Raw genomic sequence first — 71257 nt, forward strand, 5'->3', positions numbered from 1 at the left:
ATTAAACAGAATTCAAAAACCAGGCTCAGTAGGAGATATTCATGGAGGTGTGCTGGAGTCAGCTACACTGACCCAAGAGAACTCATTATTAGCATCATTTCCCCACTCCCCATTCAGTTATGTCACCTTAGTGGCCTAAAATTGATGATGGTGGGAACATTTATACAGCGAAATGGGCTGTTTTCTTCCCCCAGAAAGTTGATTATTAAATGTTTATCAGCATAACATGGCCACACAAACACGCATGTACATTTGCACACATGTGTGTGCACATGGGCACGCACGCGCACGCACACACGCACACACACAAAGGATTTATTGTAATGGATTTGCCCTTAGAAGTTGTGGGGCCAGTTAAACCTTCTGTATGAGGCTGTTGTTTCTGTTCGGTGCTGTTATCTGAAGTCAGCAAGGCAGGTAGTCAGAAAAATTAAGATGGATGTTATGTAAGAAAAGCAAGATGGAACCTGTGCAGGGGAGCGGGAGACCAAGAGAGTGGACTGGAACTCTCATTGCTCTCTTACCAACTTCAAGCCTCCAACTTCGGAATTGCAGAGGGTGGGTAGAGAGCCCTATGGGAGAAGCTGGCATCCTTCATCATGGAGCTAAACACAACCCTGACCTAGAAGCCTAAGAAAAAAAAAAGGAGGGTCCAGCTAGAACTAGAGGAATTGTGGGTTTAGCCTCTGCCCTATACCAACCAGGTGAGCCACTATATGAGCCAGCGGGTAGGCAACACCATACTTAGATGTCCAACACCTTACTTAGCTGACCAACACCTTGTGACCTATACGGGTCTCTTGGTGCACAAACAATATGGCTGATCCTTCACTTCTGCCTCCATTGCAAACCCACAATGGTTAAGAAATGGAATACAGAGACATTTTCAACAGGACTCCTAAGGAAGAACTTACTAATAGTGAGAGCTGAATAATCTGAGGGAAGCAAGGGAGCAAATTTTGGGGATTTTTATGGGCAGAGTTTCAGGCAGAAGAAATAGCAAATGAAAAGTTCTGGGTTGAGGACATAATTGACCTGTTCAGAGAAAAGCAAGGATAACTGTGTGGATGAGAGAGAAAATGAGGAAGACTACAACAAAAGCAGAGGTCAAACTGTGTGTGTGGTTGGGGTGGGGGTGGTAGCACATTGCCAGAACAGTGGCTTCTGAGTAGAATAAGGATCCATGAATGGATTTTAAACAGGGGAGTAACAAAGCGTAGCAAAATTGTTCTGACTGACATATTAGGGATACACTGGAAGATCAGCAAATGCAGATTTTGATGCTATTGAAAAAATTCACAGGAGAACTGTTGCTGGCTTGGACCAAGGATGGATTAATGGGAGTGATGCAAGAAGATTGGATTTTGGGGGACTTTTGTAGGCAACGTTAATGGGATTTGGGCCTGATATAGGGCATGGAAAAAAAAAGAGGAATAAAAGATGAGTTCAAGTTTTGGAGCTGAGCATGTAGAACAAAAGAGTTGATATTAACTACAATTGGAAAAATTGAAAGATGACCAAGCTTACATGGGGTGAGAGGAGATCAGGAGTTCAATTTAGACTAAATTTGGTTTATCACTTTGACACCATTAGAGATGACAGTTAGATCTATGATGTTTAGGAATTAGTATAGGCTGGGGGTTAGTATAAGTACAGATTTGGGAGTAACAATGTGGAAAGAGTATTAATATCATGAGATCAAGTGAGATCACTAAGGTGAAAATAGGCAAGAGAAGAGGTACCAGGACCGGTCCAGAAGGCCTTATCCACGAAAAGCTTAAAAATAAGAGGAATAAGCAAAACTCAAAGATACACGGAGGAACAAGCCAAAGAAACCAAGAGGACGTGAGTAGAGAGTTAAGTAAGAGAAGAACTGGGAACACAGAGCCACCAAAAGCAAATAATAAAAGAGAGAGGAGATGATCAAGTGGATCAGGTGCTGCAGATAAGTCATGATAAGAGAACTGAGAGCTAATTGTTGGAGTTATAAAATGGAGGTCTTTGGCCACCTTATTAAGGACAATTGTGGCAGACTAGAAGCAATACCAGAATGAGTTCAGATGAGAATGAAATAGAGAAATGAGAGCCAATGAGTATAAACTCCATTGAGCTGCAAAAGGAAGAAAAAAAAATAAGTTATGAACTAGAAGGCAAAATGGTGAGAGAGTTTTGCTTGTATTTGATTGGGACAAATAATAGTATGTCTGTATGTTGATAGAAATGATCTTGGCGAGAAAGGGGGACAGTGTTTTTTTAAGATGCTGGGAATAGAACCCAAAAGAACCGCACATGCGAAGCAAGCAGGCCCACTACTGAGCTACATCCCAGTCCTTTGGTTTTAGACAGGGTCTCATCAAGTGATCTTTCATCCATCCAAGTGACCTGGAATTATAGGTGGGTGCCACCAGACCCAGCTAAGAGAGAAAATTTTATGATGGACAAAAAGAGAGGACAAGTGCTGAAGCAAGACTCATTAGCAGGTGAGAGAGGATGACCTGTAGCACACAGGTGGAGGGACTGCACCCTGAGAAAAGTGACTTTTTGTTCACAATAGGCCAAGTCCTTGAGGTCAGGAGACTGAGCATCCAAGGCAAATAAGTAGAGGATGAGTAAAGAGGTTGAGAGTTCTCTTCCTACCAGTTCTGTTCTCTCACTTCTATACAAATGGGCTAAAGGTATCATAAGAGTAGATTTGTTCAGAGAACTGAATAAGTTAATACATGTAAACAACTAGGAGAGGTGTAACATTATGACATAAAGACTGGGTGATCTAACCTCTTCTCCTGGTTGCACTGACCTCCTATCCTGAAACTTCAAATCCAAAATCCAGTTCCTGCTTGTTAGCTCTCAAAAACAACAGGTCTACAACTCAACTCCTTTGTTCCTCTCAGGGCAGATCTCGTCCCAGCAAACTTCTCTGGGTTACTACCTCCTCCATCTACCTGGCATATCAACAGGAAGCTTTCGGTTTTTCTGGAGCCCCTCTCCCTCCCTCATACTCACATGAAGCTGTACCACATTTGGCTCATCTTTCCTCTACAACATTTGGAAAGCCCTTGCCTCTACTCTACCCATCCTCCCTACCACTCTAGCCTTTGAGACTCAGCATCTTTCCCTTCTGGACTTCGGCCTCCTCATTTACCTGCTCTGCCAGCTCGGCCTCCTCTTAAGCACATGAATCATCCTGTCCATATTGCAAAATTCTGTGCCACTTTTGGAGGTAAACCATTCACTGGTGTCCTAGAACATGCAAGATTAAGTTCAACCTATGCTTCAAGGCACTTGAGGTCTTCCCACTGTGTTTAGCTAGATCTCTGCCCCCTTCCAGCCTTGTACTCCATATGCCAATCATACCAAGCATTTACAGTTTCCCCGCACAACCTCTCTCCAAAACAACATCTCCTGGCTATTTAATACCTCCATCCTGATGCCAGGGGCCATCCATGAAATGTGTGTGGATTAAAAATGACCTGGAAGCCATTTGGCAGGAAAGTCTGGTGTCTGGGAACTCCCAGCAACAATCCTGCTGGTTTGAAACTGCCCAAGACATGTGACTTCCTACCTAGCTCTGTCTTAAGTTCAGCCCAGCACTGGAGATGGGGTGACCCACTGGAACAACATCGCCTCTAGGAGATGGGTGTGGCTTGCCAAGATGCCAATCAACTTGTTTACCGCAAGACCCCTGCCATACCGAGAAGCAAGACTCCTCCTGCTGAAACCTTATCCCTGCCTTTGATATCTTCCCTCTTAAATAACCAGGAGCCATTTGTAGTTGTTTAGTTCCAGCACCTATGTGGACTGGAGGACCTAGCAGAAGCTCCTCTTTGATCTGATTTCGGGCTCTGGCTCTTATTTCTTTACTAATTATTTCAGATTTTCTTTTTCTCAGGTGGCTCACACCTTCTGAGCAGGAAACTACCCTGGTGGGGTGCTGGCTGCCCCTGCTGTATGCTAAGGCCTTCAACTCTTGGCTTAGGCGACAGGGAACTCTCCTTGAATTTCGGCTTGAGCCAAGTGTCTTTACTTAAGGTTCTCACAGTATCATGTTCAACCATCCAGCATGTAACAAGTGCTTAACAATTTTGTTGACATTATATTAGATGAACTACATTCAATTAATTAAACTACATTAGATGACATATTAAAGTCCTTGCTTGTATTATACTATAGCAGGCGCTTTCTTTCTAGTAACAGTTTTACTAAGATATAATTTATATACCATGTAATTCACCCTTTTCAAGTGTGCCATGTACAATGACTTTTACTGTATTCAGAGTTGTGTAACCATCACCACAACTCAATTTTAGAATATTTCATTATCCTCCAAATGGATGGAACTGGAGAACTATGGAACTATGCTATACGGCTGTCTCTCTGCCGTTCCAAACAACCTCCCGGGCCTATGCAATCCAAATCTACTGCCTGTCTCTGTGGATATGCCTACTGTGGACTTTTCATTATCAAAGGAATCACATAACTTATGGTCTTCTGCATCCCATTTATTTCAAATAACAATGTTTTCAGGGTCTGCCCATGTTGTAACATATATCAGTACTTCATTTCTTTTTATTGCCAGATAATATTCCATTGAAAAGATGTGCCACATTGTATTTATCTACTCTTCAGTTGATGGACAGTTGAGCTGTTTCCAATTTGGAGCTATTATACATAATGCTGCTATGAATAATTTTGTGCAAGTTTTTACATGGATATATGTTTTCATTTCTCTTGGGTATATACTTAGGAATAGAATTGCTGAGTCATATGATAACTCTACGATTAGCCTTTTGAGGAATTTATTGCACATTGCATATGATAGCACATATAAAGGATTATTCAAGTGAACCTGTATTGTGTATTTGGAGTATGTCAGAGGAGTTTTTTGTTTGTGTGTGTTTGCTTGTTTAGTTTGTTTGCTCCTTTCTTCCAGTGCTGGGGTTCAAACCCAGGGCCTCATTCATGCTAGGCAAGCTCTCTGCCATTGAACTACATCCCCAGACCTACCCAAGTGAAACTGTGAATACCATTTGTCATTACAGAAGATTTATGCCTTAATTGGCTGGATATTGTGAGTGAATGAACTTTCGATTCAGGTTAGCCAGCTCTTTGAAGGACCATTGTGCATAGCAAACTATGGCCAAGCTGACCACATAGAGCTCCTTTCAAAAGCAAGACTGCCACTGGCACTTTAGGTGGCATTTGAAATGCCACTTCTAAATATAATCATCTTCCTTTTCATCCTCTATTATTACTTACTCCCTGACTACATCTCGATTAAAAAATAGTGTATCTAAAATATGTCTTTTTGTAGTACATATACACAATAGAATATTACTCAGCCATAAAGAAGAATGAAATTATGGCATTTGCTGGTAAATGGATGGAACTAGAGACTATCATAAAGTGAAATAAGTCAGTCCCCACCCAAAAAAAGGCTGAATGTTCTGATCTGTGGATGATGACTCACAATAGGTAGGGGTGGAGAGGTGGAGAAGTGGGAGATTCACAGGATTGAACAAGGGGAATGGAGAGAAGGGGGGGAGGGTGGGAATGGGAAAGACAGTAGAATGAATTGGTCATAACTTTTCTATGTTAATATATGAATACATGACCAGTGTAACTCCACATCACGTACAACCACAAGAATGGGAAGTTATACTCCATTTATGTATGATAGGTCAAAATATAGTCTACTGTCATGTATAACTAAAAAAATAAAACAAAAAAATAAGAATTTCTATTCTTAATTTAAAAAAATATGACTTTTTTTTGCAATGCTGGGTATCAAACCCAAAATTGCTATCATATGCAATGTGATATTGTATCATATGACATGGGTTTGATATGATATGGGTTTGAATGGTATGGTATCATTCCATCCTCAAGGAACTTATAACTTAGTAGAAAAAGATAATATATCCATGGATATATATCCAACATGGTATGGAATGATACCATACCCTGTGCCTTATATCCACATGCTAGGCAAGCACATGACTTTCAAATTTATTTTGTCATCCAATTTTAAGTATGCAATAAATCTATTGGCTATAATATATTTGAACATTTATATGTGCGTGGTAGCAACAGATTTTATTTTTATGATGTTTGGGGGATAATTTTAAAACAAAATACTAAGACCTAATCATACCCAGACCAATATATCCTGCATTATTTCAAAGTGATCCTCCACTAGGCCATTACCCTGATCGAAGATTCGGTGACTCAGGGGTTTGATTTTGGCTTCCAGGACTCTTTGATTTTGGCTTCCAGGAACTATCAGCCCCACCACACCCTCCATGAACTTATTATCCTGTCCACTCATTTTACTCACCCTCTCCTGAACACACCTTCCTGACTCTCTCTCATGGTCCTCTGAACTGAGACTATTTCTCCATCCTGCTGTTATCTAGCACGTTTCACCTTCCAAAGTCCAGGTCAATGCCAATCCCCTCTGTGAAGGCTTCCTCCCTCTTCTGAGGATCCAAAGCATTTATTTTTACCATATGTTGTTGGATATATATCCATGGACATATTATCTTTTTCTACTAAGTTATAAGTTCCTTGAGGATGGAATGATACCATACCCTGTGCCTTATATCCATAGATTTTAGCCTGACGCTGGACTGAGGAAAAATAATTTTACTAACGTATGATTTTGATTTGTTAGATACTTAACAAAAGCTGTTTTAAGTAGTAGGCATTTGGTAACATTTCCTTTCAATTATTACTTCAGTGAGTCCCTACATTCACTCGAGTGTCATTTATGAACTCCTTTTTAAGGAGGGAGTGATGGTAGCTTTTGTACTTTTTATTGGGTAGGTTGAGTTTATAATAAATTTTTATTGAGATAGCTGTGTTAGCCCTTAAAAAGTTTGCCTTCTAGTAATCTAAACTTTCATGATCATCTTATAAAAACTGACGTTCAGATCACTAGAAGGACAAGTGGGTCTGGCAAAAATCTGGATTAAAATTGAGAAAAGGAGCCTGAATTTCATGAATCCCTGGATACAGCATGTTTTCTCTGAGCAGTGGGTATTTCTCATCCCCTCTGCCCCACTATGACCCTCTACACTATATTGAATTTTCACTCTGCTACAATCTTCACACCTTCCATTTTCCAGCCACTATTTCGTATTTCCATTCAGTTCAGTTCAGCAAACTTACATTGAACACCTATTTATGTGTGAGGGATGATGGAAAGTAATGGTTCACTGATTTATCAATAAATATCATAGATTATTATAACAAAATATATGTAATATATAACATACGAAAAACAGATAAATTTACATATGCATGGCTTAAATTTAGCGTGCTTGAGGCCCTGAGTTTGAACCCCTGCCCTAGAAGAAAGGAGCAAACAAACCAAACAAGCAAATAAACAAAAAGTGGTTTTATAAGCAGAGTAGCCATTTATAACAGGGTGAGGTTCTAAAGTAAATAGATTAGATGAAATCCAAATAAAAGTAAAATTACCCTTGGGAATTCCTGAACTGTCCTATAAGAGCATACCGGAAGAGGTTCAAAGGAAGTGAAACCTCAAGATGAAACAGCCAACTCCTGCTTATGATGGCAGATTCACTTTGAGGCTGACACTTCTTAAGAGCAAGATTAGTTAATTGTGTGTCTGAAAAGACTTTTGTGTGTTTTTGCCTGTCCTTTTTTTTAGGGGAAAACAAAATTCATAAAGATATGTGCAGCAAGTACTATAAATCAGACTTTTTCTCCCTTTTCCAATTTCATTTCCCCAGTATACCTATTTAGTTGTTGGGTCTTTGAGTGTTCTCTCCATAATGTCATAGTTCTAAGCTGCCACCTTGTGGCTCTTAGATGTATGTGTTTTAACCAGGCTCTAGTGACTGTTGCCTAGCTACACTTGTCATTTGATGCCATTCCTTTCGCTTTTTGCATTTTCTTCACTACCACTAACTCCAAATATTCCCTGGCTTTAAGGAACAATGTGTCACAGAATCATGAAAGTGGGTTGCAATACATTACATCCTTCAGGACAACAAGTGACCCAGGAGCGGGGTTAGACATTGCTTTGGAGTCTAGATGCAATTTGCTTCCAAATTATTTTGCAATTTTTTCTTTTTATACTGGGGATTAAACCCAGGGGTGTTTAACCACTGAGCCACATCCCCAGGTCCTATTTTGTATTTTACTTAGAGACAGGGTCTCATTGAGTTGTTAAGTGCCTCACTAAATTGCTGAGGCTTGCTTTGAATTTGAGATCCTCCTGCCTCAGCCTCCCAAGTTGCTGGGATTACACGTGTGTACCATCATGCCCAGCTTACCTTGTTATTTTTAATGCCCTGGTATTTCATAGCAATTGCTGATGCCTTCCACATGCATTTATTGAGCACCTTTCAGTCAATGCTATCAGGATCTCCTGGCTTCATGAGAATTACTATAACACAGGTGGATTTTATACATTAAGAGCCTCCATTCTAGAGGCTCTGCCATCATTCCACCATGCTCACACCACCTACCTCCAGTTACCACTCAGTTAATCCCATCAGGGACTAATGTACTGATTAAGTTAAGGCTATAACCCAGTCATTTCTCTTCCAAACCTTTACATTGTCTCACATGTGAGCTTTGGGGGGGACACCATGTCTGAACCATAATACCAACAAATAGAATGAAAAAAAGGTTCAACATCATTAGCAATTAGGGAAACAAAAATAAAATCTAAACAGATTTCATCTCACTCCACTTAGAATGGCAGTCATTAAGAATACAAATAATAATAAATGCTGGAGAGGTTGTTTAGAAAAAGATCACTTTTATATTGTTGGTGGAATCGTATATTAGTACACTATGGAAATTCCTCAAAAACCTAGAAATAGAACCATCATATGAGTCAGCTATACTACTCCTGGTTATTTATCCTGAAGAATTAAAGTCATTGTACTATAATGCTACATGCATAACCAAGTAGATAGCAGCACAATTCACAATAGCCAAAATATGGAACCTGTCTAGGTGTCCATCAATAGATGAATGGATAAAAAAATGTTGCATATATACACCATGAAGTTCTATTCATCCTCAAAGAAGAATGAAATTATGTCATTTGCAGGAAAATGAATGGAATTTCAGAACATATGTTAAGCGAAATAAGCCAAACTGAGGAAGTCAAGGGCCATATGTTTTTTCTAATATGTGGGAACTAAAGAAAAAAATTAATTAAATAAAGGTATTGTGTCCATCTACAACTAAAAAAAAAAAAAATTTAAATCACAATGGGATAGCATTTCCTCCTAGTCAAATGGCTACCATCAAATACTGCTGAGGATACACAGAAAGGGAAACTCTCATCCACTGTTGGTAGAAATCAAATCAGTATAGCCATTATTTATTGTGGCTGTATCCTCATGGAGCTTACATGGACACTGACAAGGAGCTACTTATATATGTAATTATGAATGGAGTAAGTGCTAGGAAGCAGGAAATGGTGCTCTGGGAGGGTACAGCAGGACTAGAACAGAACTTGACCAGCAGAACTGCTTTGAACAAGTAAGTTAAGAACTGAGATTTCAGATGAACTGATTATAGCCAGATGGGAAGGCAGTGAAGGTGTTCTACATGGAGAAAACAGCATGTGTGAGGCCCCTCTGCTGGGAAAGGGGATGGCAAAACTACAGAAACAGAACTTATGACTAATAGTGCCATGGACTCCAGTAAGAAAGTGAAGAAAAATTGGGAAGTTGGAAAGGTTAAGCAAAAAGCAGATCCTAATTTTGTAGGACAAGTTAAGGACTTTCCTTTTGCCTTTCCAGTCTTGGCCTTGGAACCTGAAGCCTCCAGAATGTTGATGCCTAAGAAGAATCTGATTGCCATTTATGAACTCCTTTTTAAGGAGAAAATAATGGTAGCCAAGAATATTCACATGGCCAAGCACCCAGAGCAGGCAGATAAGAATGTGCCCAACCTTCACGTCATGAAGGCCATACAGTTTTTCAAGTCTCAAGGCTATGTGAAGGAAGTTTGCCCAGAGACTTTCTACCTTACCAACGAGGGCATCCAGTAAAAATATCTCCATGATTACCTTCATCTGCTACCTGAGATTGTGCCTGCACTCTGCGCCTTAACTGATAAGAAACTAGCAGGCCTCAGCCCAAAGGTCTGGAGGGTGAGCATCCTGCAAGACCCACAAGAGGGGAAGCCAACAGAGACACCTACAGACAGAATGCTGTGCCCCCTGGTGCTGATAAGAAAGCAGAGGCTGTGGCTGGGTTGGCAACCAAATTCCAGTTTAGAGGAAGATTTGGTCATCTATGTGGTCAGCCACATTAGTGAAGTTGGAGGGCATTATTTTGTTTTGAATAAACTTGTATTGAGAAAAAAATTTTAAAAAGAACTTTCCTTTTCTCCCAAGAATAATGGAAGTCGATGGGTGCTTTTGGCCAGAAGAACAATAAGAAATTTGAGGACATATACTTAGGGAGTAAACATAGACTTAGGAAGAATGACAGCAATCCAAAAATAGGGATGATATTTTGGGGGTGGAAGAATGAAAGTAAATAGTAAGAAACACAAAAAGATTTAAGATATAGGAGGTAAAGTCAACAGAACTTGTTAATGAATTGCATGTGTGATGTAAGGAAAAAGAATGTGCCAAGTACGACTCCCAGACTTTGGCTTAAGAAAGTGCTGGAAGGCATGACGATTCCTGAGTTTTACAACATGAAGTGAGGAGAAGATAAATTTGGTCTCAGCCATGATGAATTTAAGATGCCTGTGAGATAATCAGAGACGCTGAATAAAGAGTTCCTGGACATACATGTCTGGTACTCCAAGGAGAGATTCAGGTTAGAATCTAAGATTGGTTCATATGAAGATGGTACCTGAGCAAGTAATTTTTTTCTCTTCAGTACTGGGGATTGAACCCAAGTGCACTCTACCACTGAGCCACACTCCTGGTCCTTTTTATTTTGAGACATAGTCTCGCTAAAGCTAGCCTAGCACCTGCCAACCTCCTGCCTCAGCCCCCAGAGTTCCTGGGATTACAGGAGTGCACTATCATGCCCTTCTTAAAGATGCTACTTGACACTTGTATGAATATGCTCACTGATGGATCTGAGGAATGATAGGACTGAGCCTGAAAGATCTCTTGACTCTTAAATGCCTGATCCTAGAAGATGAGCCAGCAAAGAAAGAATAGAGAAATCTGAGAACCGGGAAAGAAGGATGTCACATATGCCAACAGAAATCAGTACCTGGACCCAATAAAGTGAAACAAGTACTATGAGAACTCGATCTAGAAAATAAAGGGATTTTCAGCATTAAGTTTCTCAGGATACATACCTTGGCTTTCATCTTTCCTAAGAAATATACTGTAAGATTTAACTAGAAAGAGTGGCCCAAACATTGTTAATTGGAAATTGAAGCTCAAGGTATACGAATTAAAATAAACAGCTGTTTCAGATGATTCCTATCTATAGCTCCAGGTAAGTTGCATTCTAGGGATGAAAATGAAAACATCACAATTATAATAATAATAGCTGTTTGTTGAAAACCTTTCACTGAAAATCTTTATGTCCAACCTGTAGGCAGCATGAAATGAACAAAAGGGATATCTGTCTTCCAAGGATGTCTGTCTGCTAAGATTTGCCTAAACCAAGCCACACCCTGGCACACTGGCTTCATGTCTCCTTTTCCTGCTCTGTGTCTGCTTCTGTTGACCTGCATCCCTATCCCCAAAACCAGTTCACTGTAGTTTCTCTCTTCCCTTTTGACTCAGTGCATTTGAACTGGGCACATATGAACCAGTCTCTGGCTTCACCTCCCGAAGTCTTCTGGACCAGAGCTCACAATCTACAGACCAGGAGACCCAGGCCTGCCACATTCCCAAGGTGGGTTGAATATCAATTTCCTTCCTTCCTTCCCTCCTTCCTTCCTTCCATCCTTTTTCTCTTTTTTTGGTACTGAAGATTGAACTCAGGGGCACTCAACCACGGAACCGAAACCCCAGCCCTGTTTTGTATTTTAACTAGAGATAGCCTCTCAATTAAGTCGCTTAGGGCCTCACTAAATTGCTGAGGCTGACTTTGAACTCATGATCCTCCTGTCTCATCCTCCTAAGCCACTGGGGTTACAGGTGTGCCCACCACACCTGGCTAAATATCAATTCTTGATTATGATGGTAATCACTTCCAAATTAGATGTGCAACATTATCAAAGCACATCAGCAAATAATACTTGAGCAATGATGAAGGCAGACACAGAGAGAAATAAATGTTCCATCAAGAAGCCCCAGGTTTAGAATAATGTAGACACAAACTATGTTGATTTCATCTTAACATGTCCAACATGGGATTAAGTGATGTGATGCCTCAAAGGCAATTCTAAACTGTTTTAAAATAAATATATCCTTTCCTGTATTACAATTTTTACAAACCTCAAATTAATTTGCCTCCTCATCATTTTAGGACACATCACATAATAATCACCATGGTATTTATCAGGAATTTGCAAGAAAGAAGACTTACAATCTTCACTTTGATGTAGACATGTTTGCACTGAGGAGTCTCACTCATGACATCACAGGTCTTCAGTAAGCACTAGCCACTCAGTATTTAGGACAATGGATTGTGATCAAACTTCTAATTTTTTGGTGAAAGGAATACTTTCAGGACTACAAATGTCCTCCCCAATAAAAACTTCTAGCTCTATTGAAATAGTATATCCATCACTAGACAACATTCTATATGTAGTCCCTTTTGATAAAACATCTCCAATAGACCTCTTTTTCCAAAGATAATGCACACTCTGGAAATTAACAGTGAGAATCATGTAGCCTGATAAAATTCTAAAATATCTGAATTGTAAGCAATTAGAAAAGGAATCAGCAAATAAAGGACCCAGGATATATTCACTAAGTCAAATTGAACTCGGTACATTTCCTATTTTTAATATATTTAATGTGATAGAAGACTAAGAATTGTTAGTTCTGTGAACAATGTGCTGGAGCCCAGAATATTTAAGCATATATATAAGCAATAGTTAATCAAATAGTTGGATGTCAGCCTAAAGCAGCACACAACAGTTTATTACTAGGTTGTCCTGACCCTCTACAATAAGATGAAGGTCTTTATCATAAATCTAAAAATGAATCATGGAGTGGTAGTTAATATGCTATAAACCAAAATCAAAGTTCAAATGTCTTCATAGGTGGGGACAAAAGATGAGATTCAATATTCATAATGTAATACTTTAAATTGAGGCTGGCCTCAAACTTGTGATTCTCCTGTGTTAGCCTCCCAAATCACTGGCATTACAGGTAGGCACCACCACACCCTTCTAAAAACATGGTTTCTAATACATATGTACCAAATTATTCTTTGCTGATCAGAAAAAAAAATTAAACCACTGGATTGGGATCAAGGAGCCAACAATTTAGAGCATTAATAAAACTAGAGACCAAACTATGAAGACCAGATAAATGACCCTAAAATCAGGCCATAAGGAGTAATCACAAAAAAGGAGGATTTTTCACCAAAAATGAAGTAAAATTTTGCTGATATTGCAAAAGTCCTGTACAAATTCAAAAGCAATGAACATAATTATATATTATTTATATTTTATCAAACTAGATTTGAAATTATGAAATCATTTTATGGAAATCATTTTGATGGGATGTCATCATGCTGCAGCATGAAAACATTCTGTAAAAGCTCACTAGCTCAGAAAGTACTTCTCTCAGCTCCATGGCCCCAGTTCCACAGACTTAATTACTGTTTTCTTTTTGCTAAGCCATCATCTCTGCTCTGGTTAATTTTCTTCATAATCTGCTGGCATTCTTCAGCTTGCAAATTGAAAGCATAAATTTCAAAAGGCACAATTTAAACTTTTTTCTCCTAATAAAATTACTTCATTTAATATTACCACCCTTGGTAATGTTTTTTAAAAAAATTCAAACCTAAAGAAAATTTTCAAGACTGTTCCAATAAATTCTCTTATTATCTATTGTCTTCACGCATTAGAATTTTCTTACATTTGTTTATCTGTGTCTTTCCTATTAGCTTAACCATTTAAGAACAAATTGTAAATGTCATGACCTAGTATTTCTGATGCATCTCCTAGGAATAAGGACATTCTCTTGCCCATACACTACACATACTGGTGGAGAAATAGATACATAGATCGATGGAATGGAACAGAGAACCCCAAAAAGGACACACAAATAAGTTTTTTTTTACAAAACTGTAAAAGCAAATTCAATGCAGGATGGATATATTTTTCAACAAATGGTGCTGTACCACATGGATACTCATAGGCCAAAAAGAAAATAAAAAAGAACTTCAGCCTAAACACCATCGTTTATACAAAAATTAACTCTATACAGAGTATAGATTTAAATGTAAAGCATACAATTTGGCGGGTATAGTGATGCATGCCTGTAATGCCAGCTACTTAGGAATCTGAAGCAAAAGGACCACAAGTTCAAGGCCAGCCTCAGCAATTTAGCAAGATCTTGACTCAATATAAAATAAAAATGGCCAGGGATATAGCTCAACGGTGGTGCCCTCCTAGACAATGCCCAGTGCCAAAAAACAGAAAAGCAAACTATTTACAACTTTTAGAGGAAAATAATAGGAAAAAATTTGCAGGACATAAGGCTAGGTGAAGAGTTCGTACACATGACACCAAAAGTATAATCTATAAAAGAAAAAAATTAATATTGGACTTCATCAAAATTAAAAACATCCCTCTGTGGAAAAAAAATCAGAACAGTAAGAAAAACTATAGCTAGGAAGAAAATATCTGCAAACAAAATACCTGACAAAGTACTTGGATGTAGCATATATGAAGAATATCTAAACTCAAGAGGAGAAAAATAAATAATCCAGTTAAAATATAGGCAAAGGATATGAACAGACATTTCACTGAATATACAACATGTTAAATAAACATGTTAAAACATATTCAACATCATTAGACATTAAAGAAATACAAATTAAAACTACAATGAGATATCAATATATGCCTATTTAAACAACTATAATTAAAAAGTTCATAATTCCAAATGCTGGCAAAGGTAAGGAAAAACTGGAATTCATATGTTGATGGAAGAACTGGTATAGCCAATCTAAAAAATAGTTTGGCAGTTTTTATAAAACTACATATACATACCTACAATATAACTGCTAAATTCAAGAAATTTTACAATGTTGTCAAATTATTATCTAATATCAATCGGCATTTGAATTTAACAGTTGTCCCAATTAATGTCCTTTTTAAGATAATCTTCCCCCATGAATTCATATATTCTTAGCCAGATAGAAACAAGTTGTTTTTACCATGTACACAGGGTTAATTTTAAATTGTATTTTGTTTTAGATATCTTAGTAATTTAATAATACAAAGATGACTAATAAGTAAGGTTTTTTTTACAAAAGCTGAAAGAAGTAATGAGACCTGGCTTTTTGATTTTCAAGGGGAAAAGAAGTAAAAGTAGATTGGAAATGACTGAAACAGAGTGCTTGTTACATATTAGTATTGTCTTAATTTATGAGGAAGGACATATCTATCTTCATTTTTTTTTATTGGTACCAAGTATTGAACCTAGGGCCACTTAACCACTGAGCCACATACCCAGTCCTTTTAATTTTTTATTTGAGACAGGGTCTTGCTAAATTGCTTAGGACTTGGCTAAGTTGCTGAGGCTGACTTTGCAATCCTCTACCTCAGCCTCTGGAGCTGCTGGGATTATAGGAATGTGACATCATTCCTGGCTCTATCTTCATTTTGTAAATTTAAAAATCTGGACTGTATTATAGAGATTAAATGATTTATCCAAAGCGACAGTAAATGGTGGAAGCTGGTTTCAAACCAAGGTCAAATGATTTAGAGCTTAAGTTCAACTACTCTGCCTTTCAAAAATTTCATGAACTTACATTTTATATAATGAATCCCTTCAGTTAAGTTTGTTTTCCGTTTAGAATGCTTTTCTAGCAGGCTTGGTTGTTTGCTTTCCAGATTAGTGGCTAGGTAGATAATAAGAGCAAGATCAATATAGAACCATTACAGACACATAATTTAAGAAATTGAAAGCAATCAAAATGTGTAGTTAGACCAGTAGTAAATCCATACTTTGGAATGTATGAAACTAGCTGGGCATGGTGGTGCACATCTGCAATTCCAGCTACTGGTGAAACTGAGGCAGGAGAATCAAAAGTCCCAAGCCAGCCTGGGCAATTTAGCAGGTTCCTATCTCAAAATAAAATTTTAAAAGGGTGGGGGGTATAGTTCAGTGGTAAAATTCCCTTTGGTTCAATCCCTAATACTACCACCAACAAAAAAATAAATAAAATAAAGAATGCATTAAAAACTTAAAAGTATCACTGCCCATATACTGTGGGGAGTGGTGCATGCCTGTAATCCCAACTACTTAGGAGGCTAAGGCAGAAGGGTCCCAAATTCAAGGCTAATCTGGACAACTTAGTGAGACTATCTCAAAATAAAATAAAATAAAGGAGTAGAGGAAAATGGCGAACTAGAGGAACCCACTTGATAATAGCAGTTCTCTGAAACTGAATCAAAATAACAGTCCCGGTGCTACATCGAAGTAGAAAGGCTGTGGGAAAACACCTGGAGGCAAACAACCAGATGAAAAACAGAAATATTCATTTTTAGAGGCTGGGGATGTAGCTCAGTGATAAGGCGCTTGCCCAGCTTGCATGAGACCCTGGGATCAATCCCCAGTAATACACACACACACACACACACACACACACAATGTTGGTTCTTGGAAAAGAAAAAACACTGAGATTGTTGGGACTGGCCCCAAATGGCAGTTAGACTCCCTCTCAGAAGCTTCTGTGTTGTTTTATGTGTGAGACCAAGGCCATGAATCAGATGTTATGGTAGTGTGTAGTCAAGGTCAGAAACACTGATTCAGGGCATATACTCAGGTCATTAACATTTGCTTGTGGGGATGCATCTGCTCATGTAACCTATTGGCAGTGGGCCTTGTTTGGCCTGCATGTAAAGAAGGCCTATGTAAATGGCTTGGGGGGCTGGCTAGGGGCTTTTGACACCTCCAAATAAAGGATGACCAATATTCCCACCATGCCTCACATCTTCTTTCAACTGCTAGATATTGATTTCTAGGGACTGGGATGTAGCTCAGTGAACTAGACTGGCTTCTCGGGTCTGACAGAGATACTATCAAGAGAGCCAGCACATGAGAGTCAGCACTCCTCAGCAGTGTTAATTTAAGAGGGAAGCAGGACCAATTCAAAAAGACTCCGGTTGGACTTCCTAATTGAGAGATTAGAAATCCTTGCAATTTTCCATTTTTCTGTCCCTATTTCTTATTCCTTTTTTTTTTTTTTTAATCTTGTTCTTGGTATTTGTTCTTTTTGATGCAGGATCCAACAGGCACTTGTGCTTTGCTTTTCACTGGATAGGTACGTGCCCAAGCCATAATTCCATCTGGACACAAAACTATGGCATGGACTTAGGAGAAGTTCTGGGGAGCAACAGGGGAAATGGCTATCAGTCTTCAGAATGGAAAATAAAGGGTACTTTCATTTTAATCTGACAGTCTGAACTCTAATGATAAAGGAGTGAGGCTGACAGGCTGTAGAACTGGGATGGATCAAGGTCAGGTGAAAAGCAGTGACCTGCTATATCTTAATATGGACCCCCACCACTTCCTCTTATGCCTAGATGGATCTAGAGCATCTGCTGATGCAACCTGAACACTCTCCACCCACCTCCCCCAAGCATATGGGTAGAGATTCAGAATGAAGGGTATGGTACAATTGAGATTGGCCCACAGGCTGGTGCAATCCAGATTGCTTCACAGGCTTTCTAGGTGAGGAGGATGGCTAGAAGTGCCCACCAGAGCTGCACTCCCATCTCTGGTTGAAATAACAGCCATTTGAAAGCAAATTTTTCTCTGAAACAGTCTACACTCCCCCAATACTTGCTGCCAAGCAAAGAGGGGATGGAGGTAAGGATATGGACTTTCTTAAGTTATATGGGCTTGGGTCAGAGCTGTACCAATAGTACAAAAATTGTGTCACACCTCATCTCATAGCTGAAGGTTTCTAAAATCAAAACCTCTAGAAAGGGTTAGGGTTGTGGCTCAGTAGTAAAGTGATCACCTAGCAAGTGTCTCACGATGGGTTTGATCCTCAGTACCACATAAAATTAAAATAAAGGTATTGTGTTCCATTTACAACTAAAAAATATTTTTTTAAAAAACCCTCTAGAAAGATGTCAACCTTTTTATGATCGTTGTTGTATTAGCTGCTTTATGTAAAGTGATTTCAAGAGTCTTCTGGTTATTTGTTTTTTTCAGACTTCTACCTAATTTTATCTACTTGGTCTATTAAATGGTTCCTTTTCAATACCTCTTTTCTTCTTTCTCATCTTCTTTCCTTTCTCCTTTATGTTTCTTTTCTTATTTTATCTTGTCTCCCTTCTCTTCACTACCCTTTTTCCCTCTATTTTTTCCCATTCTTCCAGTACAATTTAGTATCAATAAGTATATTACTATATTTAATGCTTAACTTTTCAGTCCATTCTATATTATTTATCGCTCAATTTTCTCATTGGTTAATAGATTACAGAAGACATTAGTAGAAAGTCTATAAATATGTATTGATATATGGTTTAACAGTAAGTTACCACTGTTACTGGCAATTACTCTGTCCTTGAAAGTGGTACTAGTGGTTGAATTAAGCACCTTGATTATAACTACTGGATGTTTTGAAGCTCAGATATATCCCCCAGCTCAGGAAAGATTTAAAAACTACTCACAAAAAGACCCTCACATAACAGAAGAGGAATCCAACACAACAGATGCTCAAACAATGTGGAATTACTGAAAATATGAGGAAACAAGCCAACAAAATGCCTCCAAATGTTTAAAATAACCAATATCTGAATCCACAGATATAAAAATGAATGAAATCCCAACAAATTCAAAAACTTGATTGTGAAAATGATTAATGAATTTAAAGAAGGTCTAAGGAATGAACTAAAGAAGAAATACAAGATATGAAAGAATACCTCAATAAAGAGATTCAGAAAAACAAACAGCTTAGAAATGAAAGGCTTAACAAATCAAAAGAAATTCAGTTGAAAATCTCTCCAATAGTTTGTATCAAGTAGAAGACAGACTATCAGAGATAGATGACAAGGTAGCTGAAGGCTCACCTTGAACATTCAGATAGTATTAAAAAGAAAGAAAGAAAGAAATGATTATTGGCATATGCAATATATTCTGGGACGTTAAGGGACCAAAATTAAGACTCATAGGGATTCAGGAAGGAAAAGAAATACAAGTTAATGCATTGATAATCTATGCAGTGAAATAATAATAGAATTTTTCAAACCTTGGGAATGAGTTGGACATTCAGATGCTGATGAGCCAAAAATAGGTAGGAGAAGAAAAGAACCTCTCCATGACACATGCACAAAATGAAGATCAAACAAAGAATTTTCAAGGCTATAAGAGATGGCAGGTCACATTTAGAGGAAAGCCAATCATAATAACATCAAATTTCCAAATAGAAACTCTGAAGTCTAGGATTTGGAACAATATATTACAATCCCTGAAAGAAACTAACTGACGACCATGATTGGTATATTCAGCAAACCAATCCTTCAGAATTGAAGAAATTAACCTCTAACTAAAGGAATTAATTGACTAATCAGAATTGCAAAAGATATTCAAGGAACTCCTACACACAGAAATAGAAGATAACAGAGGCTGGAGAAGAAAAGAATAAAGTTCATTAAGAGTAAACAAGCAAATAAGAATCAGGATCAAATTAAACATTAGAATAAATCAAAATGGCAGGAAACAATAAAAACTCTATAAAATAACCCTGAATATAAATGGTCTCAATTCTCCAATTAAAATACTGACAGATTAGATTAAAAAATAAAGCTTACACAAAGAACTCAAAAAATTAAAAAATAAGATAACAAATAACCCAATCAACAAATGGGCCAAGGACCTAAACAGACACTTCTCAGAGGAGAACATACAATCAATCAACAAGTACATGAAAAAATGCTCACCATCTCTAGCAGTCAGAGAAATGCAAATCAAAACCACCCTAAGATACCATCTCACTCCAGTAAGATTGGCAGCCATTAGGAAGTCAAACAACAAGTGCTGGCAAGGATGTGGGGAAAAGGGTACACTTATACATTGCTGGTGGGACTGCAAATTGGTGCGGCCAATTTGGAAAGCAGTATGGAGATTCCTGGGAAAGCTGGGAATGGAACCACCATTTGACCCAGCCATTGCCCTTCCCGGACTATTCCCTGAAGACCTTAAAAGGGCGTTCACAATAGCTAGACTGAGAAACCAACCTAGATGCCCTTCAATAGATGAATGGATAAAAAAAATGTGGTATTTATACACAATGGAGTATTACTCAGCACTAAAAAATGACAAAATCATGGCATTTGCAGGGAAATGGATGGCATTAGAGCAGATTATACTAAGTGAAGCTAGCCAAGCCCTAAAAAACAAATGCCAAATGTCTTCTTTGATATAAGGAGAGCAACTAAAAACAGAGCAGGGAGGAAGAGCATGAGAAAAAGATTAACATTAAACAGGGATGAGAGGTGGGAGGGAAAGGGAGAGAGAAGGGAAATTGCATGGAAATGGAATGAGACCCTCATTGTTATACAAAATTACATGTAAGAGGATGTGAGGGGAAAGAAAAAAAACAAGGGAGAGAAATGAATTACAGTAGATGGGGTAGAGAGAGAAGATGGGAGGGGAGGGGGGATAGTAGAGGATAGGAAAGGTAGCAGAATACAACAGTCACCAGTATGGCAATATGTAAAAACAGTAACCGATGTGATTCTGCAATCTGTATACAGGGTAAAAATGGGAGTTCATAACCCACTTGAATCAAATGTACGAAATACGATATGTCAAGAGCTTTGTAATGTTTTGAACAACCAATAATAAAAAATAAAAATAAAAAAAATAAAGCTCAACTATATGTTGCCTGCAAGAAACACACTTCACAGAAAAGACATCCACAGACTGAAAAGGATGGAAATTTATATTCCATGCAAATGAAACCTGAAAGCAAGCATCAGTAGTTACTCTCATATCTAATAAAGCACACTAGAATTAGAACCAGAATTAGTCTGAAGAGATCATAAAGGCCACTACATTCTGGTAAAGGGAATAGTCCAACAAGATTTCAATCATAATTATATAAAATAAAGATTTCAAGAAAATGATCCTTATTATATAAAACAAACACAACTCCACTTAAGGCGGAGATGGATCCTAATACAATTAACACTGAGTGACTTCCATACACCTCTCTCACAAATATAGGACATCTAGACATAAAATCAGCAAAGATGTTTTAGACTTAAAACATGCTATAAATCAAAATAGACTTAACAGACAACTACAGAATATTTCATCTGACAGGTGAATATACTTTCTTCTCAACTGCTGCATGGAACTTTTTTCCAAAATAGTTCATGGTTTAGTCCACAAAGTAAACAAAATATTTTAAAAATGTAATTCCTTGCATCTTACCACGTTCTAATGAAATAAAATTAGAAATCAAAAGCATCAAAAACCAGAAAATAATTTAAACACATAGAAATTAAACAACATATTTTTGAAGGTGTCACTGAAATAATCAGGGAAGAAATTTAAAGATTCTTAGAATTAAATGAGAATAGAGATGCCAAGATAACAATCTCTAGAATACCTACAAAAGCAGTTCTGGAAAGGAAAGTTTATAGCTGTGAGTGCCTACATAAGAAAATGAGTCTTAAGCAACTTAGTGAGACCCTGTCTCAAAATAAAATATTAAAAAAGGGCTGGTGATATTGGCTCAGTGATTGAGCAGCCCCTGGGTTCAATCCCTGGTACAAAAAAGAGAGAAAGAAAAAGAAAGAAAATCAGAAAACAAAATAAACAACCTAAATTGATTTGGAAAAATAACAGTAAACCAATTCCAAAACCAATAGAAGAAAGGAAATAATAAAGATCAGAGCCAAAATTAATGAAATTAAAAATAAATAAATAAATAAATTTAAAAATAAAATATTTGGTTCTAAACAAGATTGATACACCCTTAACCAAACTCACCGAGAGAAAAGAAAAATTAATAAAAATAGAGATAAAACAAAGATATCACAACAGACATCACTGAAATCCAGTTGAGCACTAGGGACTATTTTGAAAATGTGTATCCCAATAAATTGGAAAATCTAGAAGAAATGGACAAATTTCTAGACACATATAAACCTTCTAAAATCAGCCCAAGAAGATATAGAAAACTCAGGCCAATAATAATAATATTGAAGGAATAATAAAAAGCTTCCCAACAAAGAAAAGTCTAGAACCTGATGGGTTTTCAGCTGAAATCTACCAGACTTAATGCCAATGCTTCTCAAAATATTCCATAAAACATAAAGAAAGGAAACACTTCCAAATTTTCTTTCCATGAAGCTAGTATCACACTGATATCAAAACCAGAGGCTATGTCAAAAAAAAAAAAAACTAGACAAATATCCCTGATGAACACATATGTAAAAATCCTTAATAAAGTATTAGCAAATAGAATATAACACCACATCATAGTACTATGATCAAGAGTTTCATTTAAGGAATGCAAGAATAGTTCAATATACACAAATTAATAAATATAATACATCACATAATATAACCAAGGACAAAGTCATGTCATCTCAATATATGCAGTACCCATTCACGATAAAAACATTGAAGAAACTATATAAAAGGAACTTATCTCAACATCATAAAGGCCATATACAACAAACACAAAGCCAACACAATACTGATTAGGGAAAAACTAAAAGCATTTCCTCTAAAATCAGGAACAAGATAATGATGTCTACCCTCAGCACTCCTTCCCAATATAGTACTTGAAACCTCAGCCACAGCAATTAGACAAAAGAAGAATATTAAAGGGATACAAATTTAAAAAAGTAAAATTATCACTGTTTGCATATGACATGATCCTATACTTAGAAGATCCTAAAAGCTCTACCAGTAGACTTCTAAAGCTGATAAGCAAATGGAGCAAAGTAGCAGGATATAAAAATCAAATACTAAAATCAACCGCTTTTCTATACAACAATAATGAAATCATTGAGAAACAAATCAGTAAAACAATCCCATTCACAATAGCCTTTAAAACAAACAAAACTTAGGAATAAATCTAATCAAAGGTGAAAGACCTCTACGATGAAAATTACAGAACACTAAAAAGAGATGAAAACTACTAACGGCTAAGACCTCTACAATGAAAATTACAGAACTAAAAAAGAAGATGAAAACTACTAACGGCTAAGCAGAATTAATATTGTTAAAATGGCCATATTATCAAAAGCCCTATGCAGATTCAATGCAATCCCCATCAAAATATCAATGACATTCTTCAAAAAAAAAAAAAAAACAACAACAACAACAACAAAAAGTGCTACCAGGTGTAGTGATGCATGCCTGTAATACCACTGGCTAGGGAGGTTGAGCAGGAGGATCTCCGAATTCAATCCTCAGCAACTTAGTGAGGTCCTAAGCAACCTATCTCTAAATACAAAAAAAAAAAAAGAAAAAAAATGGTTAAGGATGTGGCTCAGTGGCTAAGCACCCCTGAGTTCAATCTTGTTATAAAAAAAAAAAAAAATTCATGTAGAAGAAAAAATGACCCAGAATAGTCAAAGCAATTTTGAGAAAGAGAATTATAATACCAGATTTCAAACTATGCTACAAATGATTATACAAATTATATTAAAATAGCATGGTACCGACATAAATAGCCACACAGACCAATAGAATAGAAGACACAGAGACAAACCCATGCAGATACAGTCAACTGATTCTTGACAAAAACACCAAATAAGTACATTGACAAGTGCTTTTTAAAACAAATGGTACTGGGAAAACTGGATATCCATATATAGAAGAACAAAACTAGATCCTTTTACTCAGCACAAAAGTCAATTCAAAATGGTGAGAGCGCTTCTAAGTATAGGATCATGTCATATGCAAACAGTGATCATTTTACTTCTTCTTTTCTATTGGTGAGAGTGCTAGAAATTAAAGCAAAAACTTTATAATTCCTAGAAGAAAACATAGAATCACCTTCCAGCATATAGGTGCAGGCAATGATTTCTTCAATAGGACTCTAAAGCTCAGGAAATAATACTAACAATAAATGACATAGCATTAAATTTAAAAGCTTCTGCACAACAAAGTAATCAATAGTGTAGACAGCCTACAGAAGGGGAGAAACTCTTTGCCAGATACTCTTTCAACAGAGGATTAATATCCAAAATACATAAAGAACTAAAAAAAAAACTTCCCACCAAAAATAATAACCCAACCAATAAATTATCAAAATGAACTAAATTGACATAAAAAGGAAAGCAAATGATCAACATAAATGAAAAAATATTCAACATCTTTAGCAATTATGGAAATGTAAATCAAAACTACCCTGAGATTTCATCTCATTCCAGTGAAAATGCCAACCATCAAGAATTTAAGCAACAATCAATTCTGGCGAGAATACAGGGGAAAATAAACTGTTATACACTATTGGTGGGAATGTAAATTAGTGCTTAGACTAGGAATGAAACCACCATACCAGCTATACCTTATACTGTATCAGTTGTTGGTATTATCCAACGATTTAAAGTCAGCATCAGCATATTATAAGGGATACATGCATATCCACAGGTATAGCAACTCAACTCACAATAACCAAGTTGTGGAATAGCATGGGACCAGCATAAATAGCCACACAGATGAATAGAAGACACAGAGACCAGCCTAAGTATCCATAGAAAATATACACAAACATCATGGAGTTCTATTCAGCTACAAAGAATGAAATTATCATTTGCAAGAAAATGAATGAAATGAGAGATCATCATGTTAAGCAAAATAAGCTAGACTCTCAAGGGTTGGGCTGAGGATGTAGCTCAGTGGTAGAGGGCTCACCTAGCACATGTGAGGCTCTGGGTTCGATCCTCAGCACCACATAAAAATAAACATATTGTGCTCAACTACAACTAAAATAAATATTTTAAAAATAAAGTCAAGGGCTGGGGATGTGGCTCAAGAGGCAGTGCGCTCGCCTGGCATGCATGCGGCCCGGGTTCGATCCTCAGCACCACATACAAAAAAAGATGTTGTGTCTGCCGAGAACTAAAAAATAGATATTAAAAAAAAATTCTCTCTCTCACTCTATCTTTAAAAAACAAAAATAAAGTCAGTGGTTGTATGTTTTCTCTCATGTGGAAACCAGAGAAAAAAAGGGGGGAACTGAGGAAGATCTCATGGAAGGGAAACCTGTAGAGCAGGGGAAGGGACTGGGGGGGAGGATGGGGGGGGTGCGAGGGAAGGAGGTATTTAATTAACCAATTAACTAGCTTTCTGCCTATCAGGGCTTAAAAAATCTTGCTAGATGACCTAGACACTTCATAAAATAGCTTTATAATGTATTTATTAACATTTAAAATAGATGAAAGGTTTATAAAGTTAAATTCAACAGTATGTGATAACTTTTGCCTACTCACTTTTTTAAAAAGTACAAAATGGGTTATCATCTATGTGTCTTTCAGGGTGAGTTAGATGTTATATTTGCCTCTGGATAAAATTTTCATTAAACACACAGTAGGAGAAAACCACTTTTAATTGAAAAATAAAGCAATACATCTCAAATAAGACTCTGTTTAAACGAACAACATAAACTGTAATTTGTTTAAAGAAAAGGCTTTCCTAAGTGGTATTGTGAAATTTAGGTATCAGTATTAATAGCTTCCCTCCTTTATCCTGACAAATTATTTAAAATAAGAACCTTTTCCCATGAACTTAATTTCCATGAATTAAATGTGTACAGGTTTATCCCTACTTCCAACCCAGTGACAAATGGAGGGGCTATTTTAAACAATTATTTCTATACTTGAATTCCCAGAGAAAAGCAAATACCAAAGTCAATATTTTCCTTATGAAAAAGCTTATATGTAAAACACACAAGACTATTAATATTTAACTCATTCACAAAACTTCAAAATACAATTTCATCAAGATGATCTCTACCAACAATTTTCCTTTAAAGAAGTTTGCAAATTTCAGAATGGTTTAAGTTGACATACACCAAACACATTAAACTTTGAAAGAAACTACTAAATTATTGCTTTAAACTGGAAAAAAAACTATGGTCGAAAGTATCTTTAAAAAGAACTCATCCTGCTGTTCCTAAAATTACACTCATGTTAGCTGCAGAAAAAAATGTTAAAGCATACAGTAAACATTACTCTTAGAATAACAGAACAAAGGCATTAAGATGTATGGCTTTCTGTGTGATTGTTATTACTATCTATAAATAAAGTCATTGCTGTTTGACTGAAAAAGGTTTTTACAAAACTTCACTTCTAAAATTAACATTTTTATTAAATCAAGTTTAAAAAAATGTTCACTGTAGAAAAGTCAACAAGGGTTTTAAGAAAACCAAAATATACCTTTTTATACAATATATGTATATATTAGCAGCAAACTACTTCTGAGATTTTGATCTTTTAGTAATTTTAAAGAAAGCATAAACATTGTGTATTAGTATGGAATGTCAGTGAATTTACTTTATCCTTTTTTTTTTTCTGTGATTTGGCCCTTCTACAAAATACTTTATGATTCCCAATATTAAGAAAAAACTTAGTTTTGACTATGAAGTAGTGAAACTGTGGCTGGTAAAATCTATTTTCACTACCCTCATAGTCACGCATTATTTTTGAGAATAACAAATGAGCACCATATAAATAGGTAATTGTGTGTAAACTCAATTTGTAAGGTGTCATAGCAACCAACTTATATAACTTAGCATTTGTTACTTTTAAAAAAAATTTGGTGATATACAAAATTTTAATCAAATCAGATAATTTAATCCTATATTGCTTGTTCATTTTTAAATCCTTAATAAAAGTTCTGTATAACCTGACAAACTGCAAAGATATATATGTATATGTATGTTATGTATATACATACAAAAGTATATGTACATATATATCTTTAGCTTTGAATTTCTTTAAATTTCTCATTTAAGTATATCTGTAGAATATATCACCAACTGAAAGTTTCTAGTTTCATCTCAGCTAATGAGAAACACTGGCTATTGAAAATTCTGTGGCAAAACAATTGTTATTCAGCTTGGTATTTCAGCTTACAAATTGGTCAAACAAACAAGATTGAATTACCAATTGCCCCAAATAAATAAATTTTTTTCTTGATATTTCCTTCTAATAGCAAAAAGGAAATGTCTTTGCAATGAACTTTTAAAGAGTTAAAATTATTAAAGAAATCTCACTAGTTTTCAAAAATACTAAATGTTATATAAATACAATTTTCTTATAGTTGAATACTTCAGCTATAATCTGTGTTTAAAAAATTTCCTTTGGATTCTTCCATTTAGCACTTCAAGTTTTCATTCTGCAACTCTGACAACGGGCTCAGATTTGTTACGTTTATATCAATCACGTCTTTCAGAATTTGCTACTGTGTGATACCTGTGTACAATAAATAGGAAAAACTGCACCAAATTTCAAAAGCAACATAATAAAAATGAAAAATTCAAAAATATGTAATATAAAAAAAGATAAGAGTACAACAGGGATTCCCTTTTCACTACATTACTGAGATATAATCCTTTTTATGCTTTTAAAGTAATGTCATAACTTTCATTTTTTAACTTGTCAAGAAGATGAAGTTTTTAGGTGGCCCAACCTTTATTTTTCAATTAAAAAATTTAAAACAATAGACTGAATTACTTTTATTAATATACACATCAAGTTACTGAAACGGTGACTTCGTGTAGTTTTCCCCTTAAAGATGGCACTTGCAGGTACAAAGATGTAGAGATGTCTACAGGCTTCAGATGTTTACTTGAAAAGATTCTTCAACAGCAGTTTGATATTGGGTTTCCTCATCTAGCTGAAGATTCTAGAACACACACATACACACACACACACACACAAAAAAAAAAACATTAAGTAGTCAATAAGAAAATACTCAACTATTCCACATTTATCCAATATATTACTGATCTTGATGTACATTACATTCAGGACAATTTGTGTACAATACATAGTATACTTTAAAATATAAGATTAAGATGGATTTGATGGCACCTATCCGTAATCTCAGCAACTCAGGAGGCTGAGGTGGGGAGATCACAAGCTTGAAGCTAGCCTGGGCAACTTAGTGAGATACTATCTCAAAATAAAAGTAAAATATAAAAAAGGGCTGTGCATGTAGCTCTGTGGTAAAGCACCCCCAAGTTCAAATTCCAGTGTGAAAAAAATAGATAAAATATTAAAAGATCTAAATACTTAAGCTTTAATTAAAATTAAGTTCAACTGTAAATTATTTAGGACTAATAAGATCAACAGAGAATGAAATATATATTTCCAATCAATCATTAATCAAAACTATGCTTAATTATAACCGACAATCATAAGTGATAAATTTGCCCAAAGAAATAACAGCATCGAATAATTAAAATCATAGTTTTCAATAGCAAGGTAAAACAATAAAACAATTAGACCAAAAGTAGCTCACTAAACAGATTTTCATTTTTCCAAACAGTCTTCCAGACATAGTAACCTTTTCTAGGATGAGAATAATAATCTACAAGTACTTCATAAAATTGCTAATGAAACAGTGATTTTTATGTACATCTGAATTGTTTTGAAAGGGCCACCAAAAATGCCATTTCCTCAAAAACACAACCAAAAACCCATTTATCAAGAGTGCAATTTCAGCTGGATGCAGTGGCTCACACCTAGAGACTCAGCAGTCTGAAGCAGGAGGATCACATTTTCAATATCAGCCTGAGCAACTTAGCAGAACCCTCTTAAATTAAAAATGAACAGGGGATGGAGCTCATTAGTACAGCACCCTTGGTTTCAATCTCTAATACTGAAGATATGGGGGCAGCAGGGCTGGGGGTGGGGGATGAGGGAGGGGTTATATAATTTCAAAACTGGAGAAAAAAGAAAAATGTAAATTTTGTTCACAACCCCTGTGAGAACGGTACATGTCTGGTTTTATTACCTAAACTAGAAAATAGTCATTTTTTTGTCAGGATTAATGCTGAATTAAATAATGTCTCAATTACTCTGAAGATGAATAAAATGCAATGTCACATTTAACACAGAAGTCATTAATTAATTTTAAAAAACTATGACACATTCAGGAAAGAGAAATTAACCCCACAGTTTTGCTTTAAGGAGCCATTTTTAAATTATGTAACTTCATTGCTCACTTTCTCAAGTAATCAACCTGGCTTTGCCTGATACTTAAGCTCCTCCATTAAAAAAAAAAAAAAAGTTTCATGTGCTAGATGTGGAGAAATCTCTAATATCTCTAATAGTAGGTTTAACAACAACTTATAGTATATGATAAATGTATCCTTTCATATGTTGTACCAATTGTACCTCAAGTAGTATATCTATAATCTAAAAGTTTGCCAATGTTATTAGCAAAAATAAAAGAACTTGCTATATATCTAACCAATATGGTACAACAGCTTGACTCAAATTCAAGTCTAGCCAGGAATGGAGATGCATGTTTGAAATTCCAGCAACACAGGAGGAATTCAAGTTTGAGACCAGCCTTGGCAACTTTTAGTGAGACCATCTCAAAACAAAAACTAAAAAGGGCTGGAAATGTAGTTCAGTGGTAGAATGTCTTATGTTCAATCCCTAGTACAAAAGAAACAAACAAAACCCCAAGTCTAGATTGAAAAAAATAATTTAAGTTGAATATTTAAATAGTACTTTATTAAAGAATTTACTTACCACAAATTCTCCATAATCAAACTGATGTCTTTGATTTAGATGACTAACGAAATTTCTAGTAATCTGGCTAGGATCTCCCCAAGGAAGAGACACACAAATAGGACATGTCTATGAAAAACAGATTGTTTTATATAAAAAAAATTATGAAAACAATCAAACTTTATATAATGTAAGGTTTAAGCAACTTTTATTGGCACCATTTTTCCAAAAGTTCAAATAATATCTGCTAACACTTTTTTTGCAAAAAATGATTTTTTAACTAAGCTATGCACATTGTTTTTTATTTTAACACAGTAAACACATAATAATAAGCTTTTATATACAATGGAAAATCAAATATTTTGTGTGACTTGTTTTATTGCAATATTTGCTGTACTTCAGTGCTCTGGAAAAAAAACTGAAATATCTGAAAAGTATTTCCTTTTATTTTAATGATGCTGGGTATCCAACCCAGGGCTTCAAGCCTGCTAGGGAAGCCTTCTACCACCAAACTACACTTCTAGCCCTTGATGAAAAACATTTCTAAAGGCCAGATTTCATAACTAGATCATTTCCCAAAGTACCTTAAAAAATGCACTAATACAATAAGAGACCTTTTATATTCTATTACTTAATTTCCAATTACACATTATTTCAATAGAAACACAGAGTCTATAAAAACACCAATAGTAATGATAGTTATCATTAATTGCCTATGTAGTAAATAATCTCATTTGATCTACACAATACCATGATATTATTAGCTTCATTTATATGTAAAATGAAAATTATGTGAATTATGAAGTTTAAATTGCATTCTTAAAATTTTAATGAAGTACATCTTTAAAAGCAAATGGATGACATACTAAATAATATAAAAAAGAACTTTTGTAACTGGACTCTAGTCAAAGCTTACAATAGAGTGACTACTAAGCAGAAATGAATAAAAATTGCTAATTCAATATAAAACTAAGTGTAATTTCTTATATATGAGATTTCCTGAAGACTTCTTGGCATTATTATTTAACAGAAACTGACCCCATTCTAAAAAAGCAAAGTAGGTATGCAAGAGTTTGAAGGAATTCTCGATAGTTACTGGGACATGCTTTTTTCACAAATTTTTCTAGTAATCCACTAAGCTTAAAAATATCCACAAGTTTTTACTGATAAACTTTCCTCCTATTTTTATTTCTGAAGGAATGTTTACATATCAAAATGCTTATGGGCAGGGATATATATAGAGAGAGTTCAGTTGGAAGAGTGCTTGCCTTGCATGCACAAAGCCCTGGTTTTAATCCCCAGGACCACACACACAAAAAAAAAAGCTTAGCTAAAAAAGAAATATCTCTTCCAGTTCTGTTCGTCCTATTCCATTATCCACAGTTAAAATCACTTATTAACTGTGTTCAAAATAAGCTGTTCTGAGACCATTAACACAATGTTGGAATCCTGCACACTGCTACTCTTTTTATTTTCTTCATTCACTGAAAAGGTCTCATCACTTTCTAACTCACCCTCAAAATGACATCAAAAAGATTTGTATGCATCAAAAAGAAAGTATGGTTCTTTTCCTTCCTTGCTTTATGCATTCATGTATCAGATTCTGCAAAGGTTTAGAATTTAAAATACCTGCTGGGGGGCTGAGGTTGTAGCTTAGCAGTAGAGCACTCGCCTAGCACATGCGAGGCCCTGGGTTCGATCCTCAGCACCACATAAAAAAAATAAATAAAGATATTGAGTTCAACTACAACTAAAAAATAAATATTTTTTAAAAAATACCTGTTGGGTTTATTCTTTCAACAAATCCACCTGCTTGGACCCTGTCATCTACATCCTATAGAGAAAGAAACTGAAAGGACCCAATAGATTTAGGTTCTGTCACTGTTTAACAATGAATTTCCTGTTCACCTCATTCATCACTTTACTCTTCTCCAGGCTGTCCTATCCTATCTCACAATAAGCATATCCCTTGGATTTCTAAACATCTCATTTTGGCTCAAATAAAATTTGATTTATCAATTGTTTGTTGACAAAAATCTACCTTACTGATAATGCTCTACATCCTAATTTATATCAGTGGCCTTCCCTTTTGCATATGTAAAGTAAAATAAATGGAGCAGCATACTTTAAGCAGAAGACTATCTTAAACATGTACTTACCACAGGAACTATCTGAAATAGGTGGTTACTGTTACAGTGATCAAGTAAACGCTGTCTAGTAAAATTTGACTCTTGACACAAGGGACACTTAAAGGTGGGATTCCCAGAACTACAAAACAATTGTAAATGAAGCATATTTAATTCAATACCATAACAAAAAAAAATGAGCTCTATTATATTTTGACTAATGTGAGCTTATTTTTTAAAGTTATAATCATTGGACTATTGATGGATTCTCACATTTTCAAAATGTTTTCAATAAATGATCTAGAACAGAACTTCTCAAACAATCTCAGTTAATAGAAATAGTATCAAATTTTTTTCATGAAGTCTGCTTAGATCAAAACAATAACAAAAAGACTTAGCTTTTTTTAAGTAGATAAGTCCAAATTTTTAGAATCAATCATTAATATGAAGCTAATAGATGTCATTCTTGTGTTCCTTGAAAATTTTTTTAGGGCCTCACTAAGCTGCAGAGGTTGGCTTTGAACTTGTGATCCTCCTCAGCCTCCTGAGTCATTGGGATTATAGGCATGCACCAGTGTCTGATGCTAAAATTTAAAACTTCTAAGATTTCTACCAAAATTATATCTTTAGCCAGGCACAAAGGCCCATGCCTGTAATCTCATTAACTCAGAAGGTTGAAGCAGTAGAATTTCATCTTTGAGACCAGCCATGAGCAACTTAGAAAAAACCCTGTTTCAAAATAAAAAATAAAAAGAAGTGGGCTAGGGCTCAGTGGTAAAGCATGCCAGGGTTAAATCCTCAGTAAAAATAATAATAATAAATTATATCTTTAATATAATCCAGGTCCTAGGAATTAAACATACAAAATTTACAGATAAAGCAAAAAGACACATTGATCACTAGAATAAAGCACTTCAAAATAGTCTGAGGATCAAGCATTATTAGGTTTTGATACCTCTCAAAGTCAGCAAGGAACAATTCAACATTGAAAACTCTATATGAATCATGCTTGGAAGAAATCTAACCATAGTCAAAGAGAATAGCTAAACTTTCTGAATTTAATGAAATTATTAAAAACAAAAATTATACTGTTTATTTCTTAAACTACCAACCTCTAGCACTAAAGCAAATGATTTAAGTAAATAAAAAATTTATTTTACAAATTTATTATTTAATAAAGTAATGGATATTACCTGCTAAATTAGCAAAATTTTTTAAAAGCTTACCTTGTATTCTCTTGGTAAGTTTCTGTGTTATCAGATGTGGATGTTTCACTCCTATTACTTAATAAGCACAGGGGGAAAATGGTTAAAACCTCAAGTAATAAAACCATCAGGGATTTGTTAACTTGAACTGTTAATGAAAAACAACCAGTCTGAATTTTTTTTAAAGTATAAATTTCAAATGTTCTGAACATACAATAATTATGGTAATTACTTTTCAAACAAATTAAGACAGAACTGCTTATTAGGTTCTTATTCATGTCTTTTAATATTAATATGCAGTCACAAAAGTACAGATTAGACAATTTTGAATTACCTTAAATCCTACTCCTCTACTTCTACCAGTAAGATTTTAAACATGGATAGACTTCAAAAATTCATCAACTTTTTGACATGTGGTAGGACACTGTTTAAGGTTGTGGCCTCCAAAACGGAGTAGGCTTAAGAAAATACTTATTTACTACACTTATATTTGACTCCCAAACTTCACTAATATTTAATATATACAACATCTTGATATCTTCTCTTCACTTGTCAGTCATGTGTCATATAAAATATTAGAGAAATCATAAAGGAAGAATGGACATGCCATATGGATTGCCACTTGTGTGAGAGAGAATTTCACCCATTTGGTCAATTTTATAAAAGCAAGGTCCTTCAAAAGTAGAAATCTTAATAGTAAAGAGATAGGTAGCAGTCCTAAAGAGGTTTGCTCTGTATCTCAACCCTAAACTTAAGGGTTGTTGAACTTAAAAAAACAAAAACAACAACAACAAAAAAACCTTACTATTCAATTTTCTTTTATAAAAGACAAACAATAGTGTATCACCTACCTAACAGATGGTCTTTTTAAAATTTTTCAAAATAAAGTTGCATATAACAATGTGTACTCAATGAAAAGGCACCCTCTGTGAAGATAACCACCTCTCCACACATAGTTGAATTACATACCCAAATAGAAGATTTTAAAAAAATATATTTATTTTTTAGTTGTAGTTGGACACAATACCTTTATTTTATTTATTTATTTTTATGTGATGCTGAGGATCAAATCTAGGTCTTACAAGCGCAGTTCTACTGCCCCACAACCCCAGCCCGATAAAAAACTTTTAAGAATATTTTGCATATATTGACATATTAATCTGTTCCAGTAAAGGTGGCATTTTAACAACAAAAACACTAAAAAAATTGCTCTTTAAAATAAACTCAAACTATGAAGAATACAATTATTAAGGAAACACTGTATGATTTTTGTGACCAAAATCAGTATGTGACACTTATTTTTAGAAAATCTCAAGTGGGGCACACTTGTATTTCTAGTTACTCAGGAGGCTGAAACAGAAGGACTGCTTGGACCCAAGAGCTGGAGGCCAGTGTGGGTAATACAGAGAGACTACCTCTGTATTGTTTAAAAAACACTCAAACTCAACTTGGTAACAGGTCTTTCTAATCAGTTAAAAAAATCTCCTACATAAATAAAATCAATGAATTTTGAATGTTCCCTTTGAAAATATAACAATTTCTGGTTGACTTTTAACAGTTTTTATCAGGGAAGGTGAAAATTTCAATAAAAGCCTTTTTGATATTTAGTGAATAGAACTAAAAATTTTAGTAATTTGAACTTATGACATATCTCCTTCCTTTTTTGTAGGAAGTTATCTTTTCCAGTGACAATAATCATAAAAACAAAGTGAACCTGCATCTAAGCTTTGAATACTGTATCAGTAGCATTTAAAAAAAAAAACACCAAAAAACAGTTTTTAATTTTAAAGTTTTGCTTCTAGCGATTTTGGAGGTTGAGGCAGTAGGACTCAAGTTTGATACCAGTCTCAGCAATTTATTTAAGACCCCGTCTCAAAATAAAAAACTGGTATAAGGCTCAGTGGTAGAGTGCCCCTCAGTTCAATCCCCAGTTCAAAATTAAAAAAAAAAAAAAAAGACACCAAAATTTAAATATTTTATATCACTAAAATAAAACTTACTTTTCAAGTAACTTTTTCATTTTTATCAAAAATTTTGAAGGAAAATGTTTTAATAGTATATTTTACTTTAAAAATACAAATGATAAAAAAAAATCCTAGTTCCTCAAACAATTCCCATTTCAATTATAAAAATTATACTTTTAAGAAGAAAAGTTGCTTACCTATTCCCTACTGAATCTTGAGATATCTGAAAGTTTGGAATAATAGAAGAAACACCATATTCATCCTGATACTTCTTACAAGATTTATAATGATGTCTCATACGATAGAATTTAATCTGTAAATAGATTAAAATGTTTTTAGTTAAAAAAAACTCACAACATTTGATACTCTCAACAAGAGAAAAAAGATTAAAATAAATGATGAAATTAAACAAGATTAAATTCATTTAAATAAAGAGTTTTTAAAAAATAATTATTTAATTCTTAAGAGTTGAAAATAGGTAATACCTTTCTATTAGGTGTTGACCTTGAAAGAGTCCACCTTCTATAAAGTCACAGCAAAAAATATCAACAAATAATTTTATACTTGAGATGATGATACTACTAATATTAAAAAAGTCAAAAGTACTAAGACGTCTCATTCTATTAGGCATTTCTTTATTTAACTACTTATAGCACAAATAGAAAGCATTTTTTAAAAAAATTAAGTTCCCAAGTTAATATATGAAACATTTTTTAGTTTCTCACTGAGGAGTAAAGCCAGAATCTCAAGTATGTTTTCCAGCTTCACTCCATTATCTGCCACCTTCTTTAAAGTCATAGAAAAACAGATCTGATTTGTGTGCATGCATAAAATGGCAACAGTTTTATTTACTATTAGTTTTCAGAAAAAAATCCATAGACACATAAATCTACTCAAAGTCTAGCTACTCCACATCATTTTACACCTTCTCTAAATAATAGAACAATACATTACAGATAAGAAAATAAATGCAGGGGCTGGGGATGTGGATCAAGCAATAGCGTGCTTGCCTGGCATGCATGCGGCCCGGGTTCAATCCTCAGTATCACATACAAAAAAAGATGTTGTGTCTGCCAAAAACTAAAAAATAAATATTAAAATTCTCTCTCTCTCTCTTAAAAAAAAAAAAGAAAGAAAAGAAATGCCAGTTATTTGCCAACACCTGATTTTCCTACCTGTTACTTAAAAATTAACCAAAGTCTTCTGCCAAATACTTTGTGATTTCTTAGATAAATACATATATAAAGCAGGACCCTAGAGAATTCCTTTACTTCAATTTGGACGAATGATTAACATTTCTATGTACAAAGCTGCAATACTGATGCTATTGTCAGAAAAACTATTTAAACATTAAATCCACCACAATGGGGTATAAATGAACTACGTGCTCAATTAATTTTGCAAGTAATTAATGAGCTATTACTTTGCAGGAAATACCATGATAAAAAGTATGACAATTCAGAGATTTTATCTTTCAATCTCTGTTCTCAATAAGCTTATAATCTAGTAAAATCTACAGCTACAACTTTTTTTGGTCTTTTCTACTCAATTCCAAAACTAAATAATATCTTTCTCTTTAAAACAGTGTAAGCACCCACCAAGAGCACTCAAATGAAAACTTCAGAGTAGCATTTTAAACTTTCAAAGAGCATTTACTCTACCTGTTTTGCACAGCATCTACAGCTACCAGAAAACTTCCTCATGATATTTTCAAGATCTAAGGCCCGTTCTGGACACGCTCTTTCTCTTCTAGTCACATTTCCACGACACAGGGGACAATGTATTCCACTTTCTCTCATTGCAGTCAGGAAACATTTTCTACAGAAACTAAATCAAACATTTGTGACATGTTAATTACAGAAAAAAAGTACTCTTTTTATTTCTACGATTAAACAAATAAGTGACTGGACAAATATTTATGCTAAGTACATTAAGCTATACATATGTACATCTCAGGATTTTAAGAACTATATGTCATTTCTCAAAAAATAAGACTAATAACTAGATTAGATGGGAACATAAAAGCAGCTACAGATCTACTTTACAATTGTTTAATAGAGTATATGAAAACATAAATATTATTATGTAACATTATCAGGAAGCATGGTACAAAGGAAGAACTGAGTCTTATCCTGGCGCTGCCATTTAGCAGCTGTGTGAAACACACCTATACTGGATCTCCATTTTCTCCCCTTATAAACTGAAAGGATGGACCATATCATTTTTTGCCTCAAACTGATATATATCAAGATGTTCCCACAAAATATGATTAGGTCTACTAAACAAGACTGCATAGGGTTAGAAGTAGAAAGTACAGTGGTGAACACTTGCCTAGCATGAGTAGGGCAGTGAGTTTGATCCCCAGCACCACCAAAAAAAGAATACATAGATTAATTAGCAAAGTTGGAAGAACAGACTGTTTCCTCTGTTAAGGAAAAACATAATGGTTGCCCAAACTTATGTGGTCAGGAAATATAAAAATCTCCCACAATGATATACAAAGGAATACAATTTAAGAAATATTTAAAAACACTTATAGCATTAACATCCACAGCCAACATAATAAGTGGAACCAAACTAACCAAATAAAATTTTAATTTATTCTCCTCTGATCACACTAATTATCACATTTGATCATTTTGCTTTTAAGAGAGCCAGACAAATCACAGGCTCTTATCCTGGCTCTGCCATATAGGTGTCTATATTTGGGATCAAATGTATCAACATTACTCATTTATACCAATAAAAGTGAGGGAACAATGAAATAAAATGAGAATCTGAGTTCCCTAACTATGTAGTACTGAACAATCATTTCTCCCCTCTAAAATCAGTTTCCTAATCCATAAAATAGTAAAAATATTTACAACTGCGTTATTCACATGATTTCAATACTATGAGAGTCAGGAAAGTGCAAACAGTAGCTAATATCATTAAAGACATTAGAAGTGATTATCAATTAAGGCCATAAATTAAAACACTAATAATATTCACCAGAACAAGGAATCAAAATAATGCAAAGCAAATAAGACCAAGACATCAGTTTTCACTTGTCAAACTAGAAACTAGTCTTAAAAATTATAAAAATAAGCATCTAATTATAGCCCATAATTATGTATAATTATAAAAAGTCAATAAATTAACCAATATATTATAACTGGATGTGTTAAGTCAACTTTTGTCACTGTGACCTCAACCTCACAACAACTTAGAGGAAGAAAAGTTTATTTTGGGCTCAGTTTCAGAGGTTTGGTCCATGGTTAGCGGGCTCCAAGACAAAACATCATAGTGGAGGGGCATGATGGAGGAAAGCTGTTCAATTCATAGCAGCCAGGAAGCAGAGAGGAATGGGCCAGGGAAAGACATAGTCCCCAAGAGTGACCCCCAAGTGGCTACCTACTCCAGGCATACTCCACCTACCCAGTTACCAACACATTCAAATTTTTATACATCAAGTAGATTGATCTACTGATTTAAGTCAGAACTCCATAATCCACTCTTTCCAACTTAGAACACTGCTGCATTGCCCAACAAATGAGCTTTTAGGGATATATCCCAGATAAAAACTGTAATAGTGAAGATATTGGAAAATGACTATTCAACATTTCAGATCACAATATATCAATACTTAGCAAAGTTCCTAGGGTACCCCAAAAGTCTTAAGTGCCACTGTGAGCTTTGATAACTCCAGAAGCATAGATGCTCAAATTATAAAATGTTACAAATTTGTTTAAACTAAAAATTTTAAATTTATTATCTGTATGATTTATAATTTTTAAATAAGTTTTTAATTTAAATACTTTGTTTGCTCAGTATTTGTATTCTTCAACCTGAGGGACTATAAAGAAAAAAAGAGGGGCTGGGGTTGTGGCTCAGTGGTAGAGCGCTTGCCAGGTATGTGTGAAGCTTTGAGTTTGATCCTCAGCACCTCATAACTAAAATAAATATAAAAATAAATAAATAAAATAAAGATATTGTGTCAAACTACAACTAAAAAATAAATATTAAAAAAAAGAGGGAAGGAAGCTTCAGATAGCTTTCTCACTTAAATAAGCAATAATTAGAAACAACAGTCTAAAATACAATAAGGTCTACACTAAGACAGGTTTTAAAAGGGAGGAAGAACACAAATAGCTCTGTTTTAGAGAAACACTTTTTTTAACTAGTTCTTTTACCTAACTATAGGATTCATTTTGACATAATTATAAAAGCATTGAAATAATTTGGTCTAATTCAGTCCCCAGTACTTTCCTGCCCTCCTCCCTCCCCCATTCCTTTCCCTCCATACTCTATTGATACTTCTGCTATTTATTTTTTTAATAAATTAGTATCTGATAGATGTACATGATGTGAGATTCACTGTGATATATTCATATACATAAAGTTAGGTTAGATTCATTCCACTGTCTTTCCCTATTCCAAGCCTCCTTTCCCTTCATTCCCCCCTTTGTCTATCCCACTGTCTTTCTCAATGGTTTTGTCTGCATTTGGATAGAGCTTCCTGTTTAAAAAAAAAAAAAAAAAAAAAGCCAGGCACTGAGGTGCATGCCAGTAATCCCAGGGATTCTGGAGGCTGAGATAAGAGGATCACAAATTCAAGGACAGTCTCAGAATCTCTGTGTGACCCTATCTCAAAAGAAAAAAAAGTAAAAAGGTCTGCAAATGTAGCTCAGTGGCCCCTGGGTTCAATTCCAGGTTAAAAAAAAAAAAAATTATAATTAGTTGTAGGAGAGAAAGGTAGGATTTATAACTCGGAAGACTGAGTAAAAGGTGACTCTATTCACCAAGTTAATAAATATTGGAGGAATTATCTGGCATACAAAGTATAAGTGTTAATTTCAAAGTACCACAAAAATCATCTCAATGCACAATATCCAGTAAACAATTAGAAATATGATCTTGAAATTGGAGGGAATATGAAGAGCAGACAAGGTGGAAGAGTACTAAAGAAATAATTTAAAGATATACAATTCAAAGGAGTTTAAGAGTAAGAGAAAAGGAACCAAGACTTAAGTACTGTTATGGAAGCTATGTCTACTAAAGCTACAAAAGAGAGATAATATTTAGAGATGAAGGTAAAACACTAAGCTAAACCTTCCTCTTTAAATTCAGAATCAAAGCTGTTAACAAAGTCCACATCAGCAAAACTCACTGCTAAGAAAGAATTGTGCATAAAAAAGATGGAATCAAATGCAAGAAATAAAGTGAAATAGCAATTAAAAATGATTAATTATAAGCTGAATAACTTAATACTTCCATAAATAGAATATTTTAAAATTTTAATATGTACAAATAAAAGTTATTATTTAGGAAAAGGAAAGATCAAAATTTCAAAATCCACTTATTCAACAAGAGTAAAAAAGAAATAACTTCACTAAAAATGAAAAGGGTGGGTAAACCAACATTTATTTGATGGTAGAGAGTGTAAACTGGGCTGGGGATGTGGCTCAAGCGGTAGCGCGCTCGCCTGGCATGGGTTCGATCCTCAGCACCACATACAAACAAAAATGTTGTGTCCGCTGAAAACTAAAAAAAAAAAAAAAATTAAAATTCTTTCTCTCCTCTCTCTCTCTCTCTGAAAAAAAAAAAAAGAGAGTGTAAACTGATAGAACCATTTGAGAAACCAGTTGGCAGTATCTACTACAGCCCAGAAATTCTACTCCAAAATACATACCTAATAGAATTGTATAAAAAAAAAAAATTCCCAGAATGTTTGCAGCCCACTATTTGCAATAGCTTAAAACTAAAAAATATATAAATGTTATCAATAGAAGAATAAATTGTGGCTTATTTACAAAATGAAAACTACAGTTCCTATAATGAGAATGAAAATATAAAAAGCAGGTAGGGCCCAGTGGCACACACCTTGTGGTACTGAGATTGAACTCAGGGTCCTGTGCTAGGCAAGTGTTTTGTTTGTTTGTTTGTTTTAAGCATTTTTTAAAGCCCAATCAGAAGATAAACCTAATTTTTCTATTTTATAACAATTTAAAAAATATTTTCAAAGTCATCATTGGGGTATCTTGGAGAATGTGAGATTTTCCTTGGAGAAAGATACACTGGGAAATTTTCAGTGTGCTCTCAATGTTCTTTTGTTTGATGAGGGTGCTGAATATACAGATATGCTCAGTTTGGAAAAAATTCTACTGAGCTAGACATTTACTATAGGGTCCTTTTTTCATATGTGCATTACACTTATGTTAAGGTCTTAATTAGGTCTTAATTAAGAGTTATGTTAAATTGTTAAAAAATAGAAAAATTAAAATTATCTTCTAATTGGGCTTAAAAAAAAAAAAACACAAAACACTTGCCTAGCACAGGGCCCTAAATTCAATCCCCAGTACCACAAAAAAATTTAAAAATAAAAAAATAAATAAAGCTAGATAGAAAATAAATTTCTCTAGAAATAAACCATAAGATTCCCTAATTCTGTAGCCCAACAACCACTAAACAGAAGACAGACAATAGAAAATTATTTTGAAAAAGAAAAAAAAAAAATGTCAGAGTCCAGCAATAAGCAAACATGTCTGCAGAATAAGAGACAACTGGGAGCTGTGGTTGTGGCTTCATGGTAGAGCATTCACCTAGCATGTTCGAGGCCCTGGGTTCAATCCTCAGCACCACATAAAAATAAATAAATAAAATAAAGGCACTGTGTCCAACTACTACTAAAAAATAAATATTTTTTAAAAAGAAAAAAAGAATAAGAGACAAGTGAATAACCTTGTACAATGAATTTTAAAAGACTCATACCCACACAGATCACTGAAAACTTTTAAATAATCTTTTTTCAACTTCCAATCGCTTTCTAAGAGGGAGTAAAAGATAGACCATTAATCAAGGAAAGAAAATTAGATCAGCATCATACTTCATGAGCAATTACAGATGACAAAAGAATGGAATGATGCTCAAAGTTCTGATAGAAAATGATCAACAACCTAGAATCCCAAATTAAATCCGAAATTAAAATCATTTGCTGTACGTACTTTAGTATTTCTGATATTACACAACATATGAAATACTGAAAATATTTAAATTCTGTATAGCTCCACACTAAAACTTATAAGGCTTGTGGGGAAAAAAAAAAAAAACTGTTGGACTAGACCATCTGTGTAACTGTCAAGAGTCCTAACAAGAGCCTAAATAATTCTAAAACACTAATACATTTATAAAGTACTACATTCCTAATAAACACTTTACCCTGAACTTTAAAAAGGGGCAGAGGAATAAATAGTTAAAGCTAATAAATTATGAAATTAGATATAAAATGCACAAAGGAAAGGCGAACAATGCAATAAGTATTCCAAGAACTCAAGACCAACTGAACCAAGAAGATAGTCGTTGAGCATTCTGTGTGACTTGTTACATTCAATTACTTTTAGTATACTTTGCTTCCAATGCCTTTTGATGATGGGATGAAACATTAATGCTGAGTGGGAAACAAAAAATGTAAAAACCTATCTGATACAATCTGTTGTACTAGAACAGACCACATCACTATTGTATCATTTGTCTTTAACATTGTCTGTGATCCTGATATAAAAAATTTTTAAATGTTAATATAGTCTAAATTCATCACTCTTCCCTAAAATTTCAGTTCATGATTTAGCTTTCTTAAGGACTTTGCTATTTCAAGACATTCCCTGCATTTCCTATAAAAAGTTAAAGCTTTGCCCTTCATTTTTCAATCCATCTGAAAAACATGTATGCAGTGGTTTCATGCAAAGCTGCTCCTCAAACTATCTTAATTAATTTGTGATCCTATGCCTATCAAAAAATAAAAGTTCCCAGGCACCTCTCTTGTCATTCATTGCCCTCAGTGGCCCTGGAACTATCTCCACCAGCAAGAAGACCCTCATAATATGCAGCCCTGCCATCTTGGACCTCACAACTTCCAGAATGAGATTTATACTTCATATTGACAGAACTGTAAAAATCATCAGTCTCATCAATATAACAGAATTTACTCTTTTGGAATTAATTAACCATCAGGAATGATCCTAGGATGCCATGTTTCAACTTTAACAAACTGCTGGTCGTGGTGGTGCACACCTATGATCCCAGAAACTTGGGAGGATGAGGCAAGAGGATCTCAAGTTCAAAGCCAGCCTCAGCAACAACGAGGCACCACAAGGCAACTCAGTAAGACCCTGTCTCTAAATAAAAATACAAAAAAGGGTTGGGGATGTGGATGTGGATGTGGCCAGTGGTCAAGTGCCCCTGAGTTCAATCCCTGGTACAAAAAAAAAAAAAAAGAGAAAGATACAAGACTATGCAGTTTGCACATGCCCCTGCCATTGACTTCAGTTTGACTAAAGAGTGAATATAAAGTTCATGGTTGTTTTTTTATCCACATGAAAATACCTCTCATAAGGTTACTTTAACTAAATGCCTATACCAACTTTCTTTTGAATGACACAGAAATGTAGATTCATAGACTTGGAAAAGTGAATACATACAGACTCTTAAGATCTATTACAAGATTTATTATAATGTAACACAATTCTATTATCACCCAACGTATGTATTCCTAAAAATCACCGCACCATGCAAAATCAGATAACCACAGACCTATAGAAAAAGTGGAATTGAGGCGGCCTCCAAATATGACATACCCAAAACAATAGCTTATATTGGTTATAAACACATTCATGTTAAAAAGTTTAAGCTAGGGCTGGAAATGTGGCTCAAGCGGTAGCGCGCTCACCTGGCATGTACAGGGTACTAGGTTCTATCCTCAGCACCACATAAAAATAAAGATGTTGTATCCACTGAAAACTAAAAAATAAATATTAAAAAATTATCTCTCTCTCAAAAAAAAAAGTTTAAGCTAGGCACTTGCGCTCTCCCTTGCCCCCCAAAATTTCCAGGCTATGAGGTAAACTATTCCCCCAAGCCTTTCTGCCATGATATGCAGGCTTACCACAGGCCCATTAACAATGGACTGAAATCATGAACCTAATTAAATCTTTCCTCTTTTAAAAACAACAAAATTTAAAATGTTTAAGCTGGGTAAGCCAGACACAGTGGCACAAGCCTATCATGCCAGTTACTTAGGAGGCTGAAGCAGGAGAATTACAAGTTTGAGGTCAGCCTGGACAACTTAGCAAGACCCTGTTTCAAAATTAAAAATTAAAAAAGGGCTGGGGGATGTAGATCAGTGGTAAAGTGCCTCTGGGTTCAGTTTCCAGTATTAAAAATGAAAAAAAAAATTCTGATTTAATCCCACAAAATTATGCGATAAATTAGTTGAACAATTTATAATACAACACCTCAAATATTAATCGCTTTACTAAAAACTGGAAATTTCACCCAAAATACAATGAAAATATTCATATAAGAAATAAAGCAGATGTCAACATACTTTATATACAACCAGAGATATGAAAAATTGTGCTGTATATGTGTAATAAGAAATGTAATGCATTCTGCTGTCATTTTTTTAAAAAATAAAAAAAAAAGAAAGCAACAGGTTTAAAATTAACTTAGGACTAATTAAAAGACATAAAGGAAAAAATATCAACATTTCCAACTGAAATAAACTATATAATAAAATAATTAATACAAAACTAATTTCAAAGTCTCTAAAAATGGTCCTGGGCTCAATCCCTAGCACCACCAAAAACAAAAGGTCCCTAAAAAGCAGCTGCTCTGTAAGTCTCTATAAAGTAGATACTCCAACTTTCAAAGAAGATTCTAGAGGCTGGCAAAAATATATCTTAGTTGCAAAACTGATTAACAAAGAAGTAAAAGCAGTTCAATCAAAGACACCTTTCAGAAATGATGCTGGAACAACCAGACATCATAGGTAAAAAAAAAATGAACCTCAATCTGTTTCCAACCTTAAACAAAACTAACTCAAGGGCTGGTGATGCAGTTTAATGGCAGAGCACTTCCCTAGCACACTGGAGGTCCTGAATTTAATCCCCAGCACTGCAAACAAAACAAAAAACCTCAAAATATATCACAGATAGTATTAAAGTCAATAATAGCCATCCAAAGATACATGCACTTTCTAACTCCCCAGAAAAGGCAATGTTATGGTAAGAGATTTGATTCAATTGAGAACTTTGAGATGAGATAATTAGCCAGGTTTATCCAAATGAGCCCTAACTGCTATTCTAAATATATTTATAAATGAGAAGCAAAGGAAGATGTGACATAGACACACAGAACTCATGCGAATGTGAAAACAGAGATCTGGAGTGTTATCAGAGCCTCAGAAAGGAAGAGGGCGCTACTACCACCTTGATTTTGGCACACTAAGATTGATTTGAGATTTTTAGCTTCTTAGACTTTTTAAACTTTTGTTCTATGAACAAAACCATAATCTGAGAAAATATATTTGTAAATCCATTTATCTGATGAAGGGCTAATATCTAGAACATATAAAGAAGTTTCAAAGCAACAGTTAAAAACCAAACAATCCAACTAAAACAACAAAAGACATGAAGACATTTTTACCTAAGGTAAAGAGATGGCAAATAAGCATATCAAATAATGTTTAACATCATTTGTCATTACAGAAATACAAATTAAAACCAGAAGCTATCATTAACACCTATCAAAATGGCCAAAATTTAAAATAACATCAAAAAATGTTGGTGAAGCTGCAGAGGAAATTGTAATATAAAGTGGTGCAGACACTATGGAAAACAACTTAGCATTTTCTTGAAAAACTAAACATGCAACTACCATATAACCAACAATTATACTATTGGGCATTTACCCCTGAGAAACAAAGGTTTATGCTCTCATAAAAACCTATACACAAATGTTTACAGCAGAATTTACTTATAAATAGTAAAAAATTGGCTATTTCAGTCTTACTCAATGGGTAAATAGCTTAGCAAACTGTGGTACATCCATACCATGTAATATTACTCAGCAATAAAAGCAAATACCTACTGATACATACAAGAAACAACTTGAATATCTACAGAATTATGTTCAGTGAAAAAATAAATTCTAAGATTTGTTTAATTCAATTTATAACATTAATATAGTTAGCAGTAATAACACTCTATTTTCTAACAGCTAGACTGAGATACAATTTGTATCATCATAAAATTTCTATATAATTAAATGGGGACTGGGGTCGTGGCTCAGTGGTAGTGTGCTTGCCTAGCATGTGTGAGGCACTGGGTTCGATTCTCAGCACCACACACAAATAAATAAAATAAAGGTCCATCAACTAAAAAATATTTTTTTAAAAATAATTAAATGGGTTGTATTAGATTTACACAGAGGAGTAAAATATAAGATTTTGTTCCTGTTGCAATGGTGGAGAGATCAAACCCAGAAACTATGTTGAGCTACACCCCAGCCATTTAAGATTCTTTTTTTTTTTTTTTGAGAGAGAGAATTTTTTTAATATTTATTTATTTTTTTAGTTTTCGGCGGACAAAACATCTGTTTGTTATGTGGTGCTGAGGATAGAACCTGGGCCGCCGCACCAATACCAGGCGCTACCGCTTGAGCCACATCCCCAGCCCCCATTTAAGATTCTTAAAATGACAAAATTACAGAAACATAACAAAAAGAACATTAATGTTTGCCAAGGGTTAAGAAGGAAGTTACAGGTACAGGAAGGAAGGAAGCTGGGGATGGCTACTAACAGGCAAAGTTATTTATCTTTCTGGTGGGGTGGGGACTCTGGATTAAACCTGGGGCACTTAACAACGAAACTACATCTGCAGCCCCCTTTATTTTTGAGACAGGGCCTCCCTAACTTGCTGAGGCTAGCTGTGAACTTGTCATCCTCCTGTCTCAGCCTCCCAAGTCACTGGGAATACAATCATGAACCTCTGTGCCCACCAATGTGAAATATCTTTATGATGGAAATGTTTTGTATCTTTATCAATTTAATATTCTGGTTCTGATATTTACAAGATGTTATCAGTGGAGAAAACTGGTTCAGAATACAGAGATTCTCTGTATTATTTCTTAAAATTGCACAGGAGCCAGGAACAGTATCATCCTCCTATAATCAGCTGCACATGTAATCCCAGCTACTAAAGAGGCTAAGGCGGGAAGATTCCATTTTGGGGACAGCCTTGGGAAATTTAGGGAGCCCTGTCTTTAAAAGAAAAAAAAAAGCTGGGGATGTAGGTCAGTGGTAGAGTAAATGACTACCATACAAGCATGTAAGAGGCACTGGGTTCAATCTAAGTACCACAGAACACATATATTAACAAAAATAAAAATAAAGTTGCACACACACACATAATCTGCAGATCTAAAAAGATCCCAAAACATTTAAAAAGATTATACAAAAAAAGGCAAAATTATGAGCTTAACTCACCAGATTTTTTAAAAAATTATGTCCACATACTGTAATGCACCTTCATTTGAAAAATATGTATTCAGTACTTAGTACATAACAGATAGTAGGTATACAACTGACAACAAAAGTGACAAAAATTCCTGCAAACTGGATGTGCAAGCACACGAATGTACAAACTTGTGTGTATATTAAGTCATATTAAACTGTACTAAAACAGTAAAATCACTAAGTGAGATTCAAGAATCCCTCAAGAATCAAGTTTTTTAATAATTCAAATATACTAAAAAGATACATAAAACAATGGCAAAGGAATCCACTCTAATAAACATGAGATTAACTGAATAAGAATGGCAAATTATCTAAAATTCAAATGGAAATGTGGTATAATTCAATTGCAGATGGTCCAAAAACAAGATCATTTTTTAAAATATTTAACAAATAGAATTAAACAGCACAATAACTTTCTTCATCTAAATACTCAATCATCTCAAATCTGACATAGGAAATGTAATAATATACAAAAGGGCAGTAAATGAATAGAAAAATAACCTAAGTTCAAAAAACAAGCTATCACAATAATCATCACTTCAGACATATCTTAGAGGTATCTATGATTTGAATGGCAAAATAATTATGTAACAATTTAATAAGAAATATTGGACACAGCTTTGCTAGCAAGTAAAGAAATAGATTTTAAAATGATTTCTAGTCCAGCTTGGTAGTGATGCACGCCTGTAATCTGGCAGCTCAGGGGGCTGAGGCAGGAAGATCACAAGTTCAAAACCAACCTTAGCAAACTTAAAGAGGCCCTAAGGACTTAGTGAAACCCTATCTCAAAATAAAAAAATTTTTAAAAGGGTTGTGGTTCAAGTGCTCTGGGTTCAATCACTGGTACAAAAAAAAAAAAAAGATTTCTAGGCACCATTATCAACTTTATTAAACTAAACAAAAATGATTTGTCAAAGACAATGGAATGTGGATATCTTCCATAAAAATACCAGTTACCATTTATTGAGTGCTTCATGTGTACCACACAGGGTCCCAAAATCTTTACATACATTAAGTTCAAGTCTTAAAAATAAGAAAATATTTTTCAAAAATTCCTTTAGTCATGGCACAGGTCTACAATCCCAACTACACAAGAAGCTAAGGCAGGAGGATCTTAAATTCAAGGACAGCCTGGGCAACTCAGCAAGACTCCATCTGAAAGTAAAAATTTTAAAAGTGATGAGGACACAGCACAATAGTGGAGTACTTTTTAGCATAAGGAAGGCCCTGGGTTCAATTTTCAGTTATCTTAAAAATAAAAAAATAAATCCTTTGTTTTATAGTGAGGAAACTAAGGCTTAAAAACAAAAAATTAAGAAGCCTATAAAAGGTTTCTATAAAAGCCTAGAAGATACTTCTATCATTAAAATACAAAGTCCTGCATATTCCTTTCTACCTCAGGGTTTATGCCCAGAATGCTTCCTCTTCTATACACAAAGCACTCCACAAATTAACACCCACACATCATTTAGATTTGAACAACAATATCATTTCTCCAAGAAAGGGACTTTGACTGTCCACTCATTAACACACCAACCCACACAAGGTCTGTTCCCCCTTATACTTTTGCTCTTTCTCTCCCTCCTACCATCGATGCATTTGTAATTACACCCTGAGTGCTTATTTTAATCAAAATGTATCACACCAACACCCAGCTCCAAGGGGAAAGGGATTATACCTATTTTTTCACCACAGCACTGTAATAGCACCAAGTACCTAACAGACATTTGTTAATATTTGCTAAAGCAATAAATGTCAATTTACTTTATTCTAATCCAAAACTTATTAAATCCTTTAACCCAAAGATACATAATCCACAGTCCTCAAATCAAAACTATAAGCATTTTTCATATATAATACACTTCACTAGAGCTATTATCATATATGAAAAAGCTAACAAATTCCTTTGTATTTATCCTTTTTGACCCAGCAACTGAACCTATCAGGATTTACCTTACAGTAAAAATTCTCTATAGAGTAAAATTATATATATATATATATATATATATATATATATATATTCAGTATTCCCCACCACCACTCCTTATCCATGGTTGCAGGTTCTGCCATTTCAATTACCCATAGTCAACTGCAGTACAAAAATATTAAATGCAAAGTTCCAGAAATAAACAAATCTTAAATTTTGCATTGTTTATTCTGCAGCGAGATCCAACCATACACACAAACTGTCTACCACTAAGCCACATCCCCAGCCTGATCACAATGTTCCGAACAGTATGATGCAATCTCATCCTAGCCTACCCAGTATAATACTATATACACTATTAGTTACTTTACAGCCACCTTGGTTATGAGATCAGTTATTGAATATGGTAGTGTTTGTGTTCAAATAACATTATTTTACTTAATAACAGCCCCAAAGCACAAAATAGTGATGCTGGCAATTTACATATGCCAAAGAGAAGCCATAAAGTGCTTCTATTAAGTGAAAAGGTAAAGTTCTCAACCTAATAAGAAAAAAAAAGTATATGTTAATGCTGAAGATCTAAGAAACTTCTATCCCTAAAACTGTGATGGAAAAGAAATTGGTGCTAATTTTGCTATTACATCTCAAATTGTAAAAATTATGGCCTCAATACATAATTACTTAGTTAAGATGAAAAATACATTAAATTTATGGATGGAAGACATAAACAGAAAACATGTTCCAACTAATGGCAATGTGCCACAACAGGAAGTACAGGGCTCAAGCCTGGCAAGGTGTTGAATACCTGTGATCCCAGCTACTGGGAGGCTAAGGCAGAAGGATCCCAAGTTTGAGGCCAGCCTAGACAACTTAGCAAGACTCTGAAAATAAAATTTTTTTAAAATATTTTTTAAGTTGTAGATGGACACAATACTTTTATTTTATTTATTTTTTAATGTGGTGCTGAGGATCGAACCCAGTGCCTCACATGTGCTAGGCAAATGCTCTATCACTGAGCCACAACCCAAGCCCTAGTCATAGCAATCTTTTTTTTTTTTTTTTAAAGAGAGAAAGAATTTTAATATCTTTCATTTTTTGGCGGACACAACATTATTGTTTGTATGTGGTGCTGAGGATCAAACCCGGGCCGCACGCATGCCAGGCGAGCGCACTACCGCTTAATTCACATTCCCAGCCCCTGAAAATAAAATTTTAAAAGGGGCTAGCTAGTGGCACAGTTCAGTGGTGGGAGTGCTTGCTAGCATATTCAAAGCCCTGGGTTCAATCCCTGGTACTGGAGGGGTGGCAGAGGGAGAAAGTACTGGGCTCAATATTATCTGTTGTTTCAGGTAATGACTAGAGATTTTGAAAGGCATCCCCCTCAGACGTGGGGGACTATTGTACAATTTTACTTGTTGCAGCATTTCTTTTAGAAACAACCTAATGTTCATAATATGATTGAATAAATAAACAATGATGATGTATCAAACAATGAGATATTAGAAGACTAAATAAATATATTCCATAAGGTACTTTCATCTGGTTTGTCGATCACTATATAGTGTTGGTAACTTGAATGAATATTACATACCCACAAAAAAAAACAAAATGTGAGACCTTCTTTTCTGTATTAGGGATTTAACAGGGACGCTCTATGACTGGGCTACATCCCTCAGCCCTTTTATTTTTACAAGTTGCCAAGCCTAGGCTTAGACTTATAATTCTCCTGCCTCAGCCTCCAAGTCCTTTTATTATTACAGGCATGTGCCCCCATGCCTGGCTAAAGTACCCCCCTTTTATGTGTTAATAGGAATAACCTCTAAGAAGATATTAAGGCACAGAGAATATATACAGATTGCTGTCCTTTGTATGAAAAATCGGAAAATAAAACATCTACAATCTTGTTTATATACATATCTCTGGAAAATATGTAAGGTTAACGGTGATTACTGAAAAGTCTTATTTCCCCTAATCCTTAAAAACCATCAATTCTCTATTCATGATTCACTTTGGCTTTAAATATCCAAGTCAAAAAACAAAAGATTTCTTTTGATTTTCAAAAGCAACCTAATTTTTGGTATTAGATGTTACAGTTTTTAAATAGTAATTTATTTGTTTTGAAAATTATAAAACACAGGGGCTGGGGTTGTGGCTCAGTGGTAGAGCGCTTGCCTAGCACATGCGAGACCCTGGGTTCTATCCTCAGCGCCACATAAAAATAAATAAATATCTCCCATCTATGTATGTTACATCAAAGTATATAAGTGTATTCTACTGTCATGTATAACTAATTAAAACAAATAGAAAATTAAAAAATAAACAAGGTATTGTATCCAACTATAACTAAAAAATAAATATTTAAAAATAAAGAAAAATATAAAACACAAATTTAAGATTAGTATAAATAAACATTACCTCATTTTGTCTGTGCAAAAACTCTGTGAAAACAGGTGATTTCTAATCTTTTATATGCAAGAAAAGCTGAATGGAGTTAACTGCTTAGCCAACTGATACAGCTATAGTTAACTGTGTTGTGTCCCAACACAAACCAATTCATTCCTTTACCCAATAAATACTGAAATGTATTTATACTGAAATTTTTTTAAAGTATGCCACTCTGTAAATATATCAAGAGGATTTAGATAGTCTTAAAAATCTTAAGAAAAAAGATTAAAGCAACAACTTATTAAATCAATAAGAACCAATATAAGCCTGACTTTCAAAATTTTAACATTATCTATAGGAAAGAATAAATTTTAAAAGTACCTATTTAGAGCATAACTATTCCAATAAGATATCAATAAAGCCGCTCTAATTTTTAAAAACTATAAACTGAAAATTCAGGAATTGAATAACCCAAGCAGGTCAATTTAGGGAATCATACAAATTTATGCTGAATAAGAAGTGGAAGCTAATTTATATTAACTTATTTTAAAAGATCCTCCTTATAGAGATGCCCCAAAGCAAACACTAATTAGATTTCCATTTTTGAGAGTTTTGTAAGGAATCACTAGGTCCAATGGCACCTGTAATCCCAGGCCCTCTGGAGAATGAAGCAGGTGGACAAGTTCAAGGCTAGAAGATCCTGTCTCAAAATAAAAGTAAAATGGACTAGGAATGGAAAGCTCCTAGGTTTAACCCCACCCGTACTGCAAAAAGAGAAAAATTTTGCAAGAAATCAAAATTTCTTGTTAAATGGTGTATGAGAGGTACTTCCTTGACTATTCAGAACAGTGTAAATAGAGGTTCAAAAAACCTTTAGTTTGGGGCTGGGGATGTGGCTCAAGCGGTAGCGCGCTCGCCTGGCATGCGTGCGGCCCGGGTTCGATCCTCAGCACCACATACCAACAAAGATGTTGTGTCCGCCGAGAACTAAAAAATAAATACTAAAAAATTCTCTCTCTCTCTCTCCTCTCTCACTCTCTCTTAAAAAAAAAAAAAAAAAAATCTTTAGTTTTAATGATGCTTTAATGGAAAACATCAAGAGATAAACATCTTACCACTTCAACATTGTGAACCTTCGTCTGAAGCCTTATTTTGAATATCTGTTTGATGTTAATATTCTTAATTTGTCTTTACATGTTTTTCAAAATATTTTATCTGACCTTTCTAAGGCACCTGATGCTGCTGGTTTCTTAAAAGTACTTATATCTCAGTCTCCACTGTCACATTCAATCCTAGTTTTCTTCCTATGATTCTGTCCATTCCTTCTCAGAATGTACTTTTCATTTAAGTATTCTCTAACACTTTGTTTTTATCTATCCAGGCCTCCTTCTTTCAATTCATACACCTCCCTCAGTGACTTATCCACACCCATAACTTTAGTTCCATTTATTCCAGATCTATATACAGTATATACATCTAGTACTGAACATCAGACTTTATATAAGGACCTTAAAATATCAGGAGTCTCTTCTTTCCATTTCCATTATCACTGCCTTAGTTCCTGTTCTAATCACTTCTCTCCCTTACACGCCAAAGTGTCATCAACATCTTCATGGGTCACCATTGCCAAGCTGAACCCTGACACTAATATAAACTTTCTAAAATGGAATTGTAATCATGCTGCCCCCTTGCCAAAAATTATTTAATAGGTCTCTCTGGTTTTCAGGAAAACATTCAAATTAGCTTCCTGCCAGCATCTCTAAGCTCCATCTCTATTACACTCATTCTCTGGCTCCAAACAAACTATGAAGTCAGGATACAGAGTCATCCTCTGTACTCCTCCTTGCCTCTACATATGATGTAGACCTAATCAGGGTATTTCCCAAGAAAATTGTCCCTATATTAACAAGTTTATTTAGCTATGTGCTCTCAATGCTCACATAAAAATTTCCACTGAAATCTCTTCCATACCATAGTCATTTAACAGTCTTCTCCATTAGACTATTAACAGTCTCCAGGGAAAGAGCATTTAGTGTTTCTTGAACAAGGCAAATAAAAACATTAACAATGTTTGTTTGAAGGAACAAGTGGAGATTAAATACTTTAGTAAAATTATTCTCAATAGTGTCCCTTTTTCTCTACATATACATACACATACATATACACATATAGATAAGTGTGTGTATGTATATATATTTTCAATACTGGGGACTGAACCCAGGCCCTTGAAGCATGCTAGGCAAATGTTCTACCACTAAGCTGTATATCTCCAGCCCTCAGTAAAATTTTTCTAATAGAAATGAATTTGCTTCTTTGACTAAAAAAGTCAATGGAAAAATTCTTTCCTCTCATTGGCAATGAAAATTTGTTTTTATTTTCTAACAGACCTAGACTGACCCAAAGTTCTTATCTCTTTCTAGCTCTGAATCAAAATCCATTTGAGGGGCTGGGATTGTAGCTTAGTGGTAGAGTACTTGGCTAGCACATGTGAGTCACTGGGTGTGATCTTCAGCACCACATAAAAATAAATGAATAAAATAAAAAAATAAAAGCATGTGTCCATCTATAACTAAAAATATTTTTTTTAAAAACCCTGATTGGGGGGTGGGGATGTGGCTCAAGCAGTAGCACGCTCGCCTGACATGCATGCGGCCCGGGTTCAATCCTCAGCACCACATACAAAGATGTTGTGTCCACCAAAAACTAAAAAAAATAAATGTTAAAATTCTCTCTCTCTTTAAAAAAAAAAAAACCCTGATTGGAGGGGGTTGTGGCTCAGCAGTAGAGCACTCACCTAGCATGTGCAAGGTACTGGGTTCAATCCTCAGCACCACATAAAAAAATAAATAAAAGTATTATGTCTAACTACAATTAAAAAAAAAAAAACTGAATTTGTAGCAAAACATAAATTTGATTAAAGGCACAGCTCCTTTGGGTGAAAAAAGGGAAATGACATAGTAAACTTATTACTTAAAAATAATTCTAGGACTGGCAATGCAGCTCAGCAGTAGAATGGTTGCTGGGCATATGCAATGGCCTGAATTTAATATCTAGTAACTCTCCCCGCAATCTTATTTTCCAGAAAATTCCTTCCAGCCAATCAAGACCCTGTTCCACAATTACCACCCCTTCCAAATAAAACTTTGGCTCACTCTGTCTATTTTTAATTAATTGTTCAGTCAAAACTATAAAGCAACTGTGGGGGACAGTAGAGAAAAGGAGCTACTTTGATTACATTGAAGCTTCAAAGCCCAATGAATTGATTTGAGAATGGTCTTGAATTTAAAAACATCCACTCTTTTCTATAGCTTTGAGGTCAAGTCAAATTATAGTTCTTGATTTCAAATGCACCACAAAGGAAATAGACTAGAATGATCTACATGGAATTTTGAGGGAAGCTAAAAATTACAATGAGTTCTGTGAGGACAATGACCCAAAGAATAATTGAAATGATTCTGTCCATGATATCTACCATGCATATATAAAGTTAGCAATTATTAGAACTTCTCATCTTGCCTGCTCTCCTCCTTTTATTTCCCCTCTTTATCATCACAGAACTACTTTTTCTTAAATATAGGAAAGGTTCAAGTTATAATAATGAATAATGACCATTAAAGATAGAAAGTATATTCTGTGTCCTAGACATCTTAAAATACTTATTCAACAACCTGCATTTGTTGCAACAAATGATGAGAGAATTTAAGACAAAAATCATAACTGATATTTCAATCCTGAAAAACTACATGGTCGTTTCACACAACTAGCACAATCAAGGAATAAAATAGTAGAGTTAAGGTAGAGGAACAGGGAAGATTACCAAAAGTCATCTGTAGTAACATTTGTGATTAGGGACCCAAAATTCTACCAATTATTCACAAAATTGTAGAACCACGACTCTCAAAAAAAAAAAAGTTAATGGAGAAATGTCTAGAAACTTGTTCAATTCTGTGTCTGCAAGCACAGAACTTAAGCCCGATTCAATTTTTTTAAAAATAAAAAGACTTCCAGGTCCCACCTGCCAGAAATTCTTTTGCAAGTTTGGAATGGAGCCTGGGAATTGGTATGTTTACTTAAAAAACTCCCCAGGGACTCTGGTCATCAGCCAGGTTGGTCGGTGCACTGTATACCTTTTCAAGAAGGTCTCCTTTCAATCCTTGCGGGACAGTCTGGTAGTCTACAAAATGATGGAGGTGGTTCCTATAAATAAGCCTAGTTAAAGAGCACCATGTGACCTCACCTAATCCCTTTGTGTTCTCCCTCACCCCTAGAGTTAGTACCTCATCTTCAGTCCATTCCTCATAACAGAACTCTTCTTTTCTTACCTCCACTCTTGTAGTAACCGAGTAATAATGAACAGAAGATAACACAAAGGGAAACTACCACTTCAATATCCGGAAATCCTGTCAGTTCTAACATAAGAGAAGAAAATTCATTTTAGACCATCCTAGTAGATTCCTGGAATCTTAAATGAAACAAAACCGATCCAAAAGTGGTGTGTGAAGCAGGGCTGAAGTTAGATTAAAAGCTCTTGGATCAAGGAGGACCAGGCCAAGGTTCTGAAAGAGGAAGAAAAAAAAACTTGAAAGCGAAGCAGGAGGCCGGCGGGCGGCCCGTGCCGGCACTAGCGGGTTTGACACTCGACACCCCCGCCTGCACTCGGGTTGCTAGGAAACAAAAAGGCTCCACGTTCCCTGCAATTCCTCCCGGGCCTGCCAGGAGGACAGGGGCCTCTCGGCCTGTGGACGCCACCGGAGGGCCCGACCCCTGCCCCGGGGCGCTAAGCCCTGGAAAACCAGGGCGGGGAGCTCTGGCTGAGGGGCGCGGCGAGAGGGCCCCGGCCTCAGGCGGAGGGCTGCCCCGGGCTCTCACGCGCCGGGACCAGGCCCCCCAGGCGGGCAGCGCTCCGGCAGGCCTCGGGGGCTCGACTCCCTCCAGGCCTCAGTCGCAGGTCCGGGTCCAGACGAGGAACCCAAACGACCACCCGGCTCCGCGCGGGGGAGGGGGCGTCTACTCACACGTGCTGACAGGCCGCGGTCCGCACGGGCGTTTTCAGCACCTCCTGACAGACCGGGCAGTAGAAATCATCTTCTGTGTAGGCCGTGGCCGCGGACAGCTCCTCGGCCATGACGAGGGCAGAGGAACAAGGCGATGGCGGCAGCAGCGGTCGAGGTGGCGGTGGCGGTCCGGAGCCCGACTCCCTGCGCGGACCCGGGGGGAGGGGAATCGCGTCAGGGAGAAGCTCGCGCCAGGAAGGGGGCGGGGACCTAGGCAGGACTCCGAGCTGGGTGGGGCGGGACTCCGAGCGGGGTGGGGCGGGGCCCAACACAGCGGCGCTCCGGCCGCACGCGCCGGGAGAGGGGCCGCCCCCTTCGCCCCCGGAACTCGGAGGCGGTGCTCCTCAGGAGGCCGGGCGCAGGAAACGGCGATTGGTTTCGCAGGCTCCCTGGGCTGGGCGCAAGTCTAGGACCAGCCCCACTCAGTGGCCACGGCACTACGTCCCGCCCCCAAGCCGGCCTCCCACTGGAGGCCACCGCCTACGGAGCTTGGGGCCCGGCCGCGGTTCTGCCGAGTCCCTCGTTCGCCGTTCATGGCCTCGCGCTTCCCAGCTGTCCGGCAGCTCCCCACGCCCGCCCCTCGCTTCTTTATCCTCCCCGGCCTCAACCCACCCTTTTGCACTGCTCTCCCCGCTCCCAGCCTCTTTCCACTGCATCCCTGCCCCGTCTTCGCGGGCGAAGACCCTTACTTCCGAGCCCCGGAGCGGCACTGTAGGCTGAACTGCTTCTTTGTCGCGGGTTCGTAGAAAGGTGACCTTTCGTCGCCGTCGGGCTTCTGGTCCCGCCGCTGCTGCCCTCGCAACCGAGGCCCCACGGCAAAAGGAGAACGGCGTGCGCAGTGCTCATCGGCCCAAGAAAGGGCGGGACCCGAGGCTCATGGTGCACCGGGATCCCATCGCCCCCGCCAGCAGCTCTCCCGTGGCATAGCGCTGCCTGCAGCCTGCCCGGCCGGTCACCGAACGCAGTAGGGTTTCGCGTTGCTGGCCCAGAGCGGAGGGGCGGGGTGACGAGGGCAGCCTCCATAGCAACTGGCGCTTGGCGCCTTCGGCAGGTTGTGACGTCAACGGCTGGGTGCCGGCCTACGTACTTGCACACACCCCCAGCATCTTGGTAGAGGGACCCCGTTTTATTGCCTTTATTAAATTCTTAGGCTTCCCAGGAATTTTTCCTTAAAATATATTTCTAACGTTGAAGATTTAATCTTAATTGTTTGCCGTTGCTAGACTGTTTTGACCTTGCAAAAATGTGTTATGAATATTATGTGGTTTTAATCCTGGGGTTAGTTAAAAAGAAAATTCCTTGCGCTGTGTAGAGATTCAATTTTTTGGCTTAAATGCAATGTGATTGGTTCTTAAATGGTGACCCTTCATGTTCACAGTCTTAAAACCAACACCATAAGAGTTTGTTGGGGGGGAGGAGGTTGGTTTTTGATATCTTGGAAGAAAAGGAGGTAGGAGCCCCTACCTCTAATCTCACTACTTATGTTTTTATTTTTGTGTTCACTTTGGCAGCATTTATACAAAAATATTTTTATTTTTTAAATGAGCCCTTAATTTGCAGATAAATCTCATACTTGATAAGTCTTTGAGAATGTAACAGAACTATGTGAAAAAGAAGTAAGGGAAATCTTCAGATAGCTTCAGGGGAAAAAAAGATTTCATTACCATCCTTTGTTAAAGCTCTTAATTAGGGCTGGGGTTCTGGCTCAGTGGCAGAGCACTTGCCTAGCATGCATGAGGCACTGAGCTCGATTCTGAGCACCACACACAAATAAATAAAATAAAGGTCTATCAACAACAACAACAAAAAAATTTTTTAAATGCTGTTTACCACCTACATTGTCCTTGGCATGGTTAAGTAAAATGTATAGGAGCTGGGCATAGTTGCACACATCTGTAAGACAAGCAGTTTGGGATCACAAGTTAAAAGCCAGCCTCAACAACTTAGCAAGGCCCTAAGCAATTTAAGGAGACACTCTCTAAAGGCTGAGGATGTGGCTCAGTAGTTAAATGCCCCTGTGTTCCATCCTCAGTACCCCCTCTCCCCCGCAAAAAAAAAAAAAAAAAGTAAAAGAGATGGTTTGGACTGAGCGTATACACTAGGTCCAGGAGAGGAGCCCAAAATGGAGTTTACTCATGCCAAGTTCCCCACCACTGTGCTGAAACCAAGGTGTTTATCTGAACTTGGAAGAAATAAGAAGAGACATAATTGCCAGATTTCTGAACAATCTAATTCTAGCCTATAAGGAAAGCTGTGCTTTAATCTTTACAAGGAAAAGGCCAATCCCCCTTTCTGTTTCAGTTTTCCACTGTCTTTTTCTGTCTATGAAACCTAATTCCTCTGCTCAGTTCTTTGGAATACTATTTTATGGAACAAGGTGTTGCCCAATTATCAAATAGCAAGTAAAAGCTATTTAAGATTTTTAAATTTGCTGTAGTTTTTACGGCTCTTGTTTAGGCATTATAGAGATATAAGTTTTGCAGTCAACTAATTTACATTTTACATATATATCAAAATGTGAGAACAAAAAGATGGTACTTGCCAAAGTACTAAATTTTCTCTTAACAGTGATTATAATGAGGATAGAAAACGGGATGTTTGAAATTCTGTGGATTTAGAGAATCCACATGATTCTGGAGGAGATGGATTTTAATATGCATCTTAAAACAAGAGTTTCCCCAATAACAATTATTTGTCTGATGAATAGCTAATTATACTGCCAGACTACAGGATTTTGCAGCAAGCACTGTGGAAGCTGGTCAGGGAAGCTAATTTTAGCTTCAGATTTCCTAGGAGGAGGAAGAACACATTGTGTGGGAGGGGCAACTGATCTTGGTATTCCAGGTGCTTTTCAAATTCCCTTATAAAATGGTTCTCAGATTCCAAATTTCACCATTTTGATAACATTTCAATTCATATTTCACTCATTCTGACTATTTTAGTAAATAAAGAGTATTTTTTGTGTGATAATCTTTCCCTTTATTCACTGGGAATTCCTATCCACAACATTAACATTGTGACTTTTACTTTGTTTGCTTTATTGTTTGTAACATTAGCTTCACTCCTGCCTAATCCAAACATTTGTATTACTTCTTCATATATTCTAAGTCATTTGGTAATATGTGAAAATCCTTCAGCAATTTGAGTGTAAGGGAAATTTAGTTATCCTCTGAGAATTAAGCTTAAAAAACAAAATCATAATTACCAAATGACACAATTTTCTGTCTTGGCAGCATTTCATATGAAAAAGTACTTGATATTCTACTAGGAATGTGACAGATTTACTCAGAATACAGTCAGCTGTGAAAATAAAATGTCCTCAGCCTCTAGGCAGTAGAGGGGGATGTCCTAAACATGTGACCAATTTGATAAACTGTTGCAATTATTTATTTGTTAATTTGTTTTTGCAGTATAGAGATTGAACCCAAGGGCACATTACCACTGAGCTACATTCCCAGCCCTTTTTTTTTTTTATAGTGGGGATTTTTTGTTTGTTTTGTTGTTTTTTTATTTTACTGGGGGATTGAACCCAGGAGCTTTTAACCACTGAGCCACATCCTTTTTTTTTTTTTTTTTCTGAGAGAGGGCCTCACCAAGTTGCTAAGGGCCTTGCTAAATTGCTGAGGCTAACCTTGAACTTGCAGTTCTCCTTCCTCAGCCTCCTAAGTTTCTGGAATCACAGGCATGTGCCGTGTTGCAAAAATTAAAGCCTTTGAATTTAGGTTAAAGCACCCAAACCCTTTCAGCCTTCTTCCCTCAAAATGGCACCTAAGGGACAGAAGGGTGAGAGATGGCTGACATGAACTTGAGACACTGATGGGGCATCTGGGTCCTGAAATCTGTATGTTTTCTTTTGGATTCTTCCTAGATTTTTCTTTCAAGATGGCCAATTTTGACTGCTCGTTAAGGTACAGTGAGTGCTCCTTAAAGTGCATACCTGTAATCCCAGCAAATCAGGAGGCTGAAGCAGGAGGATTGAATATTCAAGACCAGCTTTGACAACTTAATGATACTCTATCTCAAAAAATGAAAAGGGTTGGGGATGTTACTCAATGCCTCTGGGTTCAATTCCTAGTACCAAAAATAAATGAGAGAGAGAGAGAAAGACATAATGTGTCTTGGGCATTCCATTGCTGGAACTTGCTGGTGAAGTTGCTACAACCTTTCTCAGCTGCATCTGGGGCCATGGTCCTATTGTCTGACCTAGTTGATTCAACTTCACCAACACTGTGAAACCTCCTGAATCTTGCCCCAATTATCTCAAGAGTTCCTTAACTATCGACACAGCAGGCCCTTTAGCAGACCTCTGGCTCTTGAGATGTCTCTACACAAGACAAGTGGGGTCCTGGGCATATGTTACATAAAAGATTTCAGCATGTGTCAGAGACAGACAAAACTTTATTTAGGAAAGCAAAGATACATTTAAGGGAGAATATGAGCTAAGTGAGAAGTTTTTAGAATAAAGCAAGGAATACACATTCAAGGGGGAAGGCAGGCTGTCTCCAGATGAACAGACAGAAATCTATTGGTGTGGGGTGTTAATTTTTATAGAGAGATGGTTGCTAGGGGCTGGACTAAAGGTAGAGCCAGAGCAGAGTTACATAAGTTGGTACCAGTTTTCTCAGCACTTGCGCATTGCCCTCCTGTTACCTTTTGCTGGAAAAGTCACTGGCTGAGAACATGGGCTGGGGTGCTCATAAATGTTTGTTTTGCCTTTCAATAGTTTGTGGATGTTTCCTGCATGTTAGTGATTCATGAGTGCTTCTTTTGAGATTCAGTCTAATTTTCTGCATCCTCAAATTCTTAAGCACAGCTATATATAGTTTCATGACATCTCTTAGTACTCTCCCTCTAATACTGTGGAGGGAGATTTATCCTGCACCATTGAATTTACATGAAGTGTTTACCCCTAGGTTGGGTCTGAACAGCCCATAATGCCATGTGCTTCCAGTTCTGCCCTCAACATACCCTTAAACCTATCACATCTTGTCCTTCCAAATTAAAGTCCCTATTTTGTCTGTTCTACGATCTCAGGGAATAAATAGAATGAATAGACTTTTCCTCTTGACCTGTATCACTGATTGGGCACTCTCCTATGTAAAACTCTTCATTAAAGTTCACTAAGTTAAGTAATTAATATACTAAAGAGGGAAATTTAAAAATTTAGAAAATTAATTTCTTTCTTGACAAAGTCTGGCTTTGTCCTATTTAAAAGCCTGGTGAGTTTGCTTTTGAGGAATTATACTGGGAAGCTGAAGGGTAAAATGGAAGGGAAACTCCAGTTTCACTGTCTACTCTTCAGTATCTGTTTAAACTGGTACTATGTGCAATGTGACATTCAACTAGTTTGTACCAGTACAGATGTACTAGTTCTTTTCAGCCTGTTCATTCTGATTGGCTAATAGTACCTAAGTGATGAGTGTCAGTAATATTTTAGTATTACTCATGACTATGCATAACTAACTAATGAAGCCATGTGGTTTGATTGTTTAAGTGTGTTTTGTAAATATTCCTTTTTAAAAATATATAGCAAGGGGCTGGGGATGTGGCTCAAGCGGTAGCGCACTTGCCTGGCATGCGTGCAGCCCGGGTTCGATCCTCAGCACCACATACCAACAAAGATGTTGTGTCCGCCGAGAACTAAAAAATAAATATTAAAAATTCTCTCTCTCTCTCTCTCTCTCTCTCTCTCTCTCTCTCTCTCTCTCTCTCTCTCCTCTCTCACTCTCTCTTTAAAAAAATATATATAGCAATATTCTTTTCATTTCTATAGAATTAATCCTAATTTCTTCCTTGTTTTCACTCACCTCAGTGCACACAGAGGAGAGCAATGCTGCAGGCCAAGTTAGAAGGAGGTCAAGTGGCTAAGAATGTGAAAGAGAAACTGTAACATACCATCTTCCTATCAAGAATTTGTAACCCCATTCCTATCTCCCACTCTAACAAATTATGATTTCTTCAATTACTTCTTTTTCCCAGTCACATGCTTCAGGAGGCAATGACCATTCTCAGCTCAAAGGGGGAAACCATGATTGATATGAACCCACCTGAATGGGACCCTGTCTTCTTTCTGGGGTTTAGTCATGAGCAGGTGACTAATATGACCAAGGGAGCATGGAGGGGAATTATTCTGGGGGACTTTGGCAAGTGTTTTCTTTGTGGAACAGAAAACAGATAAATAACTGAGCATGATGGCATAAACCTGTAATCCCAGTGACTCAGGAGGCTGAGGCAGGAGGACCATAATTTTAAGGCCAGACTCAGCAATTTAGCAAGATCCTATCTCAAAAATATAAGAAAGACTAGAAATGTAGCAGTCCTGGGTTCAATCCCTAGTACCAAAAACAAATATAGATAAATAGGGCTGGGGATATGGCTCAGTGGCAGTGCATTTACCTAGCATGTGCAAGGTCTTGGGTTCAAACTTCAACTCTGAAAAAAACAAACAAACTGAGAATAAAAACAATTGCACAACCATATCCATATGTTTCTATATCTATATGTGATGCCTGAAATTGCTGCAAGCATCATGAAAATACAGGAAGAATGAGCCAATGTACACAAGATGGCAGAGCTAAGGGATAGAAAGATATAGTTGAGCCATTCCATTAATCTAATCAGGAACTGGCCTACCTCCTTTCTGTTAAACAAAATAATAAACATTCTCTCATTTAAGCCATTCTCAGTTGGTTCTACTTTCATTTGTTGCTGAACATATCTGAGTTAGGCATTTGTTCAGTAACAATCAGATACATGTTCCTACCCTTTTCCTTGTTCTGCTCTGTGTTGCTGGAACTGACCCTGTTTCCCAGTTTCCCTTGTGAACTGACTTCTGGCTACATTGAGCCAATGGGAAGCACTGATGAGAGACCTGAAGGAAGGAAGACCAATGTATTTCTCCCTCTCCCTTTGCTTCTGGCCATGGCTCCATTTCTTCTGTAGTTTTGGCTTCCCAAGATGGCACTTTCCTTGATGGTCCCACTTCCTGCTAGGCAGTCCTTGATTTTTCTCAGTAACTTGGTGTTTACCTTACTGTCACTCTTACACTTTCAGCTCTTTTTAATTAGTTTTAATTAAACATTCTTTACTGAACTATCAGTTGTGAACTCCACTTCCTGATTGGACCCTGTTCCCTCTGCCTAACTGAATCAATACTTAAGGGCTGGGGATGTGGCTCAAGCAGTAGCGCGATGGCCTGACATACCTGCGATGGCCTGACATACCTGCGGCCCGGGTTTGATCCTCAGCACCACATATGAACAAAGATGTTGTGTCCGCCAGAAACTAAAAAATAAATATTAAAATTCTCTCTCTCTCAAAAAAAAAAAAAAATACTTAAGAAGGAGACAGGAGACAAGTGAGAAATGCTGCAAAAGTGGTTCCTGTTCCCCAAAGAGAAGTAACTGAGTCACTTTCCAATGCAAGTTTAAATTCTCATACTTCTGTGAATTAGCATAAATGGAAATTCAAAAGTCAGATTAAATTATAGAAAATAAAAGAATCTGCCCTTTATCATACTCTAGTTTGGGACAGTTAAATTTCAATTAATTCATAAATATCATTACTGATACGCATTTTCATGCCATTTAACTTTCTCTACTGGAAATTGATCCCTGGAGTACTATACCACTGACCTAAACTCCAAGATGCTAGCCATTCAATTTCATATCAGCAGTATTTTTACATACTGTTGTACAGCTACCATTTTTAATAATATTCATATTAGTAGCTCCAGTGGCCCTGTTTATCTCGTGAAACCCAGCTTTTATGGTACAGTTAACTAGAATACATCTGTATATAGTCTCAACCCATGCCAACCCCACTCTCTCTCCAAGAAAGTGGAACTGAGATTCCAATATTCTATTCAGTTTTTATTAACTTAGATTAAACCAGGAGCTGTGAGACAAGGCAGCTACCTTCTGCCTTGCCCAAACACAGAGATCAATCACTAGAAAGACAGCAAACCAGCAATAAAACAGACATTCTTAATACTGCCCTAGGAAGCAAAACTCTAAAGACCAATGATGGCAGACATTTCAACAAGTTAATTCATGTTTTATCTCCAGCCCTTTTTTTTATATTTTATTTAGAGACAGGGTCTCACTAAATTGTTGAGGCCTTGCTAAATTGCTAAGGCTGGCTTGGAACTCCCTATCCTCCTGCCTCAGTCTCCTGAATCACTGGGATAGCAGGCATGCACCATGGTGCCCAGCTTTTTTTAATTTTTGAGAGAAAGAATGTAAAGTTGAAGCTAAAAGATCTGTCTCTCCCCTCTCCTCTATTTCTCTCCTCTCTTCTCCCACTCTAATCTTTTTCCTTTTTATCTTTCCCTTGCTTCAAACATTTATTGATTTTTTTTTAACATCCTTGGGCATTGTTCTGTGCTGTCCTCATATCCATGACAGAGGCAAAGATAACAAGATTAGTTCTGGTGTAACAGTGGAAGCAAAGCCTAACACTAGTTTCATTGCTGCTGTTTTGTTAGGCTGGGGATAGAATCCAGAGGTGCTTTACCACTGAATTACATGCCCAGTCCTCTTTAGTTTTTGTTTTGAGACAGGGCCTCACTAATTTGCTGAGGATGCCCTCAATGTTGTGATCCTCCTGCCTCAGCCTCCTGAGACTGGAATTATAGGCATGTGCTACTGCAACCAGCCTACACCAGTTTTAAAAATCAAAATCTAAGTTTTAAAGAAACCAGAAAAACCTTTCAGTAACATAAGTAACTCTCTTTCTGTACATAAAGTTTAATTATTTCAGTCTTCACACTCACTAAATAGGCATGTACTATCTTTGCAAAAGGAAGTAATCCAATGTCCCTTCCAACCATTTTTCTAGAGACAATGTCATAAGACCACTATTTTCCCAGTCCAGTATTTCCAAATATTTCCTTTACTTGAGTCTTAATCTGATCCATTTTTGACATTTCATGATCTTGCAATCTTAGACTAACTCATAAATGTAATCCCTGTTAACCACCTCTGGTACCACAATGAAGAACAAATACAACTACAATAGAATTTTCCATTTAGAACATGGGGAAATGGGAAGAAACCGCAGGACATGTACCATATGTGGTTGGACAGTTAACAAAGCAAAACAGAGAACTGCCTAGTTTTGTGGACTTCATTGGGAAGATGGCAGTAGTGAGAATTCTGCTGTCAACTGGATCCTCCGATATTGCCAGCTGGTACCACTTCTATTGGCAGGGAAACATCTAAAAAGACATTAGAAGTTCTGAGGGTATGGCTCACTAGTAGAGAGGTAACATGCTCAAGGCCCTGGGTTCAATTCCCAGAACCACAAAAAATTAATTAATTAATTACAAAAGAAAAGGACATTACGTGAACTATTTTATTTGGGGAGAGGCAATGATGGTAGGAAGCTTTCTGTTCCTTTAACAATATATCTGAGGTAATCAACTTAAAAAGAGAAAAGGCTCTCAGTTTTGAAGGTTCCAGTTCATGCAGTTGACCCTATTGCTTTTGGGCCAATCAGTCTTGGTGAAACAGCACATCACAGTGAAGGCACATGGTAGAACAAGCCACTCACCTTGTTACAGCTGGGAAGCAGAAGAGGGAAAAAGAAAGGGGCATGGTTCCACCACTTGCTTCAAGGTCAGGTCCCCAAAGATCAGAAGATTTCCCAATAGGCCCCACTTCTTAAAAGATTCCTCCCAATAGTGCCAAATTAAGGACTAAGCATCTAATACATGGGTTTTGGGGGAACATTTTAGATTTAAATTTAAATTGAAGCAGGAGGGGTATATTTTATATATAACCCTTTTCTTTCTTTCTTTTTTTTTTTTTTTTTTTTGTGGCTGAGGATCCAAGCCCAAGGCCTTGCACACACTAGGCATATGCTCTCTCTCCTATTAAGTTATACCCCTAGCCCTACATTTCCATTTCCTTTTTTTTTTTTTTTAAGGTATCAGAGTTTGGAAATGAAGACCTGAGGTACTCTGAGGAACATTGGTTTTCATGAATCACAGCCCTGTTATAAATAAAACTATTAGTTTCATTTTAGTGGAACTTCCCAAAAACAAATACCAAAAACTTTGTGAGGCCTGAAGGACTACTAAACTAAATATTGAAGGCTAGCCAACACCAAGGGGATTTCTGTGTTTTAGCAGTTACTCTGGGGAAGCACAGGGTACTCTGCTGGACAAAGTTTATCTCAGGAAATGAAGATCTGGATGAAGAAACTGACTGGGCTGGCAGAGAGCTCTTCTTTGCTAAACTCTAAAGGCTCACCATTGCCCTCAAACTGGATTCCAGTCCAATGTACTTTAAAATGGCAGTGATGTATCTTTTGTCAGGAAGAAAGCCAATATGAGTCACTCTGGAATGGCTCAGAGAATTGGGATTCCCCAAGCCCTCTGTTGCACTCATTCTTTCCTCTTGCAGATGCCAGCCAGGCTCTTACACTTTTCTAGTCAGCATTTCTAACTTATGAAACAGAAATGGAAGTAAATCGAAAAAACTGACTTCTGTCCTTCAGTCCAACAAATAATTACCTTCTTGACCTGAACCTCAGCATTCTCTATGCACTTCCAAGAAAATCTCAGTAGGAGAGTATAAAGTTCTTATTGCATTTTATTTAAGGTAATTGGGAAAAAGCAACACAAATTAATTTATCAGTCTGGTCTAATCATGAGAGACAGTCCATGGAATAATTTGAACAGAGAAAATACAAAGAATTTTAGCCAGGAGCAATGCTATGCATCTAATTTGAGCTATTCAGGAGGGTGAGGCAGGAGGATGCTGGAGCTCAGGAGTTCAAGGTTAGTCTGGGCAACATAGCAAGACCCTGTCTCAAAATAAAATTAAGAAAAATAATAATTTTAAAATAGGGCTGGGGATGTAATTCAGTGGTGTAAAGAACGGTGGAAAAGCTCCATAAACTCAACAAGCCAAAACAACTATTTACTTGTAGGAGATTTTATTAGCAGGACTATAGTGGCCAGTCGCAGAAGTGAAGAGGGGGGGAGGGGGAGAGAGAGAGGAGAGGGGGAGAGAGAGAGAAGAGGGGAAGAGAGAGGGAAGAGTAAGAGAGAGAGGGAGAGCTAGAGAGTGAACATGAACAGGGTGTTGATATTTATGGGCTTAACTTGTAAGGGTCCGGCGGAGCATCGGAGAAAGAGACCACAAGAGACCAGCCTCATGCAATAAGCAGGGGGAAGTTTTATTGAACCAGCATGCTGGGGCTCCGTGCCCACTCAAGAAAAGAGAGCAGCCCAGAGCCCAGAGCAGAGATCAAGCAGAGCTTAGGTACACTTTTTGGGGAGGGCGGGGCCGGGGGGGGGGCCAGGGGGAGGCTTTGCATACATCAGAACAAATCATCATGAGGCGCGGGAAAATTGAACAACAACTCTGAGACAGGATTAGTACATTCATTGGCGGGAACAGTCTGGGCAGGGGTGATTGGTCATTCCTAAGCGGGTACACATTTAAACTGATTGGTTTTGGAGCCTGGATGCTTATGTGCCAAGCTACTTGGAGCTCTTAGCTAATAAACAACCAGGGAATCAACGGAAATATTTACTGGGCAGTTCAGGTATTGTCCTAACAACTACAGAGATTACAGGTTCCGGGGGTAGCAGAGGAATTTTAACAATACCTGGCCTATTATTTTTTTTTAGCCCAAGCCTTTCAATTTAGAAACTTTACAATGCCCAGTCTTTTACACTTTAACTCAGACTCTTGCAGCTTAGAATCAGGTTAGAAATTTTACCTTTACAAACTCAGGATGAGGAGGAGCAAGGAGAGTAGGCTGCTACTTCTTCATTAGCTGAGAGTTCCCGCCACTTCAGGGATCGGAGGTGCACCATTCAAAGTTCGAGCCATTCCCAGGGATTGGAGGTGATGGTTCGCGCGCCATTCAGTGCATCATGGACCTAAGCTCCCAGAAGAGAAGCGCTCTGGGCGCCATCTTTACCAACATGTGTTTCAGTGCTTACTTAGCACATGTAAGGCCCCAGGTTTGATCCCCATGAAGCCAGATTTAAAGTTAGGTAGTCAGTGTAGTTAGGTAAATCCGGGTCTAATATCGAGTGAAATCTAAAATGGAGGCCATGCTGGGAATGACTCAGGAAAAACACAGGACAATTCATGGAATGTTAATGAAGTCCCGAAGAGGCCCTAGGCCAAAGTCCACCTCAAAGAAGTGTTAATGAAGTCCTTCCTGCTCTGACTACTTCTTTGGCCCACCTGTGTCCCACCCCTCGGGCCTTCCAACTTACATTCCATCACCAAAACTATAAAAAGGGGAAACAACCGCACTTCCACGGATTCCACCTCTTGGGTCCCCTTCTTCCTCCAGGAGAAGTCTTTTCTGCTGTTCTTTAATAAACTTCTAATTTCTACTCTGATCTTGCCTCGGCGTGTGCTTTTCTGGTGTTATTCTTCAACATTGGGGAAGCAAGGACTCGTCACCGGTCAACAGCGGTAACACCCACCACCACACACACAAAAAAAATCAATAAATAAATACAAATTTTAACTATAATAGAAATTGTAGGCTGTATAGTGCCTGCACCTGTCAATTCACATGGCAAAACCCTAACTCCCAGGACCTTAGAATCTGACTCTATCGGTGAAAGGGCCCGAAAGATGTACTTAAGTTAAATTGGAGGTGACACTACCCTGACTGGCAGCTCAAACCAGTAAATACCCAAAGACAGCACAACCCCTTAAAATGGGAGAGGGAAGAAAGCAAACAAGGCTGTGTATTTTGAGCTTTATCAGAAAGTCTTAAGGGAGGGAAAGGGGGAATGCTATTGGCCAAGTTAAATTGTTATATTGTGTGCATGTCTGAGTATGTAACAATGAATCTCATCATTATGTATATTTTTAATACTCCAATTTCAAAAAGAGAAAAAAATCAGCCTATGGTTAAAAAGAAAAAAAGTCTGAAGAGAACAGTGGGTGAAAAACTAGAAACAGGGAGTAGTGTTCCTCAGTCTCTATATTTAAGTCTTTATTTTTAAAACCTCAAGAGCTTTGCCAGTAAGATGACATTTCTTCTTTCCTAAATTTCACTGACAATTATAATTTCCAAAACTGGGTATCACTAAAATGTACATATATACCAAGGTATTTGGCCTAAGATATTTTTTATTTGTAGTTTTTTTTTTTTTTTAATTCTGGTTTAAAAGCCACATAACATGAAATTTACCATTTTGGTCATTTTTAAGTGCACTGCACAGTAGTATTATTGTAAGGATGGCCTTAGGCCTGAGCCTAAGCAACTCCATTTTAAAAACTCCAGTTTGAAACCTGCAATCTTACCAGGCACACCTAAGGGGCCCTCCAGTATGGCCCTCAGGCACAAACAAGTCACTTCTCCCCACCCTGATAAACTCCAGACCAGATGTTTTAACCCCAGAGTAAATGATGTCACTGAGAAATCTGGTGGCATTGAAAGGGGGGGTCAAAAGCCCCAAAATTTGGTATAAATAATAGAGCAAAAGAACAGAAATTCAGCCAGTGGATACTGGTGCTCTCACGCTGAGAACCTGATGAGGACCTGGACTGACATCCCAACACTGTTCATCATTTGCTGATCCTCTGCATCTTCCTCACCACTCTCAAACTCTACAGCCACATCTTGACCTTAGTGACAGCCGCAATTTTTCCCTATGACCCTCTCCTCCACCAGCCATCACCTCCACCCCAGGAGAAGCCTGCCTTGGTTCCTTATCTGATCACGATGGTCTGAATGAATGTGCATCTGCTGGACTTAAAGCTTAAGGCTTGAGACTTTTGATCTACACTTGAGCTTAGCATGCAGAGGGAATGTCTGTCACTAGCCGGTCATGATTAAGTGTGCTCAAAGTGCTTAGAATTAATTAATCTAGAATTGTTTGTTGTGAATTGATTATATCAATTGCAGTACCTAGCATTAAGGATTGTTGTTTTCTTGATTAAGAACCTATAGAGTGAAATTATATTGAGGGGTTTGAGTGAATAAAGCATTGAGTAGGGCAGAAGCATGTGGACATTCTTTATTTCTCTCCCTGGACTGTATAAGTCGCACTTTTGCCCAAAGTGGCAATTATTTATATTCACCTTGTGGTACAACAAGCTCTAGAAACTTCTCATGTTACTGAACTGAAACTCTATACCTATTAGACAACAGTTCTGCCTTCCTTCCTTGTAGAAGCTCTGGCAACCACAATTCAACCTTCTGTTTCTAAGAATTTGATAACTTTATTTTTTTTTAATTAGAAAGTAATTTTTTTTTCTTTTTAAAGTAGTTAAAAAACAGCATGCTGCAAGACCAAATTTTCTGGAAAACCTACCTTTGAAATATTCTCAAAAGGCACTATAACTCTGCATATAAGACTTTAATCTGGGGCTGGGTTTGTAGCTCAGTGGTAGATAGCTTGCCTAACACACATGAGGCACTGAGGTTTGATCCAAAAAAACCCCAAACCTT

General features: G+C 36.5%; 1 protein-coding gene and 1 pseudogene across 4 annotated transcripts; one reads left to right on the forward strand and one right to left on the reverse strand.

The window, feature by feature from the left end:
* The first annotated feature begins 9817 nt into the window (after nucleotides 1-9817).
* LOC101957473 (small ribosomal subunit protein eS10 pseudogene) lies at nucleotides 9818-10345 on the forward strand (annotated as a pseudogene).
* Nucleotides 10346-25670: 15325 nt separating this feature from the next.
* On the reverse strand, nucleotides 25671-57837 carry Rnf138 (ring finger protein 138). 4 transcript variants are annotated; one of them, XM_078030211.1, is made up of 8 exons: nucleotides 57508-57837; nucleotides 56780-56962; nucleotides 36783-36948; nucleotides 35319-35434; nucleotides 33179-33235; nucleotides 31456-31527; nucleotides 29848-29955; nucleotides 25671-27988 (listed from the first exon to the last, which is right to left on the reverse strand). In XM_078030211.1, exons 2-7 carry the CDS (start codon nucleotides 56887-56889, stop codon nucleotides 29883-29885), a joined length of 594 nt encoding a protein of 197 aa, XP_077886337.1. In that variant the 5' UTR covers nucleotides 56890-56962; nucleotides 57508-57837; the 3' UTR covers nucleotides 25671-27988; nucleotides 29848-29882. The 4 variants fall into 4 exon arrangements, with proteins under 4 accessions (XP_077886337.1, XP_005337508.1, XP_013219298.1 ...); XM_005337451.5 differs by lacking the exon at nucleotides 31456-31527 and adding an exon at nucleotides 31986-32094 and having other exon boundaries at nucleotides 57508-57831; XM_013363844.4 differs by lacking the exons at nucleotides 29848-29955; nucleotides 31456-31527 and adding an exon at nucleotides 31986-32094 and having other exon boundaries at nucleotides 57508-57834.
* Nucleotides 57838-71257: the final 13420 nt, after the last annotated feature.

The sequence above is a fragment of the Ictidomys tridecemlineatus genome, chromosome 13 (genome assembly GCF_052094955.1).
Source record: "Ictidomys tridecemlineatus isolate mIctTri1 chromosome 13, mIctTri1.hap1, whole genome shotgun sequence".
Classification (NCBI taxonomy): Eukaryota; Metazoa; Chordata; class Mammalia; order Rodentia; family Sciuridae; genus Ictidomys; species Ictidomys tridecemlineatus.

Bases quoted from the DNA above. Each gene is read 5' to 3' on its own strand.
- Rnf138 (XM_005337451.5), bottom strand. From the start codon at position 56,889: ATGGCCGAGGAGCTGTCCGCGGCCACGGCCTACACAGAAGATGATTTC. The intron at 36,949-56,779 runs GTGAGTAGACGC...TGTTTGATTTAG, and splicing joins ACCGCGGCCTGTCAGCACGT to TTTCTGTAGAAAATGTTTCC. The intron at 32,095-33,178 runs GTAAGCTTTTAA...ATTGTTTTGTAG, and splicing joins ACTTACCAAGAGAATACAAG to TTCTGGGAATCCCACCTTTA.